At 42.4% G+C, this 69209-nt stretch overlaps 6 protein-coding genes across 15 annotated transcripts in view; 2 read left to right on the plus strand and 4 right to left on the minus strand.

Annotated features, from left to right (window-relative positions):
* Positions 1-7202, minus strand: part of kat7a (K(lysine) acetyltransferase 7a) — an 11333-nt gene extending 4131 nt beyond the window's left edge. Inside the window, exons 1-8 of one of the 3 annotated variants that reach the window (XM_031565107.2) lie at positions 6782-7202; positions 5490-5640; positions 4383-4592; positions 2590-2829; positions 2197-2279; positions 1649-1735; positions 1212-1310; positions 2-112 (exon numbers count right to left, since the gene is read on the minus strand). In XM_031565107.2, the coding sequence (XP_031420967.1) occupies positions 2-112; positions 1212-1310; positions 1649-1735; positions 2197-2279; positions 2590-2829; positions 4383-4592; positions 5490-5640; positions 6782-6796 (996 nt within the window). In that variant the 5' untranslated portion in view covers positions 6797-7202. The remainder of the gene's footprint in view (position 1; positions 113-1211; positions 1311-1648; positions 1736-2196; positions 2280-2589; positions 2830-4382; positions 4593-5489; positions 5641-6781) is intronic. The other 2 variants (XM_031565110.2, XM_012827139.3) reach the window with 2 other exon arrangements.
* Positions 7203-7860: 658 nt separating this feature from the next.
* g6pc1b (glucose-6-phosphatase catalytic subunit 1b) lies at positions 7861-11678 on the minus strand. Of its 2 annotated transcripts, none has more exons than XM_031565127.2 (5): positions 11249-11678; positions 10771-10880; positions 10310-10415; positions 9526-9641; positions 7861-8845 (listed from the first exon to the last, which is right to left on the minus strand). In XM_031565127.2, exons 1-5 carry the CDS (start codon positions 11386-11388, stop codon positions 8316-8318), a joined length of 1002 nt encoding a protein of 333 aa, XP_031420987.1. In that variant the 5' UTR covers positions 11389-11678; the 3' UTR covers positions 7861-8315. The 2 variants fall into 2 exon arrangements, with proteins under 2 accessions (XP_031420987.1, XP_012682544.1); XM_012827090.3 differs by having other exon boundaries at positions 11242-11674.
* A 10713-nt stretch (positions 11679-22391) lies between these two features.
* aoc2 (amine oxidase copper containing 2) lies at positions 22392-27157 on the minus strand. The gene is made up of 4 exons (XM_012827091.3): positions 25552-27157; positions 23627-23912; positions 23358-23490; positions 22392-23090 (listed from the first exon to the last, which is right to left on the minus strand). The coding sequence occupies exons 1-4, from the start codon at positions 27122-27124 to the stop codon at positions 22809-22811; spliced, it is 2274 nt and encodes a 757-aa protein (XP_012682545.2). The 5' UTR covers positions 27125-27157; the 3' UTR covers positions 22392-22808.
* A 9161-nt stretch (positions 27158-36318) lies between these two features.
* On the minus strand, positions 36319-41531 carry LOC105899973 (proteasome activator complex subunit 3-like). 2 transcript variants are annotated; one of them, XM_012827209.3, is made up of 11 exons: positions 41363-41531; positions 40645-40677; positions 40437-40499; positions 40237-40341; positions 39581-39632; positions 39198-39310; positions 39007-39075; positions 38653-38720; positions 38460-38514; positions 37636-37722; positions 36319-37303 (listed from the first exon to the last, which is right to left on the minus strand). In XM_012827209.3, the coding sequence occupies exons 1-11, from the start codon at positions 41402-41404 to the stop codon at positions 37223-37225; spliced, it is 768 nt and encodes a 255-aa protein (XP_012682663.2). In that variant the 5' UTR covers positions 41405-41531; the 3' UTR covers positions 36319-37222. The 2 variants fall into 2 exon arrangements, with proteins under 2 accessions (XP_012682663.2, XP_012682662.2); XM_012827208.3 differs by having other exon boundaries at positions 39581-39635; positions 41363-41528.
* Positions 41532-42238: 707 nt separating this feature from the next.
* On the plus strand, positions 42239-57585 carry nbr1b (NBR1 autophagy cargo receptor b). 3 transcript variants are annotated; one of them, XM_031565143.2, is made up of 21 exons: positions 42239-42518; positions 44011-44073; positions 44180-44198; positions 44332-44354; positions 44556-44816; positions 45158-45235; positions 45642-45838; positions 46599-46724; positions 48312-48515; positions 48876-49035; positions 49286-49555; positions 50026-50154; positions 50785-50860; positions 51027-51137; positions 51437-51721; positions 52049-52171; positions 52575-53055; positions 53433-53509; positions 53758-53833; positions 54304-54400; positions 54936-57585. In XM_031565143.2, exons 1-21 carry the CDS (start codon positions 42417-42419, stop codon positions 55107-55109), a joined length of 3132 nt encoding a protein of 1043 aa, XP_031421003.1. In that variant the 5' UTR covers positions 42239-42416; the 3' UTR covers positions 55110-57585. The 3 variants fall into 3 exon arrangements, with proteins under 3 accessions (XP_031421003.1, XP_031421008.1, XP_012682665.1); XM_031565148.2 differs by having other exon boundaries at positions 46653-46724; XM_012827211.3 differs by having other exon boundaries at positions 42241-42518; positions 51437-51598.
* A 2204-nt stretch (positions 57586-59789) lies between these two features.
* LOC105899871 (transmembrane protein 106B-like) lies at positions 59790-65063 on the plus strand. 4 transcript variants are annotated; one of them, XM_012827093.3, is made up of 9 exons: positions 59790-60004; positions 60833-60974; positions 61072-61135; positions 61335-61488; positions 61917-62057; positions 62856-62899; positions 63658-63708; positions 63966-64106; positions 64569-65063. In XM_012827093.3, the coding sequence occupies exons 2-8, from the start codon at positions 60839-60841 to the stop codon at positions 64081-64083; spliced, it is 708 nt and encodes a 235-aa protein (XP_012682547.1). In that variant the 5' UTR covers positions 59790-60004; positions 60833-60838; the 3' UTR covers positions 64084-64106; positions 64569-65063. The 4 variants fall into 4 exon arrangements, with proteins under 4 accessions (XP_012682547.1, XP_031421041.1, XP_031421034.1 ...); XM_031565181.2 differs by having other exon boundaries at positions 63966-64102; XM_031565174.2 differs by having other exon boundaries at positions 63966-65063.
* The last annotated feature ends 4146 nt before the right edge of the window (positions 65064-69209 follow it).

Below are 69209 nucleotides of genomic sequence, written 5' to 3' on the forward strand. Positions count from 1 at the left end.
CAAGATCATCCGAAGCACGTGCCTGGGCTTTTCGAAAGAGCTCCAGGTCATAATCACTAGTGATGTTCTCCAGTATAGGCTCACGACTGGCGCCATGGCTCTGCCGATGATCCTGAGAGAGAGAGAGAGAGAGAGAGAGAGAGATAGAGAGAGAGAGAAAGACAGAGAGAGAGGGGGTTACTTGTTGTACTTTGGCAATACTGTAATGTATTATGGTCATGCAAAGAAAGCGCATTTTTTATTTTAATTTGACAGAGAAAGAGGGAGAGAGAGAGGCAGAGTGGGAGAAAGAGAGGCAGAGGAAAAAAGAAAGATAGAGAAAAAGAGGGAGAAAGAGAAAGGGAGGGGTAAGAAATAGCTAGAGAAAAAACACACAGTAAGACATGGCAGACAAAGACATGGGGGGGGGGGGGATCTGTGAGGTTGACCCCTCACTGAGGCAAATACTGAGGCAACAACTGCTTTCATCGCAGAATCTCTACATTCACCATCACCACAGAAAGCCACATTCATACTCAAAATCTGCATCCAATTCCGAGGACAAATCCAGAACGGGGGTAAGGAAGATAGGAAGGTATGAAGGAAGGAATGTAAGATGCGGGTTTGAGATAGAAGAGGAGAAAGGGGCTTCAGGCTTGAGGTGAATCAAGGCAGCGTGACACAGACAAGAGAGAATGAGTGATTGGAAAGGTCATCATCAGATCCATTGTCCAGCAGCTGATCTTTGATTGCCATCAGCACGGAATGCCTTCTTTTGAAAGACATGCTGAAGCGGTTACATTATGCTGAAGCTGTTACACTCTGCCAACGTTCCTCCATTACGTACACACAGAAAACTCTAAATTACCCGGAAGCTAAATGGCTTGTTTTCCACGGTCACCTCAGGCCTGTTCAAGACATGCTCAGCTATCCAAACATGCCTACTAGTTTTGCTTTTCCTTCTCCTCCTTGTTATTTTCTCTAAGAGGATCTCAGCTGCCACCACTGAGTTGTGAGAATGAGGAGAGCACAGTTAAAGCTACCATCTAAAACCATCAAAGCCATCACTTCACAGAGGAAGTGATTGACTTGAGCCCAGGCACACCGTGTTCCACCACTGAGTGTGACACAGGAGTCAGAAGCCAGTTAGCACTTTTATCATAGAAACTACAGCCCCAGATGAAGTCCCATACTCCAGCCCGGCGGCTCCTGAGAGAGACTGCTGGGCTCACCATATGCTTCTCCTTCTGTTCCTTCAGCAGAACAGAGTTCCTCTTCTTCCTCATCTCCGTCACCTTCTCCTTGTACTGCATCTGTCGCTCCGTGGGAGTCTGATGAACATGAAGATTAAATCATAACACCTCCATCTCAACACTCCATACTTAAAAAATACCACCATCACCCTCAGGTGTTAAATACCACCATCACCCTCAGGTGTTAAAAAGAAGCCTTGCGAACACTCAATATAAGAGGTCTATTTTTCCATCTTACTGGAATACATACTCAAAATACTTATTTTATACTCATACATACATACTCAAAATACTTCTATCCAAGAACCACCAGAGAATGGTGGTATTAATGTTATACAAGATTGTGGAACCACCAAAAGACTTAAGAGGATCTAAGGGGGCCTAGAGTAGCAGCTCCAGAGGAGGTAGAACCGTACCTGATGGCGGGTGGAATGTCGGTTTTCGTCCTGACGGTGGGACAGAGTCCTCTCCTCCACCTGTTTGTCACGAGAGCTCGCTCTCACCTGCACAGATAGGAACACATGACTGAGGGAGCTCTGCTTCATTCATACAGATCAAGGATGGAGGGAGCAAACAATTCAAGAGGTTGAGTTTTACTGTTTCTGGGGAAAACGGATGGCACCAGTGGTAGACAATCATTCATTTGAAGGCGTAACAGTGCATGTGAAACAGTGTTGAAATGTTTTGCTCTGGCAATACAAAAGTTTAGTCATGCCAATAAATTAATTGAAATGGAAATAGAATAAAGCTAAGAGTTCCTTCTTCCCAGGTCCACTTTGTTTACTTTCACAAGTCCTTTCACAGGTGTTTCTCTCTTAAAACAGTCCTGCCAGCTGCACCTTTAACACGACAGCAGGTGCCAGACAGCTCCAGAATGCTTGTTAGAAATGCTTGAATATTAGTAGAAGTGAAAACCTGCGCTTAACAGCACTGACTGGTGTGTGGAGCTGAATAAGGGATTTACCTTGCACTCATCTGCAGACAAATTATGGTAGAGTGGGCATCCAGATATTGAGAAGTGCCTTTCATGTTTTCCAGTTAAATGACCTGGGAAAAGACAATTAAAAAACACCATAGGTGTTGATTTCAAATGTTCATCACAAGTGAGACAATAGAAATTGTTGCAATAGAAAAAGCAAATTATGCACAAGATAAATAGAAATTAGATACTAATAGTAGCTCCTCCGCAACTCTTAAAACGTGTGGGAACCAGTGCTTGATTTACTAAGTGCCAGGTACATTTGAAAAGTCATCTCCCCCTAATACAATGCTACATGTAACTTCACAGGAAAAAGACAATACCAGTTTCTCACTCTAATACAACGTTACCATGACTACACAGGAAAAAGGACAATACCAAGGGAATTGCAGCCAGGGGTGGGGCACTTCATGTTGAAGTTGTAGCTCTCGTGGAAACGGCGGCGTTTGGGTCGGTGCGACAGGTCACTGCCCGAGTCCTTGAGTGACAGCTGCTTGGCTAGGCTCTCATCGTGAGACACGTTGGGGCTGGAGATGTCGATGTCTGACTCCGAGGAAGGGGCGTTGCCTGTGGGTGTCCTGGGCGGAGTCTCGTCCTGATCAACCCCCTGCTTCAGTCCTGCATGAATGGTAACAAAGAGTATGCCAGATAGTGTCACTTCCTTCACATTTCAAGTGATACAAGTATTTAAAGTGATACTCTTTCCATAGATCCTGTCCGCTACACTTGGGGAAAGATGTGATGCTCGGTCTACGCTACCGTTCAAAAGTTTGGGGTCACTTACGAATGTCCTTGTTTTCTATGAAGACATGCATTAAATGAGTTTGAGTAGGAAATCTAGTCATTGACAAGGTTAGAAATAATTATTTGTAATTGAAATAATAATTGTATCCTTCAAATTTCAATCCTCCATTTGCTTTTCCTTCAAAAACAAGGAAATTTCCAAGTGACCCAAAACTTTTGAACTGTAGTGCAGATTAGGTACGTCTTTTGTACCAACCATGAAATGCATTAAGTCTCTATAGACTTTACATAACACATTCAGCTATCTATGAAGTTACTGTTCAGTATTTATCTAGTTTCGCACTCAGCGCCGCATGAAGCAGCATGCCTGAAAGGTGTATTCTTCTGGTAATGAACATTAGCATTTTGTACATTTTAATAAAGGAAATTAAATTGAAATCTTAGAAATCCAGAATTTTTCTGTTGAAACTCAACTTTCACTTTCTGAATCCCATTCATCAAAACTGGAAAAAAGTATTAAACAAGAATTGACACCAAATTAGGTTTTACAAAAAGCTTTTCACCTTGTTTCTGACGATGAAAATAGAGGACTACGGGACCATCAGTTTGGTGAACTTCCTAACCAGAGAGCTGTCTTCAATCATTTGTAAATGCACAGTTCTCATTCACAGTTGATTAATTGGTTTGTTTTCACAACCACAGATATGTTTGAGGAGGCAGCAGAATGTCCAGAGAGGTTTTAAGCGAAGACACAACAGACTGACAACTAAAATGTCTACATTTCTATACAAAGAATAGAATAAATCCAAGAATAGAGTGACCCTAGAAGTTTGGCTGGTTCAACCTAAATTACCAAAGTTAAACATTATTCAAACTTGCTTTTAATCAGAAACCATACCCGAAACAACAAGAAACATGACACGTTGTAACATGAAATATGTGTAAAAAAAAAAAAAAAAAGAAGGGGGATCTGGCACCTATGTCATGTACGAAGAGCAATCCAAAAAATTGCCAGAGAGACAACCTCAAAATGTACAAGTCTACCAACTGTCCGAAGTATTCATGTTCAATGAAGTCGGAGCCACTGGGCTGTTCAATGATCAAATATGACCTTAGATGGCAAATCAGATTCTTGTTTGAAAAGCATGATATTTGAAATTTCAGCATCCTTCATCACCTTCTTTGAAAAAACAACAACAAAAGGAACGTTTAAGGCAAAGAGTAAAGAGCTCCCTGTTCTATCTTTCAGTTAATTCATCTATTTATACTCCCTTTCTTACTGGTGGCTTGGCCTGGAAATGGAATGGACAAAAACTAGATGTTTTTTGGGGGGGGTGGGGGGGGGCAAGGCTGAGTGGTCATGCTGCTGCTTCCTCCTCCTCCTCCTCCTCCTCCTCCTCTTTCGGTCATGGCAAGCGGCTCCCTACCCCGCTCAGTGAGCTCCGCCGGCTGCTCAGAGTCTGAGCCGGATGAGCGGCTCCGGCGCAGGGGGTATGTCTTAGAGGCAGCCGGCACCTCCAGGTTCAGATTCTGGTTCAGGTTCAGGTTCTGACTGCGGGTTACCCTTCGGGGGATGAGGCTTGCCGGCGGCACCACCTCTGGGTCGCGGGTGGGAGTGCCCCCTGGCGGGCTGGGATCTGAAGAGAGAGCCTCAACACTTCACATATGCGTCTTCAGGTAAAGTAAAGAGCTCCGGAAAGAATGAAACTCCCATTTTGGGCCAGGGTCTCATTCCAAGAGTTAGCACACATCAGAAAGACATTAGTAGCACAGGGGCATGTGGGAAGGCTATATTTTAGCACTAAATATATAACTGACCAAATTCAGCCCTGCAAAACTTTTTTATTCAACCTTTGACACATGTTGCAGATATTTTGGGGGAGTCAATGAAATTCAATCAAACACGCTCCACGGTCACTTCAACAGGTATCAAAATTGGTCAACAGTCAGTGACTAAGAATTTGAAAACATAGCATCACATACCAAAATAGATCAATCTCAATGTTATTGTTTTTGTTTGTATGTTTATTAATCCCAGGTAGACTGCAAATTTGCAGAAATAAGCTTTCAACCGGATGTTGTTATCCAACTGTAATGTAATGGAAAGATTTTTTTTTTTTAAAGAGGCGGGGGAAATGCAAAGATTAACCCATGCAAAGCCCGTGATGAAGCTGCCACATGTACTTCTGTCACAAGGCATTCATGTTCAGTGACCTGTGATGCCCAATCACAAAAGCCATTGTTTAGACGGGATTTGCTCGATGCAGAGCTTGGTTAACACTACTGAAATCAACAGTAAATGCATAATTCACAACTAAAATAGTAATTTCGGTATTTCAACAATTCAACCAAACATCTCAGTCTAGGAAGCATCGTGACAAATAGCACCACATCAAACCACAGCAGGGATATAAGGCCTATAGCCTAATGAGGGAGGGAGGAGAGAGAGAGAACGAGAGAGAGACCGACCCTCATCCCAAAGGAAAACACATAGGCACCAGCACCTGTTTAATAAGGTTATTCGTGAATGCTACCTTGTGAACTTTGGCTGAGACGCACTGAGGCACGGGTCAGTCGAGTATTCCTGCGCGTGTTCGCGTCGCTCTCAGAACTGTCGGTGTGCTCGAGATCAGCGGAAAAGTCTGAATCCTCTGTGCCGTCAGAACTGCTTCCTGCGGCGTTCCTCTGGTAAAACGAGACAATACTCAAACGATGAAATCAGATACATTACGTTCATATCTAGGATACATGATGTTGCAAGTCGACATGTTTTGCTTATTACATTAACTGATTTCGTGAATGCAACAAGAACATATCGAAATAGCCTATCCCGTCGCATTCATGGCGTAATGCAGTCTGCACTCTGCAGGGTGCACTGGTCCCTCTTGAAACAACACACTGACCTAGTGCATACTGTTAAAAGGCCAATGAACAATGCAGCTCTATGAAAAAAACTGACCACGTAAGTGTTTGTACCTCTGTTGCTTTCTTAAAGGTCAAGTAATGAATGGAACAGGGCAAACATGCAAGGTTATTGCGACATTTAATATAATAAAAAAAGGTGTTACAACAACAAAGTCCGTCAATTACCCGTAAATGATGCACATAGAACCACCTACACCAGAATACAACAGCGGGACAAATGTCACTCGTGCAGGATGTTTTGCGGATTTTACATCATGAACAAAAATTTTATGAGGATTATGTGTTCGAGAATCTTCCTGTTGTGACACCAGAGTCCAATTGAAACGCTGAAACAAGACGAGCAGGCGGGATCAAGGAGAAGACACGAATGAGAGACCGCCTTCAAACTGATGAAACCAATAGTAGAACGATAACCAGTCTGTCAGGCCTTTGCAGCAGCTTTGCAGTTTGTTCCACTACACTCGGAGTTTTCCACTATGAAATAACATCACGTTATGTAATGTAATGCATCTTGCTTTGGTATGAGTTATTACAGAGCAGTCTAAAACCTGTAAAGAACTGGGCTACTGGACAAATCGGATAGATAACTGTGCCAACGCGACTGTGAATGTCATACTTTGAAGCATAGACCGCAACCTGTGCTGCCCATGTCATTGGTCAGTCTATTGAATGTTAGCTTCTTAGCGAAAAAGGCATAAACTCCCACAGAAGCTTTTTTTGTAGTGAGACAGTATGAAAACTATTTATCTTTCAAACACATTACATTTAAACATTCAGTACTTGCATGTCAATTTTAAAAACAGTACTGCCATCAGGTGTGCTCTCGAACTTCAGTTCAACTAGCTGGCGAGCTAAATAGAAATAGAGTGCAGTTGACATGCTAGCTCGCTAGCCCCCTTACCTTTCTCCGAGGCATATTTCTACGCAAAATAGCCTGGGCTGCTTAGAGGACCGTGTCAGTAAAGTCCGGTTGCTGATTCCTGCTGTCTCATTTAATCTGTCGGGACTGTTAAATTTTCATTCAGATTTATCAGCAGCAGTGACACTAACATAATCTTGCCATTCCCAATAACTGCCTCTGTTATTATGTTTTGTTTCCTTCCCCCTTCTCACTTCCGGGGAGGGGGCGCTATTGGCTAGGTGGGGGTATCAACATTAGTTTTGATTTGACCAATTTATTGAAGTTAGGAAAAAATGTAGTAGGCTAATATTTAGTGAAGTCGATTCGAATTGTATAGGTCTATCTATCGTCAATCCAGATAACTTTAAAGCCTTAAAGTTTGTTGCAGTCTGTTGTGTCAAATTTGCTGTTCCAAATAACAACTTAAATCAGTGCAAAATAATTAAGCACATTTAAGCTATTCGAAATGAGATAAATGTTAGGCATTCTCATCATTTTTGTGTGAATCGTTGTTAAAGGAGTAATTTGGCCAGCAGGTGGCATCCCATCGCCGCAAAGATACATGTCCTCATTTTATATCAAAGTGATGCACAAATGAGATTCCTTAGTAAATTAACTTGTCTTATATGCAGGTCATACCCCAAGGGCCACGTAACCCAGCACACTTCTGATTCTTAAAATAACAGTGTTTTCTTGACGTTAAAATTAGATGTGCATTTTGTATTTATTTATTTATATTCAGTCTGCCTCTGTGTAACCTGTGTTAGTATTTGAATTAATGTATTTTATTATAGTAGTTATTGATGTTTAGTGTGTTAATTACCGACAATGGCCGTGGTTGTGGTGGGTAGTAGCCCTACCCTGATCCTGCTGCAGTTTATGGGCCATGTTGGTGTTCGCTACCGTCCTGTGGAGCGGTGAGGCATCTGGCTCGCTTCATGCATGAATTGTGTTTATTTGATTTCTATCATATGTCAGAGCAACGAAAGCAGACAATACCCAGTCCGGTGGTGGTTTCACATCAGTTTTTATCATAGACACACAATACAACGCTGAGAGGGACTGAAGTAAGACTTATACAAGTGAATTATATTTATTTGCAAAATACAGTAACAAAGTAACATTTGTTGTAAAGCAAGCAATTGGAGTCTCTCTTCCACAATGAAAGTTGTATGCACATTACTTTTGTGGTGAATTTGTTGATTGTATGTATGTAAGTATTTTTGTGTGGAAAGCGCTGTTGTGCTTCTGTTTACATGTGTAGGTACTGCCTGACGGCTGTATTTCTGTTTGAAATGAGGTAGTTTTCAGAATGTATTGTCTACGAGGGTCATGGACTGTTCAAAATAAAGTGCACCCACTGACACCTTTTCAGTTTGGATCAACACCAAAACATTGTGCCCTGCCAGAATCATGAACTGGTCTTCAACCCTGATTCCCTGATGACCACACAGACCATTTCTGTTCCCATCTCTGCACTTACTTCTCCTGTTTGGTGGCCTCTGTCTATGGAGTAGTGCCACTCAATACAGACTCAGAGGCAGAACCCTCTCCAGGTTACAGCATTCGTTGCCCTGGCAACACAGTAGGGCACAATGCCAACAGTAGTCAAGGGCACTGTGGCACTCTTGCAGAAGGAGAGCAGGTAGAAGAGGGGATAGTTGTGAACTGGGGGCCCAAAAGTGTCCAGCACGTGCAAGAGCAATATGGCAGCGCTCGCACAGGCCAGCCTGAAGGGGGCGCCACTTTTCCCTCCACATCCAACTCTCTCCCTGACGGCCTTGTCCCACATGGGCAGGTGCAGGGCCGTGCCCAGCCCAAAGAGGACACCGGTGTTACGAAGGAGGCTAGCGAACGGTGTGGTCTCCAGGCGCACCCATGCCGCTTTGATGCACCACCGCTGGGCCTTGGCTAGACTCCAGAGCAGGTCAACAGCGACGGCGTTCAGCAGGACGTAGAGGCCCAGCGCAGAGGCCAGCAGGAAGAGAGTGAGGTGGGTGTAGCCTCTGAAGCTGACAAGATGGATCCAGGGGGCTCGGTTCAAACCCTCAGCCACAGCAACACCTGGGGGGGGGGGGGGTGAAGACCTGGGTCACTCTGGCTGTCTAAGCTGTTGAGATCATTTGTCCTCTGAGGGAATATAGGCTTTCAATTTGCTGCTAAAACATTTGGGCAGGAAAAGCAAATGTTATCCCTTGACAACGTGGAACCCTCATTAAACTAATGGACAATGAATAATAAAAAAAATCGTTTGGTTGAGAGTTATATTTCTGGTTTGCTAAGTATGTCTGGTTCTGTCAGATAGTATTAATATTAAAAAGAAAGTACACATGTGTTTCTTAACAATTTGACTGGTTTTTTTTTTTACAAAAATGATCCTTTTGCTTTTGGATTTCATCTGACTCTATTATGCTTTCTGCAAAAGGACTTAAAGGAGTTTGCTTTCTCCAGCCAATCTCTCTTTCTCTCTCTCTCCCATTCCTCCTATATCTTATATACACGCACATACAGTCACAGCTTCTATAGGCCCCCCCTACTCTGTTTTGGCCGTACTGCTGTGCTCTGCATTCTTTCCTTAGACACCTAGTTGACATCCATAACAAATGAGTAGCGTGTAATGCCTTTGACCCCTTATGCCCAAGCTATGATATTTTACACTAAACACAAATTGACCTGGGAGACCTCACTAAAAGCAGACAGTTTATAAACAGGGCTTTCACAGGGCGTAGAAGTTTATGTCTTACCAACAACAACTCCAACGATGACTTGATGGGGAAAGTGGGCGCCTATGAACACTCTGGAGAGGCATACACAGACCTGTATGACCCAGAAGACTGTCCACAAAAGTGTCTTTATGCACCTGACAGAGGTAAAGAACACATTTTAAACTTCACCTCACTTCATGTAATTTATGTATACATTCAATAAACACCTAAGATAAGATCCCATTCAACTGGAAACAAAAGAGATTCTAACAATATATGGCCTGCTGATACCATATGCACACACAATTTGTGCTCTTAATGATTAAGGCCGGGCTAACATGAGGTGGAGATGGAGAAGCACAGGAATTATCTCTGGGAATAATAAAAAGAAGAAGGTAGAGGAGGAGGCGAAGGAAGAGGAGGAAGAGGATCAGAAGAAGAATGAGGAGGAGAAGAAGAAGGAGGAGAAGAAGAAGAAAAAGAAGGAGGAGAAGAAGAAGAAAAAGGAGGAGGAGAAGGAGGAGAAGAAGAAGAAAAAGGAGGAGGAGGAGGAGAAGAAGAAGGAGGAGAAGAAGAAGAAAAAGGAGGAGGAGGAGGAGAAGAAGAAGGAGGAGGCGGATGAGGAGGTGGAGAAGGAGGAGGAGGAGGAGAAGAAGACGAAGAGGGAGGACGAGGACGAGAAGAAGACGAAGAAACAGGAGGAGGAGGAGAAGGAGGAGGAGAAGAAGACGAAGAGGGAGGAGGAGGAGGAGGAGAAGGAGGAGGAGGAGGAGAAGAAGGAGGAGGAGGAGGAGAAGAAGAAAGGTTCCAAATCAGCACTCACCACCTCTGTGCAGGACTCCCACAGTGCTGAAGGGAGGTGTTGAGGACAGATGTGATCAGTGCGTAGTAGACTCCTGCAGCCCCCATTGCATGACCGGAAGGACTACCTAACCGAGAGGACAGAGCAACTCAGTCAGGAAGACGTTACAGTGGTGGAGAGTTTCAAATAGATATGGATGAATTACACAAAAACACACATATTGTATACACACATACTGATGTACAGTACATGCACATAAAATAATTTCTATAAACGAAAACCGCAATGATGTCTATGAGGTTTGTTGCAACATATGGAAGTATATGTATGTTAAACAAAATGGCAATGCTTTTGACCTGCATCACACCATGAACTACATTTCTGAAACAAACATGGTGCATTGGTGATTTCCTTGTCCTTATATTGCAATATGACTGCTGTATTGCATCCATTCAACATGGTCGAGTAGCATGTTTACTCACCAGGGCTGGTTTCACAGGTCATGGGAAACTGTTTTATTTGTGGTATTGTGGAATTGCCATAAAAGGAGGTCTCCTGAACCCACCAGTATGGACGTTCTCCAAAGAGCATCCTGACAATAATAATAATAATAATAATAATATCAATAATGATAATAATGTGAAGACCACATACAATAATTATTTTTAGTTTATTGTTTACAAAATATATGCAAAATACAATACATTTTCAAGAATGTCCTCTTCACGTCTACATTCAGAGCAACGTGCCTTCATAACATCACCCTGTTAACACCCTATCTGACGTCTGCATATGTTCATCAGTAATTAGTGTGTGTGGTATGCTTGTTTTGTTTTGATGCCATCTTTGTAATGTTAAATAGTCTGGATCAATGTATCATTCATTTTTAATGTGTTTTGAAACACACAGGCACACTACGTATGAACAGAGACAGAGAGAGTTCCTCTACTCACCACTTACAAACTAGATTGATCCAGTCTCCTAACACAGCCACCCACACCAGTTTGACGCCCGTGGCTGGCTGAAAGTGGAACAAGAGGGGGAACAGGATCAGGAAGGTCGTGCGCAGGTCTGCAGCCGAGGACATGAAGAGGAACCATCCCTGCGTGTCAGAGTAATTCTCCTGCAGGTACTGCGTGCTTCTCACGCCGTAGAGGTGGACGGTGTCCATGTCCGCTTCAGTCAAAGTGTGCGTAGTGAGTAGGACTGTTCCTTAATGCTCAGTGTTAAAGGGGGATGCAGACGCAGTGGAGGTGGTCAGTAGGTCCCAGCAGCATCAGGCGGTCAGAGAGGAGACAGTGATACAGTGAGACAGAGAGACAGGGAGACAGGGAGACAGTGAGACAGTGCTTAGCTGTCCTATTCCTTGGCTAGGTATGCTGTCCTCTGTCCCTTTTATATAACCCCCCTCTGTTTACACCTGGTCGTACCATGGCACCCAGTCTGTGGACACATGGGTGGGTGGTGGGGTGGGGGGGGGGGCACAAGTGGAAAAGTGGTTGCACATTACTGTGACTGATTAATGGCAGGACACATCAGGAGTGGCTGTGTCATGCTTGTGTGTGTGGATGAAGGAGTGATAGTGGAGACTGTCCATTCCACCTCTCTCTTATCTTTCCCTCTGGACATGAACCCTATAAACAACTCCTGTCAGAATAACATGTAATAATAATAATAATAATTAATTTTATTTGTAATGCACTCTTCATTCAAAAGAATCTCAGAGTGCCAACATATTAGAAACTAACTATAATAATACAATAAAATAAAAAAGAATTAACATAAGCATAATAGAAAACTTTTTAACATTTTAACATACGATTTAACACAAGGCCAGAAATGCCTTCCTGAATAAAAATGTTTTTAGTCCAGCTTTAAAGGAGTCCAGTGTCTGCGTTGCCCTTAGGTGGTCAGGGAGGCTGTTCCATAAGCGTGGCGCTGCCGAGCAAAAGGCCCGGTCGCCCATGGTGCGGAGCTTGGTTTTGGGGACGCGGAGGAGCGAGCTGTTTGAAGACCTGAGGGTGCAGGTGGAGGTTTGGGGAGTAATTAATTCTTGCAGGTAGGGAGGTGCATGCCCATTTATGCATGTATGGGCGAGTATAAGGACTTTGTAGTCAATCCGGAAAGAGACAGGGAGCCAGTGTAGTGAGTGTAATATTGGTGTTATGTGCTCATATTTCCGGACCCTCATCAGGATCCTGGCAGCGCTGTTTTGGATGTATTGCAGCTTCTGGATGTTCTTGCCAGTGATCCCATAGAAAAGCAAATTACAATAGTCCAGTCTTGAGGAGATAAAGGCGTGGACAAGCTTCTCTGCATCTGATAGGGTTAAAGTGGGGCGGAGTTTGGAGATGTTTCTTAGATGATAAAAGGAGGTTTTGCACAGGTGTTTTATATGGTCATTAAAGGTCAGATGAGGGTCAAACCTAACTCCGAGATTAGTGACTGTGGAGGAGAGGGGGATGACCTGGCTGTCGAAGGTGAGATGAGTTAAGGAGGATGACTGAACCTGGTGTGGAGTGCCAACAAGAAGGGCTTCGGTTTTGCTACTGTTTAGCTGGAGAAAGTTGTTGCTCATCCATGCCTTTATCTCCCTAAGACAGGCGGTAAGACATGACATGGCTGCAGTGGGGCTTGGGGCAGTTTTGATATAAAGCTGTGTGTCGTCAGCATAACAGTGGAAAGACATCCCATGTCTGCTGATGACACAACCGAGGGGTGGCATGTAAATAATGAAGAGGATGGGGCCGACGACCGACCCTTGTGGAACACCACAGGAGACAGGGAGCTGTCTGGACTTGCATCTTCCCAGTGAGACATATTCAGTTCTGCCAGAAAGGTAGGACTGAAACCACTTGAGTGCAGAGTCTGATAGTCCAATGGTGGTGTGGAGGCGCTCTAGGAGGATAGTGTGGTCCACTGTGTCAAATGCAGCAGTCAGGTCCAGGAGGATGAGGAGTGAGGGTGATCCTGCATCGGCTGTCATCAGCAGGTGATTCGTCACCCTGAGCAAAGCTGTTTCAGTGCTGTGGGCTGAACGAAATCCTGATTGAAATTTTTCAAACAAGTTGTTGTGTTTGAGGTGGTCCTGAAGTTGAGAAGCAACTACCTTCTCTGACACCTTGGAGAGGAAGGCAAGGTTTGAGATAGGCCTGTAGTTGGCTAGAACCTCCGGGTCCAGGGTGGGCTTCTTGAGAAGGGGACGGATGACAGCAACCTTGAGAGCAGGTGGGACACAACCAGACTGAAGGGAAAGGTTAACAACTTTGGTGATGAAAGGACTGAGAGTGGGGATGTGTAACTTGAGCAGATCAGTGGGAATGGGGTCCAGGGTACAGGTACAGGATTTCATTTGTACAAATATAGGCATCCCATACGAAAATAAGACACTAAGATCACTTTTTACATGAGAAAATGTTGTGCTATCTGTAAAAGTATAATTGAATTAAATATAAATCACCTTATGGCGGTATATGTAGATGACTGGAAAGACCTGTGATGACTCTCTCTAAGTGGAAACCCTGACTTACACCCTTACAGGAGTTTTAATGTTTTAGAAGTATACTATCTCACACTCGCTCCGCGATACAGGACACATGTCTCATTAGATGTTTCCCATAGGCGTCTGGAAAATTTCACAGGCTGGAAAAACACAGCCAAGACAGATCTCACAAAGGGAACTGGCTGCTGCTCTCCGGGTGGGAGCAAGTAAACACAACCCGTACGGAGGGTGGCGTGCTGGGTGGTGCGTGGCCTTAGGAAAGGGGGCACGATGTGGAGCGCCTAGCAACTGTTTCCAGGGCAGCAGAGAAGGGGACCCATGGAGGAAACGTTCACTGTCCAAAGAGCCTGACCTGCTTTTTGTTTTTCGCTCATACCGTGTGCAGGGTCTAAAAATAGCTTCGGCACGCCACCACTTGTCAGTTTGCCTCTATGCCCCCAGCCGTGTCACGCACACCCCTTCCGACCACCACACAGGCAGTAGATCGGCACGCTGCACCAGTGGGGGATGGAGAGGAGAGGTAGGGCTAACCCATACTAAGTGTTTGGCTAAGGGCTAAGTGTTTGTTCCTTTTGGCAGGTGAGGGATCATTCACCGGAGACAAACGCAAACAAACATACAGACTTGAAATAGGCAGTCTGTGTGAACTTTCCCGTAAGGACAGATAAAAAAAAAGTCAAATTGGCAAGTTAGGACAATGATTCCCCTGTCATTGCCGTCCTGTGATTCAAATCACCATAAAATAATACTCCCACGAGATTTAGCAGGACAGAGAACACAAAGGATTCACTGTTGATCTTTACTTACAAAATAATCCTCTGAAAAGGCCAGAGAAAAGAAAAAAGTGGTTTTAACTATGTTATTAACTATGTCAGTTATAACTATGAATTAGCCACATTGCATGTATCAAGTAAACATTCTTATACATTCTTTGTATAAGTTCTTCCTGACAGGGCAGTCCCATGCTCTCTATCTGTGACCAATTGAAGAACATACAAATCAACCGGAAGAGTTTTCCCACAGCCTAACACACAGCACTTGTCCAAATATCAGATGTTTTGACACTGGCTCTTTTGAAGTATCTTGTGGAGTTAAATCTTGCTTAAGTTTTTTTTTATCTCATTTTTGTCTATCCTGAAGATTGTTCTGTTTGTGAATCTCATCATGAGCCGTGACTTGGGATGGAAAGCACAGATAGCCTTGTGTAATCCACATTTAGTTAGGATGTATGAATCTGATCAACATGAAAGGTTTTCTTTTGCCAAAACGTTTGATGTTCAGCTTGAGCTCAACCAACCATGATCAGATTTACTCAGACAGTTTCAAACTCAATTCCTTTGGTTTGGCATTGCCAGCTTAGTCAACAACTCATCAAGTAATCCATTAATAGGTTCAAACTATATTTAACAAAACTGTATGAAATGACAACTTCTCAGAAAACATCACTGAAATGTCCTCAGAACGATGGTCTTCCAGCACATGGTTCAGGACATTGTATCTGCCAGCATTTAATAATGGGTCTGCAACAGGTTGTTTAGAAATGATTCCCTCTTGAGACATTAAGCCACCAACCCTAATGAGGAATAATAATAATAATAATAAAACTTTATTTATATAGCACCTTTCATGCAAAAGAATGAAGCTCAAAGTGCTTGGAATGTGGAATGCATCCTGTAATGTTCCTGTTATTGCAAAGCTACACTGAAAATAGTGGTTGCGGAAGACAGATTACTTTTATTACAGAGCGCTCAGAAGTTTTATATAATACGCTTCTTAATGGAGGCCTGAGAAAATCAAGCGAAACATCACGCACACAGTTCATGCTTCGGTCACGGCTGGAATCTTGACTGCCTGCCAGGGAACAGGATTCCTTGGGAATTTCGAGGAAAACCGCCCTTGTAGAGAGCAAGACAGAGCACAACGTACTACAAAAGTGAAGAGGCTCTTACTCTTCTGGGACAAGTGCATCTGCAGAGCATGGAGATTGAAGATTAACGTGGAGAGGGTTGTGTAACATTGGATATTTTCCAGACTCACACTGCTATTCAAGTTATAAAGGACTGAGCTCCCAAGAAGGGTTGTATGTTTTCAATGCATTTGAAAACCTTTTCCATTCTGCTTTTAGCACAAAGTTCTAGCACACTGCAGTTTGATTAATAATCTATCAATCTGACAAGGAATAATGATCCACTTACTACTTTAACTGGAGTACTAATACTTTCGAGTTATTAATGTTGGTAACAAGTAAAAAATTATTGTATTTAAAAAAAAAAACATAGAAACAGCGATAAATGCAAGACTGCCTTTGTCACAAACAAGTGGCTCATTGTAAATGCATAACAGAACAAGGTGACAAGATTACAGTTACATAAACTGTTACGTAAACTTTATAAAAATGTGAATGGATGTGCCAAACATCATGTGTCACTATCGCTGAAAATGAACAAAAGATTTGCTTGAAAAAAACTCCTCATGAAAAGCTCTTAGCATATCCAAACAACAACAACACCAACAACAGCAGCAATACAGTGTGCTGGAACCACCTTTGCTATCTCCTATTCTGCCACACACTAGGGGGGTATTCCAAGTACGTGGTTTAGTAACAAACCTGGCCAAGTTTACTCAAAGTAAGTGGTAAACCTCCTAATAGAAGAGCCCAATTGGCTTCATTCTCTTAGCAAAAAAAAAGCCATAGGGCTCTTCGATTAGGAGGTTTACCACTTATCCTGAGTTAACCTGGCCAGGTTTGTCACTAAACCACGTGCTTGGAATACCCCAGAGGGCTCTGGTAGTGGTAGTGACAGCTCTCTCATCTCCATGACAACGGTCACTCTGGTGGAGCCTCATCTTCCCTCCAAGAGTACCATTACTTTGAAGGTTCTCCAACGACCTGACTCAGATTCTGACACCATACATAGGCATGAGTGCCGAACAAGAGGCTTACAATAGCAGGAATTTGTTTGTTCTGAGAGGCTCTGTCATGTCACAGGTTAAGTTATTGTTGTGTGTTACGTGTAAATCTCGAACGTGTTCTGGTGTATGTTTTTGCAAGCGTTCCGCTTTGAAGTAGCACAGTCTGACGGAGAATTTAATATGGATGGCGGGACCTGGTGTGTCTGTCAACTGTAAAATCTGTAGTGAATGATGTAAACACCACTATGGACTTAGCAGGAATAGTAGCATGTAGCATAGACGTGTTTATCCAGGCAACGGGGAGGTATTTTCTGGCATCTGGTCTGAGGATGCAGAGACCATTTGCAGATGGCTTCTTTGAAACTCACACAATTTCTTCCCGACTTATCAGGAGCCGTTACAGCACATTAAGCGCTAATTAGTTCTATTTGTGTTTCTGTTTTAATGCCATCGAAGGGTGGTGGAATAAAGTTCCAAATTATAATAAGTTAGCATTGAATTGCCAACAGATGAATTTAGTTTTTTGAAAGATACAGATTAGTAATTAGATTAAGTGCACACACAAACACACACACACACATTTTTATGTCAATTAATGATTCTTATCCGTCTGTTTGATCTTAGATTAACCAGAACAGTAATTGTGTCTGCATTCAGATATCAGATCTTACATGAGTTATTTTTCCTGACAATACTGTAGAGGACTGAACAGTTTAGAGTTTAGACCACTCTCTCTCTCCCTCTCTCTCTCTCTCTCTCTCTCTCTCTTTCTTTCCCTTTCTCTCTCATCCATTCACTGTACATTCATTGCATCCTTCATATTCATGCAATGCCTATGGGGTCCTATGCTCTAGTCTACCACATGGCCAACCGATATGCATTGCTCATCTTGTGCATCCCTTTCAATTTATCAGGCCCATGTCCCAGATCACAACAGGCCCAGATTATAAACATATTTTATTGAATTTTGAAAAACAGAAGCTGCCATAGCTGGTGATACCACAATGGATAAACATTAATTAACTTTATATTCATTTCAACTTTGAATTTGAATTAATTAGACCATCAAATGGCTACATTTATTCATGTAAAATCTTACCAAAGTCTCAAAAGTACTGTTTCCATTATAATATTAGGGGACCATGTAGATCACAGTTTGACATAATGTTGGCTTGCAAAAGTGTGCCGACCCTCACCATAGAGGACCAGGGGAGGAATTCAAGACTGCAGAGAACATTATGGGATGGTTTGCTGGGCCACGGTCAGATGAAATCCAGGACCAGTAAACCTACTAGATCAGTTAAGTTAAGAACACAAAACCATTGGAAAGACCAGCTAAAGTATAACCTCTGTAGCCTTTATATCACCGGCTGATGGGTTAATTGTGTTCCTGAAAGTGTGTCGTTACCATTGTTTATGACCTTGTATTCCATCACTTATGGGGACCGTGGTACAACTGCCTCACTCATGAAAAAGGAATATGACATCCTCCTGAAACATACTAGGTGGACGTTTCATGTGACCTTCACGGCCCACAGTTTGTATTACGTAGTTAGTTCACACAGTTAGTTCCACTTCCCTTGTGTCAGACAGCCATCACACAGACACACACACAACACACACACACACAAATACACTCAACACACCCAAACACTCACACACACACAACACACACACACACACACACACACACACAAAAACGAGTGGGGAAATGAAAGAGAGAAAAGAACAGGAGAAGAGAGAGAGTGTGTGGTGTGTATTGTGCTTTCTGTGTGTCAGCATCTTTTGTTTTACTTACTTATTATAGCGAATTCATAATGAGACTTGTATAGTACTGTGGTCACTGCTGAGTGATGTGGCGTGTGTTTGACAAATAAATATGGCTTTCCAAACATCTCTGATTTTTTCTGGGTTTGGTGCGGAGGGCCAATCTGGGACAGGGACACTGGGGACCTTGACAACAGGATGCTTTTATGATAGTAATGAAAAGTTGTTTTTCTGCTCAGTAGTCACTCAAGATATGTCCTCGAGCTTTGACATCAGAACAGTTAAACAGGATTTCCCTGTGATGGGACAGAGGACGCTAACCATCACCAACAGTTTTACTCTTTGAAGGGCCAGGAAATGATAACTAGCATTTTTGTGGTGCTGAAAAAATGTGTGTGTTTCCTGACAGAATATTTTACTGAGTAAAAGTGCTTGCGCTAGAATGCCCAGATTATGCTTACTGTAAAATACATGAAATTACTTTTTGTTCATAATTGGTTAATTATAATAACAATAATTACCACGGTAGCAATTACCCCTGAAGAACCAATAATAAACATGTGTAAAGTTGTCCTAATGTTTTTATCTTATGTGTCAGAGCGTTAACAGTAAACAGCAGAGCAGCGCCCTGTGAGATGTCCTTGCTTGTCTCACATCCTCTCTTTATGATAGCTGATACTAACCAGAGTCACAGGATATCTACTTAGATTACGGAGTTCATTATATGGTCACACGACAACACATTCTCAGAACTGAGGTTTTTAATTTACCGTTAAGCTTCAAGGAACTATACTCGTTACTTACTGTAAATCATATTTGTCTAAGACCTCCATAGGATCACTACAAAAGTCACTCTGACAATGTGTGTTTCTATACATCCGTGGAGCCAAAGCAAACAGGAAGTTTGACTTTCCCCTTATATGACATCAAGACCATGTGAATGTATGAGTGGGATGGAATGCAATGAGAGAGAATGTACAACGCCAACCAAAACATGTGTGTTTATGCTTGTTTTTGTGTGTGTGTGTGTGTGTGTGTGTGTGTGTGTGTGTGTGTGTGTGTGTGTGTGTGTGTGTGTGTGTGGTCGTGTGTGTGCGTGCAAGCATGTGAGTGTCTGTGTGTGTGGGGGGGGGGGTCTGTGTGTGTATGTGTGTGTGTGTGTGTGTGTGTGTGTTTATCTGTGAAGTACTAGATGTATGTGGACGTGCATACGTGACTATTCAGTAATACATCTGGTTTATTGGTTTACCTGTAAACCCTGCTGTTATGAAAGGATGTCATAGAAGACACCCATCTCTCCCTTCAGAATAAACCACATACTCATCAACCACATACTCATCAACCATGTACTCATCAACCATGTACTCATCACCCATGTACTCATCACCCATATACTCATCAACCATGTACTCATCACCCATATACTCATCAACCATGTACTCATCACCCATATACTCATCACCCATATACTCATCAACCATGTACTCATCACCCGTATACTCATCAACCATCTACCCATCGCCTTTTAATGAAATATTTGTCTTAAATGGTCAAGATTGAAGCCTAGGGATGGAAATGGGTGGAGTGTGCCTGACATGGAGGGCCATGGTACTCCTGACCTTAAACGCTCTGGAGTTGCCATTTGCATGATTCAACAAAACACTTGTTAAAGAAGGTGTTCACACAACAACCACTATAAAATACTCACGCTGACATGTTGTTGCTGTTTTGTAGACAAGCAAGCCATTTGGAACAGGGATTATCAAGATTCATGCCTGCACCACCTGACAACTTCTCCTCGGGCCTGAGGGCAAGTATGTGAAGTTGAGTGGGCAGGGCCTTTGTTTAATGCTATCCAGTTACCACAATGTCCTGTGCAATACTGAGTGGTGTCTGTGAATTAAGATAAAGTTAAGATAAAGAGACCCCGGAGCCTGAAGCTATCATGGACTGACCTCCTCAGAGGTAAATTATCTTCCCCTCTTGTGTGGGCGGCCATTACACTAAATGTTTACAGTGCCTTTCAACAGCAGTCCTACAGTATACATGTCTGGTCCATTCAGATGTTGCTTTAGAGGTGGTAGAAAAATACAGCAGGATCCATGCCAACTCCTTACTCCATACTGGTTCTCTCAAGCTTCCCCCCTTTGGCAGAAAGAATATGTTCCTTCACCTCCTTTGCATTGAGAAAAAATGAACACGTAGTGTCTGGATACATACATGGCCCAGCTGTGTGTGTGTGTGTGTGAGGTGGGATTCTAGCTTTCCCTACAAAACCCCCTCCCTAAACACTACTGCCTCCCCCAAGTCCCCCTGTCTGCCCTATGGGGTGGGGGGACGTTGATGAAGGTACTGGCTCTTCTCAACTCAGCCTTGGGGGGGGGAAAGAACTTAACAAAGAATTAATCGGACAGGCACAAACAACACACATTTTACAACATTTGTCTTTCTTTCCCAAGTGGTGAGAGGAATTCCAGAGGGGGTCGCATAGCCGGCTGGAGGGGTTAAGGAAAGGAGAGAGTGAGAACCATGGGGGAGATGAAAGGAACAGGAGGGGGACTGAGGGGGAGAGGGGCTGGGTCATTTGGTTACACGATTCGGTTCTTATTTAGTGCTTCCTGTCACCCCTTCAGGAAAAGAGAAGGGAGGGGAGGGAGAGGGAGAGGGAGAGGGAGAGGGAGAGGGAGAGGGAGAGAGAGAGAGAGAGAGGGAGAGGGAGAGAGAGAGAGAGAGAGAGAGAGAGAGAGAGGGAGAGGGAGAGAGGAGAGGGAGAGAGAGAGAGAGAGAGAGAGAGAGAGAGAGGGAGAGGGAGAGAGGGAGAGGGAGAGGGAGAGGGAGAGGGAGAGAGAGAGGGAGAGAGAGAGAGGGAGAGGGAGAGAGAGAGAGAGAGAGAGAGAGAGGGAGAGAGAGAGGGAGAGGGAGAGGGAGAGAGAGAGAGAGAGAGAGAGAGGGAGAGGGAGAGAGAGAGAGGAGAGGAGAGAGAGAGAAGCCTTCCCATGACCTACAGATGAGAAAATCAAGAGCAGCTGCGTTATGCTCTACCTCAAAAACAAGCCAGCTTTCTGAGAAAAGCAGAAAGTGGAGCAGAGTGATAGATAGAGAGAGAGAGCAAGTGAGGGAGAGAGAGAGAGAGAGAGAGAGAGCAAGTGAGGGAGAGATAGAGATCGGGTATTGACGGTGTATTAGAGATGAAAGTTTTACAACATTCTTGTAAAAAGTTTATCCACTGTCCACCATGATTCTCATAAACATCAAACCATCATCATGTTGTTCTGGTATCTCTGCGCCAAATGGTGCACTGTTTGCAAATTTTTAATAAATGGTTCTTCATTGCGCATTTTTCTTTTTTGTTTTCAAAAGTCAATCACATACTTTCAACCCAATTGATCTTACAGAAAGTTTGGTGAACCCCTCACCTACAGCACAGTGGGGAAAAAACTGTCAGTATCTCTGGGGAAATGGGAAAAATCTGTCAATATTTCTGGGAAAATGGGTTTCCTGGGAATTTTGTTGTGGGAGCAGCTGTGGAATTTGCATATTTTGACAGAATGTGTACGTTTTTGCATTGAATGACCTTTGAATGTGAAATAAGGATTGAATCTGCACCTTTATCAAATGTACACAAACATACGACTGTGATTTCCCTCCAAAATGTCAGATCTCTTTCTAGTTCCATCTCCAGAGTACAAATGTTTGAAACTGAAACACTGGGCTTCATTAACAGTCAAGAGGAGTTCCTAGGAACTCGAGTTCCCTTGAGAGGGTTTCTGGGTGTCAAGGAGTAGCACAATAAAGCTCTCAGGAAAAAAGCATTCACTGTTCAGCATCAGTTGATGAAACTCACATGTTGGCAACAGAGGTGGGTAGCTGTCTGATAGAGTTTTGTTTCGTCTTTGTTTAATGAAGTCATTCCAGCAATCATTTCACAAATGTCTGTGCTTTATTTAAAACCATATCAAAACCATTCAACAGGAATACTATATCCATTAACATCAGTAGGTGTTATCAATTGTGTAAGACGGTACAAATTAACAAAAAAGAGAACCTTCTATGGTCCTAATGCTCTCATATCTTTACATAAACTACATAAAGGCAGTTTTGTTATTCTTTAAAATAAGTATCAGACTAAAACAATACCAAATGCATACAAACTTCACATAATCACTCAGAGCATTGCTGCTCGGGCACATGTTAATTATTGAGTTAGGTCCTTCAAAATGAAATCTCATACAGTACAGAGCATTTCAGATGCACATTTGACTCATGTTTCTGATTTGGTTAGTCCAGATTTTATATCCTGAGCTTTTTTTAAACAAATAAACAAACACTCATTCAACTTTACTCAAATTTCATCACACCCTCAAACCCATGGTATGTGAATGGATCCAGCGTGGGTGTGCACATGTCATCTTTCAGGCAGGCCATCTTGTTGTACTCACAGCTGTTCTCGGACCCTGGCTCGAAGTACACCCCGTCGGGTGAGTGGATGGACGGGTCCTCGTCAAAATAGTTGTGTGGTCTCAAAATCACGCCGCCACCGTTGCCAACGCTCACTGTGTTGGGAATGTCCTCTGCGTGTGGAATGTGCAGGAAGCCTGCAGTTACCCAGGCAACGAGATCCTGAGAGACAAATGGAGAGCCAATGAGCGACATTAAAGTCGAGACACACTGCCTAAATCCCCAAACGTATTCAGCTGTAGTCACTAAAAGACAAGATGTTACATGGAATATCTTACGGTACATTTCTGTGTTATGAAGTTACGAAAGGTAGAAAGAGACACTACTATCTGTACATTTCCACATGAGAAATAAACAGCTGACGTCCTGAAACATGAACATATTCTGAGCATAACTGAAGATAGAAAGTTGTATGATTTTACCACTCACCTCATTTACGATTGACTCATTATCAGCGATGAATTTGCTAAAGTCTACCGCAGGCGACCATATGTCATTCTGGCTATAGAGGCTGCTACTGGTCTGCTCCTCATCTTTATGCTTGGTGATGGCCACCTTGTATCTGAGAGAGAGAGAGAGAGAGAGAGAGAGAGAGAGATTTTTTACTACCGGAGGGTGGGGTTAGCCAGGGTTAGGTTTTGGACAAGCACCAAGGTGTGTGAAGAAAATAAAAATGGGAGTGAGAGGAAGGAATTCACCTTGCCCAGGACATGGACCTCTCTTCAGGCTCGCTCTCGGGAAGGTGTTCTCCGGCAAAACTGACCACCTGGATCCTATAGGAGCGCTGGTGACCCCAGCGGTTAGTGCGGTCGCTGGCCACGTGTAGATAGCGAGGCATAGGCTGGCCGTAGCGCAGAGCGGCCTCCTGTTCGGTGCTGAGCTGGTTCTCCACCAGCCGAGGGACCTTGGCCTTCCTCTCTGGCTTCCATGGCAGCTCCACCTCTTCATAAGTCATGTCTTTAGTCTGGAAGACATTCTTCACACCTTTGGAGGATTGGATGTAAAGTTTCGGAAATAAGGTGGTGTTGCAGTTCTGATGAATGATTTGAATGATTAAGACGTAAGGGCAATGGCTCTTGTTTCACCACTTGCCACTTTTGGATAAATATGATTCATGAATCAGAGCACAACTATGACAACGATAGTGGTCATGACTAAATTTGTGTCTGTGAAACATTGAATGGAATTGAAAACTAAATTGAAACTGAATTGAATTGAATTGTATTGAATTTAATTGAAAGTCTCTTGAATTGAATTGAACGCCTTTTCTAAACATATTTAGACCCTTCAGATACAGACGAACGAGAATATGCCACTCTGAGACTCCAAATATGAGCATATTCATGGGCATTTGCATGACTTCTTTCACTACTTGATGTCAATTTTTACTGTTGCTTATAGTCAATACAATTGTTGTGCTATAATTATGTTAGTCTGTTTATAGATTAGATGCATTAACATTTGACCACATTTGCTTCAGCTGGGCTTAAAGTGAACCCTTCACAGATTCTACTCAACATTCAGCCAAACTAAACAGCCACAGTTCAGAGACATCCAAGATATGCAAGAGGAGAGAGGCAGGTGTTTTTCATGAATCCATAACAAATTGAGACATACCACTTCTATTACACAAGAGAAATGTAGTAGAACACATTGGAAACCACAATAAAAACGCAATTATCCATGTATGTATCCAAACATATGTAATGTAATTTCACTTTCAGAACAATGAGTAAAAAATGTTCCCCATGCGTTTATTCTATTGGTATTCTGTATGGATTGTGTGTACTAGCAAAAACTGGTAACACAATTTGAGAGGGGGCCACAACACTTAAACATATTTTATGGAATGCTAGATTACCTCATCCTCTCCACAACACCCACAACCCTTATTGGTTATAATACTGTCTGCCAGAAACCATATGAAGAAATGCCTTAGGGACACCATCTGGTCAAAGCAAAACCTCAATAACACAGCTGTTCTTTGCGCTGTAGCATATACATCTATAAGACTGTAAGTCCAAGGTCATATGCAGGGTTTTTTAAATACCGAGGTCAAAAGTGTCTGCGTGCGACCTCCTAATCTTTCCAAAAGTTAGTTTAGTTTGTTCGAGTCTGTCACTCATTTTCTCTATGTGAATTAAGACACCAATAAGTTACCAATCAGGCAGAAAGTAAGATGGGGGTGCGTTCGTAAATTAGTTTGGTCGTTCGGTTATTCGTTGATAAATAAAACACTCAGTAAATTAGAACTTTTATGCTCTCGTTTTGAGGCAGCGCGTCAGACTGTCTAGGTCCATATCTTAGGTTGCGTTAAAATCCACCTTATATAACGCTACCTTCGGCCCACGAAGGTTCGTGAATATCGGGCCGGTAGTTTTTTTTCTGCTGACAAACAGCCTAACAAACATACAAACCGCACGGAAAACAAGCTTTACAAGATTTAACAAGCAATTAACAACGCCTCTGGGCATGGCTATGGATACACAGAGTATAGCATTGCGCACGTTAGTGATGATATGATATTACTAGTGAGCAAGACATTTCCACATGTTACAGGCGTACATGTCAAACGCTGATATTATGTGATCTCACAATCCTACCCAAAAATAGCAATACTCACCCAGGATATCTAGGTCCACTTTGAAGTTAATGAAGTGAGTGTGGATATTCCCCAGAGTGTTTTCTGCAACCTGGTGGCCGAATCGCAAACTCCCATCAATTTTGTAAGATGATGATATGTAACCTGTGGCATGCACCCTGGCCTCAACTGATCCGCTCTGGTAAAATATGAAGTCCCACATATAGTCGTAATTCCCAATGGCAGTGATGGTTCTGATCACTAAAGCACTGTTTGCCAGACCTCCGTATTTGTTATGAAAAAAGTCAGAGAAGTGTCTGCGCAATGGCCTGCCAATGTCATGCTCAAAAACACAGATTGAATTTCTGAACCGCTGTGTGTGATTCGTGTCGATGTAACGGTACGTGTCTACGTAGGTAGCTCCATACGGGCAATCGACTCCACGCACCAACTCATGCGCAAACCGGCCAATACCAATACTGGAGTCGAGGAACTTGGTGAGCATCATGCCAGGTGTTACTGACCCATAGACAGACATTGCCTCCTGAACACTGAGTTCATATGCAATTCTCTCTCCTCTAAACTTTATATCAAATACTCGCATGCCGGTGAGAGAGCTCAGTCCAAACGCAAAAGCCCAATCCATGTACATAACCTGGTTATCCTTAACACTAAAGCGTTTACCTTGAGGGTAATACTGCTGGGGGCCAATACCTATCGGTTTACTGCGAGGTTTTAAGGAGGCGTAGTTAGGAATTTTCTTGTAAACTATTTTAGTTACATTGTCATTCTTATATGAGTTTTTCAATTCCTCAATGGTATCAAAGTATTGACCATTGTAAAGCAATTTCTGTAGAGACCACTGGGATGAGTTGACGCTTTGGTGGTTTATCAACACTTCGAAACCAACTGGATGGATATACATCCCGCTCATGTCCCGAAAAAATGACATCCACGTCTCTCTGTCCCCCGAGTTCACCCCACGGGGCATTCCCTCAAACAAACTCAGTGCCTTCTCAGCGCTGTAGTCGAAACTTTCCTTCAGTATCCCCTCCAATGGCGCAAACACCTGACGATAAATGAATTCAAAAAGTTGCATATATTCGCCAATGGTGACGGGGCGAGCGGTTATTTTAAACTCGGCCAGATTGTATTTCTCCTTCGTTACATCTCGATGGGTGAGCACACCTCCAAGAGGGCCCACCACATATTCCTTAAGGTACCCATTGGAGCCGTAGAAAACCACCACTGATGCTTCCCTCGCTGGCTTAGAGACATTTTCATCCAAATAACGGAGCGCATCAGCTTTCTTCGGGAGCACTAAATCGATAAGAAAAATAAAGTTCTCCGTGGGTTTGGCTGTGGCAGAGCGTGATATTCCCAAACTCTTCTGTGCCCACATATAGTCCCGGACTTTTTGGTATTCATCCTCGGACAGGTCTGCAAATATCGAACCGTGGTCATTGTGTTGGTATTTCCAGATTTGCTGGGAAGTCTGGCATTTAGGGACCCTACTAGAGTTCAGGCATATTAACACAATGTTGGTAATAACCGAAACAAGAGCGAACAGTACCAAGATGCATTTGACCAACGAATTTGTAACTTGGGCGACCATCCTTCACAAGTAGTTCTTAGAAAGTGAGGGCTGAGGAAAACATGTGGGAGTTTGGTTTCGCGCAAAAGGCAGTGGATTGAAGTGGTTATGCAGAAACCACACCCCATTCTCTCCGTCTCTAGTCAAGCCTTTAATGCATCTCCCGGAGCTCTTGAAAACATAAACCAGCACACACGCACTTAATTTCTTCCATGAATGAACTAGCAGTTATTCATTTGAGTTCTCCGTCTGTTCTAAACAGAAATGCAAATCGTTTTGAATAAAACCCCATATACAGAATATGTTTCTTTGAAACTGAATGATGATGACAGACGCTATAGGAAAAATTGTTTCAATATACAAAACAAATAAGCACACTAAAGGCCTAGAATGAAATGTTCAGCATGGAAATGATGACTACAGGGACACCATACAGGAGCTGCAACGCGGGGACAGTTGTAACTTGCTTAATTTCTCAGTTTGTGTCTAACATAATCTGATTAAACTCACAGTAGTCGTTTTGTGGGGCGAATTTGTAACGTATTTTTACGTAGGCCTACAATTCATCCATTTTGACAGGAGCACAAGTAACAGGTGGTTGTGACCAGTGAATTCCGATCTAGATGCTAGCATCATCATTAGCTGCATACAATGTGTTATATTATTGTGTCAAATAGGCTATTAGGATAGGTCGGCTGGGGGCAATTGCAACACACTTGATAGGCTTTAATCGGTTGCAACCAGCGTAGATAGCAAGTTAAATAAGTAGCCACAAGCGCTTGAATGATTGAAGTACATTTAGAGAAGAAATATGTATGTTGCATAAGTAAAACTGAAAGGTTTCACTATGCTGATTTCTGTACACAAAGTAGAAAAAAAGCAAAACGTAGTACAATTGTACCTGGTCTCCTATCATTTTTTTACTGCAGTGTGCTTGTGGTCTGACACAGGTGATAACCCATGGAGTTTACCCACACTGATAAAGTAAGAGTATTTGGCTTATATTTTAAGTCAAGTCAAGTCACATTTATTTACAATAAGCCTATAGCACAAAACTAGAAAGAAAAAAAACGATAGACAAGCTAAAACTAACAGTGTTATAAGTAAAGTGAAAAACATTTGAAAGGCAAGACTAAAAGAAAAACACTTAAGACGATGTTGGAAAGGATGCTGTGCCAAAATGTGCGTTTTTATCAGGCTTTATCCAAACGTGACTTCCGTATCCACCAGATGGTATTATCATGTCAAAATTAAAGGTCCGCCTGTCCTTGGCGTGTCACCTGGAGGATGCAAACCGGTGTGTGAGCGACAGCGAAGAACAGTAGGATGGGGACGAGGTAGGCCAATGAAAATTATCAGACAAGAGTTCATACAGTGCAACAAAACGTTTCCAGAGCTTAATTATCATATCAACGAGAACCTGAACCACTGTTTATTACCGTCACACGCTTAGTTCATTTATAGTAAGGACCTTGGTAGCAGCATAAACATTTGTTGTAGGCTTTGGGACTAGGAATAAAGACTGATTCTTGTACCAACCACGTTATTTTTTCTTACATGTGCATATATCTTTTGGAATCTTTTCCATGAGTGAAAACGTTAAAAAGATTACCACATCCAGATGCCTGTTATCAGGCTGTCCTACTTTGTCCTCAGATACCTCCAACTAGAAAAAAGGGCAATGTAAGGCCACGCTTGTAAACAACAATACTACTACTAATAATAATTATTATTTGGGCCACTTTTACTTAGTTAATTCCTCTGGTACCAAACTGAGTGCTTCAAACATTTTACTGAACATCCAGCCAAATAAAACAGCAATGACAACTTCAAAGGGTTATTTCCGGGGGGAAAACCCTTTAGGACTTTACAGATAAGGGGAATTAAAGAGTTGCGGATACCGCAGTTACCTGAAACATCCTTTTTCTTACACCAGAAATAGAAAATGGTAAAAGATCTAACATCAGTAAATGACGTGATTGAAGACTGACCTGCAGACGTGCCAAATCCACACACCCTGCTCGCAAACATATAGCCTGGTTCACAGTCCTAGACCTCACCAGCGCTATTTTCTATTCCACTCACTGAGCAAACAAAACAAATGTTCTCATTCCAGTTCTCGCATGCCTCAAGGTTTAAAACACAGCCCTCACATTTTAACAAGATTTTGAAACAAGACAAAGATGAGATTATACGCGACAGCACAGTACTCTAGTGTGTGGATGACATTCTAATGCTGAGAAAAGCCACAAGGTATCTCTGAAAAAGTTACAGGAAGGACAGCGAATGGTCAAGGAAAGGCCATTTCACCAGTACACAATGAAGCAATTACAAAAGTGCCATAGCCAAGGTTGTTAATTTGGCTGATAGAGTTTAGTGCAGAATGGATCGAGCACCGTGAACTAAAAATAGCACAGTTTTAAGCCTGATTCAGGAAACTGATAAACGACCAAGAACACTGACACAGAGCGAACATTTACTCAGAGATTGTGGGGAGGAATTCGGCTCCTTTCAAAGAGACTGATCAGCAATTCCTACTTGGAGATCATCCATGAACCATCTTCTATTGTGGCTTAGTGACTACAATAAACTTCAGATCTGCACATTCAGCCTTTTGACTCTTCTTGTGGAATTGCAAGATAGTGGCTGGTTTTCGCTGTGACACTGCTGTATACTGGGTGTAACCGGTGTAACTTCTGCGTTGTGTTTTTAATATTTGTGACTCGTGGACAGTTGCTGAGATGTATCTTTATTTCGTATCACTCCTGTGAAGTCACACCAACAGACACACAGTTTGGTGAGCTACCGTATCTTAGCTTCACTCTCAATCAGTGTGTTTACATGATGGTATAATTCAAATCTTTGCTTAGTCGGACTATGCTATCTTTTGGGGCAAGTGCTATTATCCCAATATACATGGCAGTGAATAAATCGAATCATTGGCCGAAAGCATGCATTAAAATATTGTGACACTAACACTAACACTAACGACATAACACTGTATCATGACAGTGTGGATGATTTGAAGTGGTCATTTATTATCACACTAGCATTCAATTATCACGGCAAACTATTACGCTGAACCCTAAGTAAAGTACAAAAAAGTTAAAATAACGAAACCTGTAATTATTACTTGTGAAGGAATATTATTCACGTCTTACTAAACCTAGCCACGCGAAAGTGAACGAGGTAAACAAATCCTTTCTGTTTCCTCTTCTGAGCCTATGCAGGTCACGTGCAAAATTATCCTAAGACCCGTATCCGAAGACCCAGTCAAAATGAACGAATCATTTCTGTTTTCTCTAGCTACCAGTGCTGAGCCTATGTAGGTCACGTGGAAAATGAACGATGAACGAGATCTGATCTGTATCCGGCAGATGAACGAGTCGAGTCGTTCACCTCCCGACCGTGTCTTCGGGTCAATAAACGATCCGGCAGATGAACGAGTCGTTCACCTCCCGACCGTGTCTTCGGGTAAATGAACGATCGGGAGGTGAACGATTCGTTCATCTGCCGGATACAGATCTTCGGGTCAATGTTTCGTTCTTCTGCCAACCGAGTCTTCGGATCAATGATTCGTTCATCTGCCGGATACGGATCTTTGGATCATTTTTCACGTGACCTGCATAGGCTCAGTACTGGTAGCTAGAGGAAACAGAAATGATTCATTTTTCGACTCGGTCTTCGGATACGGATCTTTGGATCATTTCCCACGTGACCTGCATTCAACGAATCATTTCTGTTTCCTTGGCTGAGCTTATGCAAGTCCCGATGCGTGGCCACGAGAAAATGAACAAATCTTTTTTTGAGAGGACTCGTTACTCTCGAGTCCTTGTAAGGATTCGTTCAAAATGAACGAATCGTTCACGAACGACACATCACTATTGAGCATGAATCGCGTCTGTTCCTCGGTCCAGAAATGTCTGTTGCCTCTTGGGTTGTTTGTTTGTTTGTTTCTGCTGGGCCGATGTGTTTATAAGTTACATTATTCAAAGGTGAAAGATAAAAGGCGAGAGAAACGCACGCACATTCACACACGCGCGCAAATAATGGGTTACAGCCTAAACGCATTGCCCTTCTGTCAGTTGCATCAAATTGTTTTAGTACTTCTTCGCTGTCGATTTCCAAATCTGTGTGAATATTCATGAGAGCAAGTCCAGTCAGTCTTTTCGTAGATATGTCTTAAGACGCCTCATTGTACTGAATGACCGCTCAGCAAACGCTGTGGAAACGGGCATTGTCAACAAGACCTTCAGGACGCAATGAATGTTTGGGTAGAAATTTGCCGAACTTTCCAGGGCTTGATAAAGTTCACTGCGTTTTGGCTGTAACTCATTTAGCTGTTTCCAGCTCTGTATCTGCATCGTCAACGCTGGGCATTAGTTGTCTGTACTCCGATTTTATAGTTTCCCCATTGTAATAAATATGCGTTCATGATATTTTTTTTTTCTTCTCGCGTAGCAGAAGGTACGCACAGTGCGTGCGGCTGCATGCGCCACTGGAACTCTGTGCAATCAATACAATACATAATAGGCTAATTGATACAATATCTCCTCGTTTGAGTGTGGTTGTTTGAGTGCAATGGGAGTGTATGATCGATGTTGTCTATAAAGGTATTTAGGTAAAGGTATTTACGGGAAAATATCTCGATCCACCTGTCACGTCTGTCTTTAGAGGGCAGCGCCAAATAACCGAACAAAACTCAACTCACGTATCCCTCACGGGTGCAATACCAAATTTCATCATATTTGATAGAATGAAGGACAAATTAGTTGTGAATAGTATCACCGAGTTTGACAGGTATTGGTCAGGTAATAGCCGAGTGACAGCTGATTTGCTTTCTGATTTGACAGTACTTATTCGTGTTTTTTTTTCAGCGCCAGATAACCGAACAAAACTCAACTCACGCTTGCCTCACGGGCACAATACCAAATTTCATCATATTTGATAAAATGATGGACAAATTAGTTGTGAATAGTATCACCGAGTTTGACAGGTATTGGTCAAGGGAGACGGCCCAGTGTTCCTAAAGCCCGATATTCCGAAATCTCAATATTCCGAAAAATAGTCCCCCTGGCAAAATTTAGAAATATTTTAAGTGGCACAAAACACACACAGCATTTCGTTTGCACAGCAGAGCGGAGACGCTCACCGGGCTATCACGCATATAACTTTTCCTAGGCAATATTTGTTAACTTAGCCTACTCTGGTTTTGAATATGGGGTAGGCTACCACTCATGCGAAGGAAATCACCGGCAGATTGTCGCAGGACATTACGCAGATCTTGTCAAGCACTGACAAAGCATGCATGCGTTGGCAATCATACAAATATTTTTGTATCATCGCGATGCAAATGCATGTGTGTATAATAATATTCTGAATTCAAGTTAATGCTTGTGAAATAAAGGCATTTATATGTTTATGATTGTGTGATTCATTGGGATGTGCATGTGGGCTATAGTGGTTCACGTTGCTGTACTCACAATTTCGGAACAGCGGGCTGTCGGAAAAATGGGCTTTCGGAACATTGCCATGGAACCTTGGTCAGGTAATAGCCGAGTGACAGCTGATTTGACAGTACTGCTGTGTGTTTTAAGCAAATAAAATGTGGAACGTCCTTATACGTGTTTAAGGAGGGGTTGTAAAGGTGCTCATATCTTCGGACCTCTTCTGTTATGTTTGTTCATAATCAACAAGAATAATCTTGTGAGACAGTCTGCAGGATATTCATAAAAAAAACGTATGTCATTAGTATGAACAGTTGAGACAACTTATCCCTCTTTCGTCTTCCGGGTCACGACCTGGCAGGGAGAGAGGGAGCATGCGCAAAGACGCAAAGTCCAGTTCCTTATCCAATTCACTGTTACATGACGCAATAGTCGAACTATCAACTGGATCGGATCGAGTTATCCAGGGGTGTTAGTCGGATCGTAGTCGGACCGCACATAGTCGGACAAAGGTGTTTACATGAAACGGATAATTCGATTTCAGTCCGACTAAGCCAGTTATTCGAATCCATGTAACCACGGTCAGTGCTCATTCCCAGCATATGTCAAACAGGCAAAAAATAAGAACAGACATATAATACAGTATATACATTAAGAAAAATAAGTAAAAACTTTATCACACCTGTGAAGTCACACCAACAGAAACACAGTTTGGTGAGCTACCGTATCTTAGCTTCACTCTCAATGCTAGCCCCCACATGTAACAAAAGGGAAAAACATATAAACAATATGTCAGAGGGATATATCATATAAATAGTTCAGATATATAATACATATAATAATAATAAGTTATAAGAAGATATATAAGAACCTAGATGCCTATTTTTAAAGGCAATATTTATTAGATTCTTTATCCCCATGAAACTCAACCACCTACCTCATTCCCAGCATATGTCAAACAGGAAAGAGGAAGGGGGGAGAGAGGAACAAAACAGGGGGAGACAGGGGGGGCTACCAGAGACCCCCAATACCAGTGTGCTTGTGATATCAAAATAAAAGATTAAAAAGAAACTGAAATACAGGTAACAGATTATCTTGTGCAATTATTTAAACCTGCTTTTCTAACCTGTTACATGGGCATATGAAAAAGCCTCTGCCATATGGGCTAGCTGGTTACAATACACACCAAGCCTGCGAGAGCAGGGCAGTTTTGCCATGACACCACAAAGGCAACTCAGATATCTGGATTTGCTCCAGTATCCTGATGTCACTATAGCAGCTCACTACAGAACAAAGCACATTGGATAGGATCCAATTGATGGAGAAGGCACACCACACAAATGTGCAGCCAAATCCATCGCATTTGCAAAGTTAAGGCCAGATCTGGCCAGTGAACCCCTGGCTTACCCAGATCTCACTCTCTTTGTGGATGGGTCAAGTGAGTCGCATGCATAATAAGCAGGTGTGTGCAGGGTACAGTGTTATCCAACCAACAGAGAACAGGTTAAGAACCCTTGCAGAGGGGCCTTCAGCTTAACTAGCAGAACTCAAAGCCCTTGCAGATGCCTGTGCCCTGGGGGAAGGCAGACATGATGTTACAATACACACTGACTCCGCTTATGCCTACAACGTTTGTCATTTCAATGGTGCACAGTTGAAACAAAGAGGCTTTACTAAAACTGATGGCACTACGATTCCTCATCTTGATCAGATTAAATTGTCATTAACAGCCCGTTTGAAACTGTTAAAGAAAGTATTAGTATATTTTATCATGAATGTCTTTTTGTTTTAAGGTTTCTTCCAAAATGCTGTGTGCCCTGCTTCTCCATGTAGATTGGACTTTGGAAGACAATTAGCAGAGTCAAGAATGTTAACCCAGAAACCTCACGTATATGTTTACATAAGATAAGGAATTGGGGGGTTGTGGAATGTCTTGTTACTGGGCAGAAGTAGAATTCAACTGAGCTGAAGGTATCCAAAGTGCATCCCAGCGTCTTGACTGTCATACTGTGTAAACATTGGTTAATAAAAGGACTTGTTTTCAGCACGGCACGTCAGACAGACTTAAGGTGTCTGTCTCCGTCAGGTCCTGTTCGAAAACCGTCCAGTTCACTTATATGCTTGGTAGTGTTTTTAATCTGCTAACTAACTGTTGAGGGTCTTATCCCTGACAGAAACCAAAAGAAAACTGCAATTTGCATGTGTAAAGCTCGTAAGAAGGGACAGGATGACATCATAAAGGGAAGTACGGTAGCAGATTGGGTGGATGCTTTGCCTACTGCACTAATGCACATGTAGATAGATAGATACACTTTTATGAATCCCCTTAGGGAAATCCAGGCGTAATAGCATAAAATATATAAATAAAAATAGTCCAGCTTCCCCCTCATTCTCTCCTCCGCAACCGCCTCCAGATTATCCAGTTAGTAGTTGGGGGCCTCTTCTTGCTCCGCCGGTAGTCCACCACCAGCTCCTTGGTCTTTCCGATGTTGAGCTGGAGGTGATTTTGCGATTATGTGACCACAAATGAAGAAGAGAGAGGAGACTCGGAAACGGACCAAAGCCCAAGACGAGCAAATAGTCATTTCCTGCTGAGAATCACAAGACTCAAGGGACCAGGGACACTAGCGTGCCTCCTACCCCTGTGCAGCTGCCTGCTGAGGATGAGATGACAAGTTCACAACCATCGACCTTGGTATCCCCAGAGAGAGACACGGAAACAGAACAACACTGATATATCCTTTTTGAAAAATCACAACCAGACTGGTGAACCAGATAATGAATTTTAAAAGTGAACTGAAGAAATCAACTCCAGAATGGGACAGACAAAGAACTGAATGCTTGATGTCGGTCCTGATGACCGTTTCAGAAACTGCTGATATAAATTGTGAAAATTGTAGGACTAGTGGATAAAGAATTAAAACAGTTGATAATGTGTTTTTGAGAGCTCGTTGCAGGAAAAATGTACAAACCAGATGAAAGGGTAAGAAGGTTATATAATTACGTATTTAAGAACGGTGTCTCAACATAAAATGGAGATAATGCCTGGGGCTAGGGGAGTTTGCTTTGCTTAAGGGATAAAGGCGAGCGCTAGTAACTTCTTCAAAAGAAGTCCAAAAGGAATGAAAAGGATGCATTGGCATGCTTAGCAGCAGGGAAACGTAGTATTTTAGGGATTCGCCCCACATGCAGAAGAAAAGACCACCATGTTGTAACAAATTAATGTTCACGTGGAAGCAGTAACACCGAAACAGATGAGCTTTCCAACAAAAAGTATGTATTAATCAATTGGTAGCAAGACAACACTGGAAGTATAACTGTATGATTAAGCGGTCTATACTTTTCCTTCTGAGGCTCAGTCAATACGAGTTAACAGACAGGAACATAGTACAAGGGTGAGATTAAAAAGGGAGTCCCTCTTTAAGATATGAAAAGGGAAAGAAATTAAATAAAATTATAAAATAAAAAGGGATAATGCTCATGGGAATATTTTAAATGTTTTCGAACAGGTGTCTCAGAAATCTGCCGGTGAGGCTCTGAAAGCCAGAAGGTTTTTTTTCTCCTTACTACCCTTATAGCTTCTTCTAGCTTATAGTATTATCACTAGTATATAGTTATTAAGGGGGAATGGCTCTGCCGCCATCATCATAGACAGTACACCAGAATTGGAAGGGTTAACCAGTCATTCAGGGATTCAACATAATAGTGGCCCAAGTCAAAAGGTACGGTCTCTCATCGATCTTTCGCTTCACAAACACTATGGGAAACTTCCTCATAAAATAATTTTATTATGTAAAATAAGTCTTAAATCTTAAAACAAGACCAAACAGATCCCTCTAAATGGGATGACTGAATAACATTCATTTTTTCCTCATAGAGTGAAAATGACATTGGGCCTGTTCAGAGAAACATACATAACGGGGTTTTTTTTCTGTTTGTTTGTTGTCATTACTGATTTGAGACATCACCACTGCACGTGCAGCATCCTACCCACAGTTCATCAATTAGCAGTATTCTACAACCTTTTTTTTTTACAAGATGAGTGGACCAAAAATACAAGTACATGGTCAATTTCTCACACACATGCAAAAAACAAAAACATACACCAAAAGACACACACATACCGGCACTCAAACTGTACTATTACGTACTACATGAGCACAGACATACAAATAAAAAGAAAACAATAAAAATAAAAAGTAATGAAACCTTAAATAAAACTTGGCCAGGTTCACTTAAGTAATGACACAGAGCATACATGATCAAATTTTCATTGAAGAAAATAAATCATTTGTATGCATCCTCTTGTACAAGAGGGGGTGCAACTTAAAGTCCAGTTCAAGCCAGCTTGATCCAAGAGATCCAGCAGTTAAAGGTTGACCTTCCATTCAGTTCATGAGTTACATCTATATATAATGAGGAAACGGGGTAAGAGAGAGAGAGAGTGTGTGTGCGTGTGAGTGCGTGTGAGTGTGTGTGAGTGTGTGTGAGTGTGTGTGAGTGTGTGTGAGTGTTCCAAGGTTTGGTTTTCAAGCAGCCATGGAGCCATAATGGTATCTGGCTCTAGGTTTGCATCGCAGGTCCACAGAATGTTCTGTGATCATCCACAGAACCGAGACCCCCGAAGATGAATCTCCCCACTGACTAGGACTGCTGTGACAAAGGTCAAAGGTCAGTAGAGGGCCTCATTGTTGCTGCTTCTCGGCCTCTTGATCTTCTCGATGTTCTTCAGGATCATGTCATGCAGAGTCACCTGTAATAGGGGGAAACAGTCAATGCTATGATTCTAATTGGAATGTGCCGTTTAAGATTAACTAAATGCAAGGCACCTGCAATACTGTGGTGGAGACAAACATGACAACTAAAATGTGTGCCATCCCTGCTACACAACTTTCCCCTTAAAATAATATGGTGGTCACATTTGGGAGAAGGATTTCTGCAAACATAGCAACATGTATGATGGAAGACCGTGCAAACAAGGCAGTATACTCCTGGAGTCAAGCAGACCAGCAGACTTGGACATCTGGACATCAAATTACATTCACAGCTGTCTGATATCTGTGCCGAAGGATGGGGGCTACTCACATATTGATTTCGTAGTTCGGACACAATTATCTTGAGACTGATATACTCCTTCTCATCAATTTCAGACACGGTGCGGCGATAGTCCTCCTATAGGCAAAGAGAGGTTTGAAAATCAGGAAGGAAACTTTAGCAGCTGCTATCAAGTAAAGAATGGGAGGTCATCAAGAAACACCAAAACTTAATGTCACCAATGGGAAGGGTCACCAAAACCTAACTTCACTATACTTAACAAACTTAACGATAAATCTGACCGTTGCTAATTTACACTAAGCGTAGCTCATTTACAATACGAGCAGCTAATCTTAATTGGTATACACTGTGTTGTTCAATGTTCAGTCTGACAGAACTAAATCCAGAGTTTGTATGCTTCGATACGTCGTCTTTCCTAAGACGTTGCACATCTGATTACACTGCATCATATTCTGTGAAGTATACTGCCAACAGCTGTAAAAGCTCAGACAGGTTTTTAGCCAATCATGTAGTTAATAATGTCAGCTGGTAAGATCTGATAAAGAGCAGTGATTTTGTAGTATTATTATGCGAGAGCAACTATAAGAGATAGGATAATTCTGTTACGCAAACACATTTGTAATTCACTCAAAACTTTAGAGTATCCTCTCAATCTCTCCATCATTAAGGACCCTCAACGTCTAAAGCAGCTCTGCTCAATACCTGTAAGCAGGGGTCATCATGCTAAAAAATAAACTATTCAGCAACAGTCCTCTCCTATCAGATTATGCATGGTAAATGAGAGGAATGTATTGGATTGTACAGATACATCTGACAGGGGTGAAAGTGTAGGTGTTTACAGACTGCACACTTACCACATGTGGGTATTTGGCAATTTTGGAGACCAGTTTTGCTCTGGTTATGTAGTATCTGTCAATAACAAAACAAGAAAAATATATATGATAATATAGTAATATATGTTGGTACATGTTGCTTTGGGTTTTCAGGTTTTATCAGATCAACTCAAAAGTGAGCAATATAACTACTTTAAAAGCATTGCTGCTGTACCTGGAAATCTGATCCAGATAAGATGCAGCTTCTCCCTCTACGGTCCTCAATTCAGCCACGGTCTCCTCCTGCAACACAGAGATGTGTACATGGCACATTACCACTTTATATTTATTTTGAATGTCAACCAAAACAATTCAATACTATAATTGTTTTCATTGGTCACTACTGTGAGGCTACATCCATGAATAGTTACAGGACTGTCGTGGTCAGTATGGTACCACAATGCCCTCTAGTGGTCATATATTAAAATACGTGAAGTCGGCAGCATTTACAGCATACCCTTTCTCTAATTAATGATGGTTACACTATTTCAGTGTTGACACTGTCCATACATGACATTAACAATATTACCTGAATAGACACACCAAAGTTGTTGCCATCTTCTATTCTGGGGATAAGCAACTGAACCCACATTTTGACCTGAGGAAAGAAAGCGAGACAACGCACCAAACAAATGAACTCCCAGGAACTGGAAAAAGTTGCAAAGTGTGTGGGAATGTAATGTAAATGTAAAAACAGCTTGTATAAATGTAGACACATACAGTGTTGCACTTCTCAATGAGGGTGCGAATCTCTGGCTTCACGCGCTCTATCAGGTCGACCAACTGGCCATTACACTTCAGCATGCCGCCTGGCATCGCCAGGGCTTTGGATCCTGCCAAAGCAAAGAGCAAATCAAGATATGATCCTCCATATCTGCAGGGTCAACAGACTGCACATACCATCAGAATGCACTCCACACTTTAAATCATGACCACTGCATTAATAGTACTCTCAGATTTCTGTGAGGTACACAAAAGAATAAATCATGGCTTAAAAGAACTTGAACTTGCAGGTATGTGGAGCTTTCTGAAGATGGCATCCATAGCGCCTTAGATTGTGTGCACATGTATTTAAGCATTTGGCATTTCATATTCAGTTTTACCTTGAATATTGTCATCTCCAATTCCATCCTCGTGTTTTCTCTTTTTGGCATTCTGCTGAAGGGGGAGAAAGAAAGAAAAAATCATTCTTTCAGTTCTTCAGGTGTGCACAATTTTGAAATATTGCAAAACACAAGCAGACATGCAATTATTCTGTCCTACTGAAAAATGTTGGTTGCTTTCAACACATTTCAGGCAAGACTAGTTAGACTCTATCAACAAACAAAACATGTGCGATACATATCCAAATCATATGAGCAGAAAAGTTAGCTCATTAAATGTAAAGCTCGTTTAAATGCATTCTGCTAAAGAAATGCTTCAGCTCTGCTTTCTATAGAGAACATCCAGAGTAGAACGGTGGAAAGTTAGGGTAGCTTACACGCACAATTTGATGGCATAGCTACACAAATCAGGCTGAACCATTTTTATGTAATATTTTACACCCATTTCAATTCTTACGTCAAATAAGCTTATTAACTGGAATGGTGTAGCCAAGACACAGTGTGTTTTTGTGCCGTTTCTAAAGTCTATGGGCTGCAGGCCCTGAACATTTTTCAGTCAAGTGCAGGGGTGGAGACTATCAATAGCAAGAAAGGTTTTCTATTGACAGTCAAAGAGTAGCCCTGTGTGTGGGGACTGTAAAAGACTCAGTACTCACCACCTCCATACCATCATGACTGTTGGTGAAAGTAACGGGGTCAGGCACAATCAAGGTGATCTCAGACTGAATCTCCTTCAGGTCCTGGACATTTAATATAGGTTCCTGCAAAAAAAAAAAAGCATTCAAGTTCACACAAACAGGTAGTACACAAAACCAGAACAATGCGTTTCCCCTGCACATAATAGGATTCACTATACCTTCAAGAAGCTGTCAAGTTCCAGCAGCTTCTTGGGGAAAAAGCTTGCGACCAGATTTTCAGCCTAACAAATAGAACCAAACAAATTCTATAATGATGTTTCGGGTATTATTTCCTTTAACATACAATAACAAAAATACTGAGAGCCTCAATAGGGAACCAAGCGATGTCAAAAACATTGCACTGATAGTCAACATGATGACACTCACCTCTGCTGTTATCTGCTCTCTGAACGAATCCACCTGTGAATGGCACAAGAGCAGTCTTAGGACAACCAATTTCCATTACACCATCCATTAACTATTTACATACAAATGAAAGCAAGCGAAACACTCCAAACCGCCAGTAAGTTCTTTAGCTAGCTACTAACTCAGCGCAAGTTCAAGTGCAATCTGTAGCATTGATCACCATAACAAGATAGGCCACAACCCCCCCCCCATGGCACCAAATTATGTGACAATATGCGGTCAGTGTAGGATTTACACCACTTTAGAGCACAGGTCTTGAAAAGTTTCACTCATGGCATGACTACGAATAACTTAGTCAACTAGCAAGCTGTTTAGATTTGTATTAGATATATAGCTAACGTTAGCTAGCTAAGTTTCAGAACGCCTGTTCAAGGGTGAGATAGGATCAGTAATTCAACCGTCCATTGGACACTATTAGTCACCTCGATGTGTATAAAGTAATTTCCTATAGTCATAGTATAGATATGCATATTTAACACATGATGTTAGTATCAAAGGTGATTCAATATCAGAAGCCATCTCGACAGCATGGTATATTCATGCTAGCTTGCTAGCGAGCTATGCCTAATTAGCAACCTCGTACTGTCTTAAGAGTGATAATGTAATAGCTAGCTAACGGTACATTAAGATGAAGTCTGTGTTTTCAAGACTTAAACTATTAAAAACTAAAAAGACCTACCTTGACTTTGAGTTCATTGTCTACTTTGAGAAGTGAATTCATTATTTGAACGTGAAAGGGACAGGCAGATCACTTCAACCTCTCAACAGTAGGGTGAATGCGTGGTTTTCTTTGCTGATCCAAAAGACCCACTTGGCAAAGAGATGACGTCGATAATCTGCGACGTATGTAGCACGTGGATCAACACATCAGATCACATCTGATTGATCTAGCGTTCATTTAGATGTAATTTATAGTCACTGTATAAACTATAAATATATAGTTGGTCTAGGAATAGCCTACAAGTCCTCATAATGTCTCAGTTTTAAACCCAGTGTTTCGCATGTTTTTGTTATTTTGTCCGATTTTCGCTGAATTCGTATATTGTGTTTTTGTGTAGCCTAATGGTTTCTAATGTTTTGTACGGCGCGTTGGACAAAAGCGTCTGCTAAAAAACACAACTTTAACCATAATTATTTTATTTATTTGACGTAGCATGTAGCATGAAATATTAATACATTTACATACAGCTACATTTTTATAAAAACTACCATGACAGCCCATGCGACCCATTAAAACAAAACACAAGACGAATGCCTGAATGTAACTCGTCACTGGATCATTCGATATGGCTGTCACGGGCAAATCGAGTTGAAACATTGCAAGTTGGTTCCAGTATTAATGTTAAAAAGAGGAGCAGTGCGCACAATACATCTAGCTTTCTAAAGACAGATTGAGGGATTTTCTGCTTTGTGTCTTGTTTTGTGCTCTTTCAAGAAATCAATTTATGTCTCTACGATATAGTCATCCTAACGTAAGTACATGCTATTTACTGCCAGCTGTTGCGAGTTCTGACTGTGGCACATACATTGTGGTTAAATCGCACAGTGTATTACGTCAGTCTATGTTCCGGTCACATGACGTTATGGGTGTGTTTATACAGTCGATGTAAACACAGAAGGCGATCTGTGTAATCTGTCTGAAGGACCAAAACGACACCATATTCTAAAATAACGTATTAGCGACACCATTTTAATTATCCATGCTATGCTGTGACATCTAGTAACCCGAAGCCATGGACTTCTACATCAACTTGAAGGTGAATTTCAGAGGAAATGCGAAGAATTTCCTTCTGTCCGGCTCGGAAACGAAGAGCTGGGAGTCAATGGAGGCCATGGTAAGCCGAAATACATGGTGGTGGTTACAAACCTTCACCTTGGCATTCACGCGGCCTATATGTAAAATAATCCAAGGACATGCCTATGGATATTTTTTGTCTAATATGAAAGAGTATCTTATAGGAACTGTTGTTCCGTTTTAAAACAGACTGTTTCATAATCTCACAACGCCAACGTCTGTTTGTTTTGTGACATCCATTTTACATACACTCAGTCGACAGAGAATCGCACCTGCAACATCATCAGGTTTTCCATGTCACCTCTCCGTTTCTACTGAGATGTAATGATTCGGTGAAATTAATGCTTGTAACACTCTTGATCGCGAAATACAGGCCACGGATCATTTGCTACGAATATTTTAATCCTGTTGTCTCGCGTGTTCTGATGTTCTCGATGTTCTCGCTCCGTGTAGTCTATGCTATCTGTAAAAATGACTTCAGATGAACAGACCCCAGGTTGGTCTCTGTCAGCCCAATGTAGATTCTAGTGTGGAAGACCTGGCATGCTACCATCCAATATTCTTTGCGCCCATGGCATCCATCCCATCCACTTGAACAGTTACATCCAACAGACGTAGAATACTTTTGTGTGGATGGCTCATAGCTTGGGTAGCACTATGCATTTCCATTCAGTCAACCAGCTCATGGTATTTCGTATCTACAGATAGTAGTCCAGTGAAGTATACATGTTACCAGCACCCATGCTTCATGATAGTGTCATGAAAATTACACAACAGGTGCATCACACTACAGAGGTGTATCCCTCTCCCTCTTCATGACGCTGTACAAATATGTGTATGGTCTACCAGTTGCTCATAAGAAATGTAAGTAGACCTATACTTTATCAACAGATCATCGCCAACATTTAATTGGGACTCAATCAACTCAATTTTACCCAAAGGGAAATTGTGCCAGTGATGAAGTCAGTGTTAATACTCTGCATCATCTTACGCTTCCTAATTCCCTGGCAGGTTCAGACACTGCGTCAGTCTCTGAGTCACTGAGTTCATTCTGATTGAGGCCACATCCATTGATTTACTGTCTCTTTGCTACAGAAATGGCTGCTCACTTTCAGCCAAGTGCTGATTGTACTTTGCATGGAGGTTATTAAACACCAAATTAAAATAGAAAATTAACAAGAACGAGCGCAGCAATATAAAACACCCAGGATTTCAGTTTTTGTGGATATTTCACATCTAAAGATTAATTTACTGTTAAAAGATAGAAAAATATACAATGTTTTTTAAATGTAAAACAGGTTTCAAGGTTTGCTGTATGTACTGGGAATGGTGAATGGCACCAAATCTGGGCTATATAATTGTGTATAGTTATTCAGTAAACATTCATCAAAACATAAAAACACTGAAGGAAAACCAGTCAGTGCTTCAAAATTAGCTTCAAAATCTGAGATTGGATTAGATCAGAGCAGATATTTTTTAGCTTTCTTCGATGTGATCATGCAGATTAATAATGCAGTTTTTCTGGCGAACAGGTGAAAAGGTCCTTTGGCTTGTGCAATCTGCAGGTGACGTACTACGACGACGAAAACGAAGAGGTGAGATTTGCATTTAAAGTCTTTACTACTGTCCGTGCTATTACTACTGTCCATTAGTTGTAAGCGTTTTTATACAATACAAACTAATCCTCTGTTTGTTTCCCAGGTCTCCATAAACAGTCAATGTGAGTGTTCTTGCAATTTATATGCAAAATCAGACTTCATAAGCTTACAATATTAATGAAATTAAGTATTTTATATGTAGTAAATAACTTATAATTCATTAATACATCTTTTCACTTTATTGTCTGTTTTCAGTGGAGTATGAGGAAGCTCTAAAGGTGACTGACTGCATTTCATTTTTTAGTGCTCACTATTTTATTTAACTACATGTATTACATGTACGTTACGTGTATTAAAGGTGACTCACTTACATATTTCATTTCCATGTCGAAGTAACGACGTGTCAGAACTGTAGCCCAGGTAACAACCCTCCCAGTAAATTACACCTAATCTCTTTCGTCAACATTTCCTTTCTGCAGAGTGCAGCTCGGCAGGGTAACCGACTGCAGATGAACGTGTATGAGACCAGGGGCCCGGCTGCCAGGGGCCCAGCGCTCGGCTCCTCCAAGCCCAGCAGCACCACGGAACCGAAGAAGGGCTTCCGCCCTCCCCAGCACTGCCCAGCTCTGGCCCAGTCTACCCTGCACTGCCCAGCTCTGGCCCAGTCTACCCAGCACTGCCCAGTATTGGCTCAGGTGGTCAGCCGCAAAGTCCAAGCTGCCATACCTGAGCAAAGCATGGTAAGACTCAGATCATGCTTTTTTTCTGTCATCTAATGCTCTTCTTGGGATACTGAAACTTTAAATGTTGCAATGACTGGTCATAAAGGAAATAATGGTGGTAGTATAAATGCATTAGTGACATACATTTTATTGTTTTAGCGCTATATAAATACATTTGAATTGAATTGAATCAACATTGTCAAAATTAAGTTTGCTAGAGTGTCTCAAGTTGTCATGTAATTTACGAATGTACAGTAAAACATGATCAGTGAATGAATGCAATTGATGCATTATTGTAATGGATCAGTGGAGCTGGCCGATGTTTTGTTTGTTATAGTTCACTGTTTGATGTTTCATAGGTGATCATGAAGGAGCTAAAGGGGACCAAAGAGGAAGATAAGACTCCGCCGGCGTGGTTTACGTCTTACATGGAGAAGGTGAGAAATCCTAGAGAGATGATCAGAACTACAAAATGTCAGAGGCAGAATTTGCCCCATGCATTTTTTTTGTCCTGGCGTTTTAACTCATGATAACCTCAGGCAAACCATCAGGCAAACTGTTCAATTTTGCATTTTCCATACCCAAAAAATTCAACCCCGGAGGTTTCTCATACCAGTGTGAGAATAAGAGAGAGTGTGCAGCTGATTTTAGCTTGGCGTGTTAATGGCTGCCTTGTTTGTATGTAACAGTGGATATATTATCCTTAGATCATTGGCAATGTTGTAACTTCGTCGTGATGTGCATTTCGAAAATAAGGTGGATCAGCATGAACACAGTCAATATATTGATAGTCAAAGAACATATTCCATCACCAATTCACCCGTCCCTTCGCCTCTCTCCCAGTTCAAGGACCAGGTGGTGAGGGAGGCGGTGGAGAAGATCTGCCGCGAGTTCTCTGGCCAGTGCTGCATCCACAAGCCGGTGGGCGCAGAGGCCCAGGTCCCGGAGGTCACGTCCTCCACCCTGCCTGGGGCGCCCAGCTCAGCCCCTGCCTGCAGCAGCTGCCGTGGGCAGACCCCTGGGGGGGGATACCAGTGCAGGTGAGAGCAGACTGGGGATAGACCGCCATAAAATGTGGTCAAGGTTGTGTGCTTGATAGGTTTTATCCATTCATTTTGTACTAAACATATACGTCAAAGTATTGCAAAGTTAGAGTTGTTCAAATATTGACCCTGTTGTAAAACCAATTATTTGCATTGCTCTGTATTGAAATTTAATAATCCACAGCTGGTTAAATCACAGAGAATACTTATATGTGTAAAGGTCTCTGTAAAAAGAATGCTACACTAAAATACTGTTTATAATTCCCCTTGCATTGAAATGAGCTTTGAATAAAGCTTTGAAAAGAGCTTTGTGAAATCTGAACACAGTGGCCGTGGTAATTATAAGGACCATTGCAAAGAATAAATGGGGACCTTATTTTTGAGGATGACAGGAAGTCATTAAACTAAGTGATTCAAAAGCAAAATGGAAGCAGAGAAAATAGATGGCGTGTGGTGTGACACATGACGCTTTTGAAAGCATATCTATTGGCATTTTTAACAGAGATGCCATTTAAGCAAAAACTGGACTACTTTATTTTGCCATATTAATGTTGCCTTTCATATTATCTGCCTGGTTAATTGTTGCTTAACACTGAACACTGAAAGTAATATCTTTTTTGTCAAGAAAAAGAAACTCCCACACTTCTTCAGAAATTGCTAACTCTCATTTGATCAGAAAGGGCGTCTTGTTTTTGTTTTGTTTATGGAGTTTGTGTCTGACAGACACTGGGAAGCTGTGCTGTCTCTCTGTCCCTAGTGTGTGTACCTCCTGTACCCTGTGTGAGCCATGCAGTTTCTCTCACGACCCCAGCCACAGCCTCGTCAGGGCCAGAACCCCCCTCTCCATCCCAGAACACGGATCCCCTGCCCCGGACCACAGCAGGTACTGACCAGCTTCTGGTTCTTCAAAAAATCTTCATATATATATATATATATATATAGTGTAAATATACATACAGTATGTGGACATAAATTCTAGATAGGTTAAATAGCATCAGACTAAAGAAGGAGTGTTTTCCAGATCAGGGTCCAGTTTGTTTCAGTTGGGCTGGTTGTCTAGGAGGTGGCTGCTGTAAGAAAGAGATTATTTAGAATGTGAAATAGAGAAATTGTGTACCATTGTACACCACTACACAGTGCCTAGGTGATGGGATCCATGCCAATGGATGGTGAAATTTTAGTATGCTACATATAGTATGCTTTTAGTGTGCTATTAGTGTGCTACTAGTGTGCTACTTGTATACTACTAGTTTGCCATTTGTCTTTACTCCAATTTCATTGGTATTCATTTGGTTGTTACTCCTTTGGTTAGTACTAGTATCTGTTTTCATCTGATGGTCTTCTGATGGTCATCTGATGGTGTGGGAGTTTTTCCCAGGAAGTACCCTTCCCAGCGCACTACAGTCAGAGAGGCCACTCCGACAAGGTTAATTGACCCACGCAGTGACATATCACTGACATGATGTGCTAATGAGCGTAGAAAAACCAATCGCGCAAATGTCACCAATCCAAATGTTTTGTGTGTAGCCGGCCTGTGCCGCCCCCTGGCAAGATGCCACCCTGGGCAGCTGCCCACGTCCCCCAAACCTAGATCCGCCACTGGCACAGTAGGCAAACAGGACGTGAATCCTCTTAGATACTCACTGTCATAAACAAGAGATGCTGCATCAGGATTACAGATCATACTGGCCTCTTTAATGCTGTACCACCTTGTCCTCTGTCATTCGGCTGATAAGATTTTTCTTCTTAGACACATTAACTAGTCGCGGAGGATTGCAATTTCGTATTTTTAAAAAGGGCAACAATGAGAGTGACGTTGAGCTGGTGATCTTCTATGTACAGTATGTCCTGTATATTATGTATACCTTCTATGGTGTAGATGTGTCTCAGCTGTAGGAGCACATGCACTTGATTCAGAAGGTGTAAAATACTAAAATACAGCTGGTAAAAATCCACTGGGTTGTTTACCCTGTGAACTCCAAGGCACTTCTCTTGGGCACTAGTGCTGTGCTTCTACAGTCTAGATCAATCAGAATGTGAGAACATTAGTGCTTATCTGGAGTTTGAGTTCATACCACCAACTTTCTGAGAGAAAAAAAGAAAAACCACTAGTTCCAGCCTCAACATACCTCTGGACTGAATTACTCGTCAAAGCTTACAGAAATGATTGCGATGCCTGCCCTAAACAATGTAACGAAAAGTGTATCTCTGTACTCAATACTTCTGCACATCTGGGGAATATAACAGTTTGGATGAGATGTTGGATGTTGGCTCAAACTATCTACAAAATGTAGCAGCCCTTGACTGTTGAAAGTATCAACCTGCTTCTGTTTCATATATATTATATTATGTTTCATATATATTATATTATATTATATTATATTATATACATATATATATGTTCCAAGCCGTGTGCAACACCCCAAACCTTCCTCACACACACCACCATGTCACTCTGTGCTCTGTGTAGGTTCTACCGCCGGGGGGACCGGAGTTTCCGCAAGGCGGAGAAGCAGCGCCTGAAGGCGGAGAAGCGGCAGCTGAAGGCAGAGGTGAAGGAGATCAGGAAGCAGCTGAGGATGGAGAGGCGGGGCATCCAATGGAGCGCAGCGGGCGACGGAAGCTCCTCCCCCGTCCTGCTTCAGCCCAGGGCCACCCAAGTCAACAGCCCCGAGTGAGACGTTACACTGTGTTCAATTAGCATTTCATGTACCGTATCTATCATTGAATTGAGCGGTGCCGTTGTAGTCAATATATGCACAACATGCACCTTTTTACAGTATATGGCAAGTATAAATAATGCATCTTTGAGTGAAAATAATCAATTGCACTGAATTAGAATATTTACAGTTCCATTCTAAATTGGTAATCCATTTGTATGGAGGGCATATAGCCTATAGCCTGTACTCTTCACCGTCAGTATAAAACACTGCTTTTATGATATTTATTATTTTAATCATGATTTTAAGGAGACACGAGGGGTGATTACTGCCGTTCTGTTAAAGCCCTTTCCTGTGTTCTTCTGGGGATACAGGCGGCCGAAGCGGCCATGTCCTCTGGCCGTACCCGCCATGACGGCTTTGTTTCTGGATGAGAACTTGCCAGACGGAACGCGTTTACGCCCGGGCACCAAATTCATCAAGTACTGGAAGATGAAGAACACTGGGAGGGTGTGCTGGAACTCTGATACCAAGGTAACGAGAACACACACATGCACACACACGAGAACACACACATGCACACACACACACACACACACATGCACACACACACACACACACACACACACACATGCACACACACACGAGAACACACACATGCACACACACGAGAACACACACATGCACACACACACACACACACACACGCACACAAACATACACACATAAACTCTCAATCTTTTTTCTCTCTCTCTCTCTCTCTCTCTTCCTCTCTCTCCCCCAGTTGAAGTTCATGTGGGGGAACCTGGCGGTGGGTTCGGGGGACCGCTGGCGTGAGGTGCCTGTTCCGGCGCTGCACCCGGGTCAGGTGGGCGTGGTGAGCGTGGCGCTGTGCGCTCCTGCGCTGGAGGGCTCCTACACGTCTCACTGGCGCCTGGCGCACGCCAGCGAGCAGTTCGGCCCCCGCGTGTGGTGCAGCATCGTGGTGGACCCCCTCGCCCCCACCGCCGTGTCCGTGGACGGCCTGCTCGTGTCCCCCTGCGTCACCCCACTGGTGAGTGGAACACCAAAACCTTCATTCCACAGCAACCAGGGATCATTTTGGACTCAGGGATGTAAGGCCTGTTCATCACAGGTATTTTACTTTGCTCCAGTAGTGGTAGGGGATGGAGTTGCCATACAAGATAGTTGGGGCTGTAAATGTTGTATGAAATGTTATGAGGCATGAAATGTGATATCGATCCAATATTTGGAGGGATGGGATCTGTGGTGTCTCTCACTTAATTGTGTGTGTGTGGATTTAGCATAGCATGCCTGAAGTCAAAGCTTCTGACAGACCATTCAAATCCATTCCTGGGGATGAATGTTAGTTTGGCCCATTAGTTTGCAGTGTGGTGTAGTAATGTTTAAAAACATGTCGAAGGTGGTCCCCTCGGCTTCCTAATGTAATTATACTCACATTGTTTAAAAACGTAGATTATGTTCCATTGTTAAATTGCATGCTTTGTGCTCTGTCCCCTACAGCAGGATAAAGCGGCCCGCTCTCCAGACAAGGGAGGCAAAGGCTGCTCTGGCCCCAGGGTGCTCATGTCTGTGGAGCAGGACTCAGACCGGGAGTTCTACATCCCCTCCGTGGACCTGCTCACAGCTCAGGTAGAGTCCCCCCCCCCACAGGGTCCTGACCTTGCCTGTGCTCAGGTAGAGTCCCCCCCCACAGGGTCCTGACCTTGCCTGTGCTCAGGTAGAGTCCCCCCCCACAGGGTCCTGACCTTGCCTGTGCTCAGGTAGAGTCCCCCCCACAGGGTCCTGACCTTGCCTGTGCTCAGCTAGAGCCCCCCCCACAGGGTCCTGACCTTGTCTGTGCTCAGGTAGAGTCCCCCCCCCACAGGGTCCTGACCTTGCCTGTGCTCAGGTAGAGTCCCCCCCCACAGGGTCCTGACCTTGCCTGTGCTCAGCTAGAGTCCCCCCCCACAGGGTCCTGACCTTGCCTGTGCTCAGGTAGAGTCCCCCCCCACAGGGTCCTGACCTTGCCTGTGCTCAGCTAGAGCCCCCCCCCTCAACACACAGGGTCTTGCCCTGGCCTGTGCTCTGCCGAGGTAATTTGTGTAATGTCAGACTGCATGCAGGTGCATTAAGTATTGCAGTTGTTTGTCACACATTGTCATATTATATGATCTGTGGTTTTGTTACCACTTATTAATCGATATGCATATTTATCAATAACATAGATACTATATTGATATGCTTGTTCACTTGTTTTTCAATTCTCTGTTTTTCATCTAGGACCTACTGTCTTTCGAACTTCTGGATATAAACATAGTCCAGGAACTGGAGAGTGTGCCAAACAACACTCCAGCAGGTACTGCTGACAAACATCTCAAGCTTGTCAGGTCCCACAGCTTATCTATGATTTTTTTTTTTATAATGGCCCCCTATACACATTCATCACCGTTTACCTGATATATGACGGCAAACTCACTACAACTCATCTTTCTTAATGTACTCAATATATATCTCCTGTGCAGATATGACCCCCTGTATGTCACCCCTGCCCCATGAGGGCCCCCTACAAGAGAAACCCTCCCTGGCACTCATCCAGGAAGAGGCAGAGGCCCAAGGAGTGAAAAGCATTCTGGGTAAAGGCATTAAAACAGCAAAGGATGCCAAGTGGCGAGGTGCTGATGAACTCGTACAGTTTGTCTGGGGCACCACAGCACTGATTATGGAATTAGTTTGGATTATGGAATTCTTATAAATGTAATGATCGCATTTGCATTGTAGTAGAATCATTTCATGTGTGGAAGAATTTGATTCTGAACTTCGACCAGTAACACTCAAATATGCCCGAGTTCTTCATGGTGAAATGCATAAAGTACTGTGGAGACGCAGACGCAGACGCAGCTCAGTAACCCGCCGCATTTCTCTCCGTCCCCAGACGTGGCCCAGGCACCGGAGCTGAACCTCGTCCCTGCTCAGGAGGAGGGCGAGGAGGAGGACATCAGCGGGCCGCAGTTTGTCTGTGAGACGGTCATCCGCTCTCTCACTCTGGAGGAGGCCCCGGACCGCAGCCGCCTCTGCTCCAGCGTCCCCAGCAAACGTATGCACACCACAGGGGACCTGTCAACCCCTCTCTGTTTGCTAGTTACCGACGGTCGTGGAGATCTGGAGCACTGCTTTCCCCACGTGCCTCATAGTAGTGTTACCTGGAAGATACTCCCTGGTAGCCATTCTCAACTACATAATCATTAATACCTTCAAAATAACTTGTATATCAACTATATATGACTATTGCTATCATGAAGAAATGTGAAGGAAGCTAAAGAGACACCCTTTTTAGTGCAGAAGAGTAGGTAAAGAGCAGTTTTGTGTCTTAATTGGGAAGGATGTTTATCGTGAGACTTATGTCTATAGGCTCTGATGTCCTGGGTGCATTGTACTGGCACAACAGATTATTTCCTCTCTTTGGATCACTGTGGGATGGCATTTGAAATGCTTGAACTGTTCTCACGCTTACCTGGTTTTCTTCGTTCTCTGTGGCTCCTTCTAGTAGTCCGTCCGGCAGTGCAGGGATCGGCCTCCCTTGGTGAGAGGAGAGTGCAGAAAGTTCCAGCAGCTGTGGTGATCGTGACTCCCGCTCCTTCCCCATTGCAAACAGAGCAGCCCAAAGCAGGTGAAAAACCAACACACACACACACACACACACACACACACACACACACACACACACACACACCCACACACCACATGCCCCTACCTTAAATGCTATAACAACCTAAAACAGTCCATTGCACTAGCGACTATTTAAAGCAATTCATGCCTCCTGCTCTGCTTTATAAATAACCTTTTTAATTATAATTTCATCAGGAGGCGGTTGGCTGTGAGATGACACAGACTAATAGCTCTATTGCTTTAGTATTTACAATATGCATGTGTCGGTCAATCCAATTACATGTTGTTTTTTGTTACGTACTGCTTCACAGTGAATTGCCACCGACCGATCAAGGCTATTCAGATTTGCATTTGGTCTGTGGTTTGATTGATGAGTTTTACTCCTACTGTTTGCTCACAATCAGCTAACGATCAGGAGTCAGACATCGAGAGCATCTCAGTCGACCCTGGCCATGAGGAACAGAGGGAGGAGAGGGAGGATGACAAAAAGAAGAGTAAAGAAGAGGAAGAAATAGAAGGAGGCAAGGAGCTCAGGGACACAGAAGAGGACAAGGAGTCACGATCCCGGACGTCTTCAGCGTCGTCAGAGGACTACATCATCATCCTGCCTGACTGCTTTGACACCAGCCGGCCACTAGGGGAGTCCATGTACAGCTCGGCGTTATCCCAGCCCGGAGATAGCCTTGAGAGCCAGGGGGACGCCGGCCGAGTCACTCCGGAAGGGGAGCACAGCGGGGCGGAAGAGGCCGCAGCATGCCTTGGGATTAGCCTCAGCGCTAATGTCGGCGCCAATGCTAACGATATGCTGTGCACCTCTCAGACTCTGGATGCGGTTCCACTCACCCCAGTAGTGGTGACGGCCCCTCAGCCCTGCGCCTCTGCCAGGTAAGAGCTGAGCACAGCCCACAGTCCCATACAACTTACACAGTCAGTTATATTATTTTTATATGACATTTTCTAGCAATTATACAACATATTTTGTTCAATTGGCTGCCATGCCGTTGACATTTTTACTAAAACATTACAGACCTTTTCTCAACATGGATGTTTTTCCTGTAACCTGAGTCTAGTCAGAGAAAGAGAGTGAGGAGATGGATAGAGAAAGGAACAGGGGGAAATGTATACATTTGAATGTGTGCATTCGTGTTTGTTTCACATTTTCACAACTGAATTGATATCCTGTACCATATTTTAGGGATTGAAGTTGATTTTCTGTAATAATAATGATGATGAAGTTGTGTGGTGTGCACTTATGTATGTAGCTCAGAGAATCAGGACCAGCGTGAGACGCAGGGTCTGGATGTGAATGAACTCCACCAGTCAGAAGACCAAGAAACCCGTAAGAGTAGATCCCTAGAAACACAACCACATACACGTCCACACACTGCTCTCTCTTGCTTCCTCTGAGTCAGGAACAAAACACACACACACACAGACACACTTGCTTCCTCTCAGTCAGGAACAAAACACACATGCACACACACGCACACACACGCACACACACACACACACAGACACACTTGCTTTCTCTCAGTCACGAACAAAAAACGACATTACTGCTTGCTTCTCTGTTGTTCTGTGTTGTAGTTTCTGATGTGGTCCAAACTCAGCCAGGCAGCCCTTCCACCCCCAAGACCAGAGACTCAGAGACACAGGACCTCAGGTAGAACATGTACACCTCTTGAATGCAGTTCACCTGAAGAGCTGGAAAAGAGATTTTCAGCCTTTCATTACAGTGTTATGTCTCCAAAACGATCAGTCTTTCTGTAACTCCTTCAGTTCAAAGTTCAGCTGAGATATCCACCTCGTCTCCTCAATGCCTTGTTGTCACTCCATTTCTCTCTCTCTCTTGTCACTCTCATTTCTCTCTCTCTCTCTCTCTCTCTCTCTCTCTCTCTCTCTCTCTCTCTTGTCACTCTCTCATTTCTCTCTCTCTCTCTCTCTCTCTCTCTTGTCCATTTTTCTCTCTCTCTCTCTCTCTCTCTCTCTCTCTCTTGTCACTCTCATTTCTCTCTCTCTCTCTCTCTCTCTTGTCACTCCATTTCTCTCTCTCTCTCTTGTCACTCTCTCATTTCTCTCTCTCTCTCTCTCTCGTCAATCTCTCATTTATCTCTGTTTCTCCTTCTCTCACAGTTCCCAGGGCATTACAGGAGGGCTGGTGAAGGGCGCCCTCTCGGTGGCAGCGTCTGCCTATAAGGCTCTCTTCACTGGGCAGCATGGCCAAGACCCGGTCAGTACCCCCCTACCCCACCCCTCCACCCACCCTCCATCCTCCACTTTCCACAGAAGGAACCAAGAACCAGAGAGATTGCTTTAAGTACAGTCCTGTGAAATGAGAACCCCTCTCTTATAAAGAGTTACCAGAAAAACCTGTTCTTTAAGGGTTCCAAGAAACGTAATGCTTGTGCACGTAGAGCGTGGGTAGTGTAATTGGTGTGAGGTTGGATACTACAATTATATTTACAGCAGGAGGATGTTATTTATGTAATGTGTGGAAAGTTGGGACTCAGCAGTTCAACACATTGAGAGCAGAATGTCAGGAAAGAGGATACACCATTCATGATAGAGCAGAGTGCCTGGACGAAGGGGTTTGTTCTACTGAGATTTGAGAGTTGTCCTAGCATAAGTTTATTTTGAATACAAATATTAAGAAATGTTTCGGTTATTACTGCTTCACCTCAATAAGCGAAGATATGTCATGCTGCTTCTGCAGACCCCTTCTCATCAGCATTCACCAACGCATATTTTTTTTCCACTTCCTTTAGCCTCCAGAGGACACGGCGACGCAGGATGCCATGATGGCCGTGCTGGTGGAGATGGGCTTCGGGGACCGGCCGCTGAACCAGCGGCTGCTGCAGAAACATAACGGCAATCTGTTGGACGTCGTCAACGAGCTGGTGCAGATGACCGACAACGACTGGTTCTCCGCCAGATACTGAGGCGAACGGATCTCTCAGTCTCTCGATCTTTCTCTGTCATTCCACCACTTCAAAATTCTCCCTCTTTATCTTCTGATTTCTCTCACACAAACACTTTTGATCTCCTTGTCTCAGTGCTACAGGTAATGCTCTGACTGTGAATTAATGAGACATTCCAATATGAGGACACAAAATGACTTTGAGCCTGTTGAGAATACAGGCAGTCTTGTCTAGAAGTTCGGTTTGAAAAGGCTCTTTTTTTTTTGACAGGCAGCCATATCCAAAGTAGATAGTAAGTATTTATAATCCCATCATAGGCAAGTAAATTGGTTTTCTAAAAGTGGGTAGCAAATCATATTAGAAATAATACAGCGCTCTTGGCAGGCAGTACTTTTTGATTGATAGTAGCATTACAGTAGGAATATGAGATATAAGTGTCTATGAAACCATGTCCATTCTTCCCTGTAAAACGATGGGCAGGCAGTTTGAGAGCAGGTATGTCTAGTAGGTCCTCACCTTGTAGCCATAATGAAAGCAGCTTTTTTCCTGTCGGACAGTGGTATTCCAAAATGTCCTCTACCACATTTTTAAGTTATGTCCACTGGGTAAAAGAAATTCTGGACCTGCACTTGAAAGACAAACAGGAGTCTTTCAAGGAGATCGTGACAGGGTGTGAAAATCATTTTTTATCAAATGCGTGCATGATCATCGGTATAGGTATAATATGCTGCAGTTTTTGATTTGTCTATTAGATATAAAGGTTATGTAGACAAGACATATGGTGTCCTAATGTCTGGATATATCATGTTTATCAATAACATAGTAACTTCATGCCATGACACAGTAGCCTGCATTTCCTCATAAAAATGTTCACACTCATATCACCGTGGAAACGGTCATTGCCTACTAACGGTGTGGGTGTCCCCTTCTAACTGAGATTGTACTGAAAGAGTATGTTTGTAGAATCACCCTGAAAGAGGTAATTTGCACCCCTGTAATGTAAGATAATCAGTAACTTGTATGTGAATTGAGGGACCCATGGTTACAGGGCAAAAAGTCTTGAAAAGAAGGTTTGCACAGTGATATGTTGGGAAAGTTGAAGGGAATGGGAACAGAGGATATATTTCTATTTAGATATCCCAAATCAACTGCTATTGTTTGCTTTTACCTGAACCAAATTTAAGTATCATTCCAAATCTTAAATGGATTGTGCATATTTGAATATTAAATTATTGTTTTTCCTATGTTATGCAAAAGATACTTTTGGAAAGGAATCTTGAGGGGGAACACTGAGTTTTAAATGTGTTTCAGCAATTGCTGAAAATAACATGTAACTGAAATTATGACTTTATTTAAGAGCATCCATTGTATGAATACATTTGCACTATGCATAGGAAGATGTTAGAAGACTGGTGATGGAAAATATGAATTGGTTGAAGAGCATACGCTCTCAGTCACTAGCTGGAATGGGTAGCAGTCACCTAGCTCTAGTTAGGTCAGGTGAAAAAAAAAAATACAATTCCAGCTGAAATGTAAATGGTTATTGGTACTTATTGAAAATGTATATGTTGGAATGGATTATCTATTTTATGGTTTCTTTCTTTTTTGTCTCCTTTTGCTGTAATAGTATAACATTAAGCTATAGGTCAGTAAGATTGGTATTTTGATTGCTATCAAATGAAGCACTTAATTAGTAGTAAAGTCCAGCGTGGCTCTTAGCTGAATTGCACCAGTCACACACACTATCAGTCTGTGCAAAACCGCCATTCCCAATCAGAGTGTGCTGAAAGAGACTACATCATATTATACTAACAATCTTCTTGTAGGGCCAGTTGCTAGAAATAACTGGACCTTATGGATAGACTGGACCTTAATGAATGTAGTGGATAAGCTAATCGCAACCTCCTCTGCTTAGGCAGCTTATTCAGTGAACAGATCTCTGGCTTCATGGGCCGTGTTTTAAAGGCCGTAAAGCAGCATTCATGTGCCGTGTCAATATGTGTACCCAAACAGGCCTGTTCCTTAAGCTAGAGTCAGTTAGAGTTGAATGCCCCTCTTAAGATAAAATATGTTACATTTAGTCTGTCTCAGCAGATACCATTACAGCTACCTTGTTTAGCTACTTACAGATGGTGAAATGGGTGGTTGTGTGTTGTTTTTTTGTTTTTTTTGTCCATCATCCCCAGATTGACGACTCATGGTCAGACCTCTGCCAGAGTTGGCCACTGGCCACTATCTGGGTCAAAGGTTATGAGACCATTGCCTCTGCAGTGGTGTGTGTGTGTGTGTGTGTGTGTGTGTGTGAGAGAGAGAGAGAGAGTGTGAAAGAGAGCACGTGCTGAACATGTGTGATTGTGAAGAGTGTGCGGAATCTGTGTGTGTGTGTGTGTGTGTGTGTGTGTGTAAGCTCTAACTGTGTAATAGTCCATAAAACACTCATATGTTATACAGATGTGATGTGCAAACCTATCACTAATAAACATCACAATAATATTCACATGTTGTTCTGCTTGTTTTGATATGTGTGTGTGTGTGTCCATTGAAAGTTGTTAATGTGAATAATTATTCTGATGTACCTTATATTTATGTGTTTCTTATCATTAGAAAAGTCTCTGGTCAGTGTCCTTTTTATATAGAACTCTGAACTGTTCTAGTAGTGGAATGTATTTTTTTCTAGACTGTCAGGCACCTGCAAGGCCAGCGTGAGACTTATTCTCTAACCAGACATCTTTTCCAACTAATCAAGACAACATTGATTAGCATGGCAGGTTCCCACTTCGCTCTCTGAGTGGCCACATTTCCCATCTACACCTAATCAAAAGTTGGGACCATTGATTAACACCCTCAAGCAACCCGCTGCTCTTGCCCTATCAAAATTGAAGGCAACGTATTTAGATCAGCGCCACTTTCAAGCAAAGAATTTGTATAGCCTGTACTGAGATCATGGGTAAAAACGGAATGCGGTGTTGCGCCTTTGGCTGTAAAAAGCAGAAGAAATGCGAAACTGGAGCAAGAAACGGGAAGAATTGACAGTGAAGGCAGTGAAGATGAACCATCACAAATAATAGGAAAGCTTCCCCGTTCTTTTCACTCGTAAGTACACTACTTATGTCTTTATGCCAAGGCCTATAGGCCAACCAAAAGGGCATAACTGCAAGCTTCATGAAAGCCACATTGATTTTTACAGCTTAATAAACTTGTTTACACTTAATACTCGCAGTCATACTCTGTGGTCTGTGTGCAGCTGGGTTATCAAGGCAGTGGGTTTTTGAATGCTCATCCCTAGCTATTAGCTTTTTTTATCTATCGTATTGAATAGAACTAATTTATCCATTTTAGAAGAGATTATTCAATTTTGTGGCAATCAATGGATGTGGTCAAATTTCGCCAGGGTTAGACACTCTCTCCTCTCTCTGTTGTCCTTCCTCTGGCTCTGGCTCTTCCTCTCTGTACTCTGCATCTTGGACCAGGACCTGCACCCACTCATCTCTCTGTTTCTCTTCCTCTGGATTCTCTAACTCTTGTACCACTAGGACCTGCACTCTCTTCTCCTCCTCCTCCTCCTCTTTTTCTCACTGTCGCTCTTCCTCTAGCTTGTCCTCTCCACACTCTGCCTCTCCGCACCTGACCAACCCTCACCGGCTTCACTTGACTCCGGTGAGGGCACTTCATAACTGAGATCTGCATCGGACTGCAACAAGGAAGAACAGTTGGCTACCACTCTGAGATAGATGTGAAATAATTTATATGTTATCTGTAATTGAGCAATATGTTATCGGGCCTGGAAAGAAGTAACTCCAACTCCAGTGTGTATTTTTGGAGCAGTGGGCTTTTGTTTTCGGGTTAACAGGCTTGGCTTTGGCCACGTACATAGCCTGACATGCATCCAGCCAACACTGACAGTATAACAAATCCATATGAGCTGGTTTATAATTTGCAACAATAGAAACATTGCGAACCTTCACATTATCTGATCTATTTACTGCGTAGGACTCATCATGGTTTGCTATTGTCAAAATTAAACATTAAGCTTGTCTTGCGCTCGTTCGTGTAAGTTCAGTGTTCTCAACCTGGCAACCCAGCTTTGAGTCTGAGGGGGAGACAACACTCTAATATTTGGAATTTGGACTGCAAACGCTTGGTGTCAGTGCCACATATTGCTACTTTAATCTGATTTTATTCAATTGAATCTTAAATCTGATTTAATAATATTATTTGACCCATATTTTGGGCAATCAATGACAGCACAAGCAAGCTATGATGTAATTGATAATTCTGTCGTGTTGGCTTACAATCAGTCACATGAAACCATTTTAAAACGTCTTACATAGCTCTCTATGCAAATATGTCATTTGAAATTATTATAATCTATGTTACAAACAGTTGTTGTGTAGCTTGAGACACCACACAAGGCTCAACATGTTCAGTACAAAACGGACATGATATTCTGCCTTGTCCAACAGGGGGTAGTAGTGTCAAACCATTCTTGCGTAGGTTGCAGCATCCCCGTAGCTTGCATTGAGTGAAAATCACGGTCCCCTCTGGCGAAAGTGCATCTCTTGTTAATTTCATCATGTTCACTTCTCCCGTTAGTCGAGTCAGCTGCAAACTACAAAGAGAAAGACACATTTTCCGGCTTGACTGCCGTCTCTTTCAACTCCTCCCCGACTGAGCCGGCTGTTCACGTTGGCCACTAAAAGTGCTGTGTCAGTCGAAGTCCGCCGAAGACGAAAGCAAATGTAACTGATGTCTTGCAAAGTCACGTCAACCAGGAAACGCAGTCGAAATTAGCCAGAGGATACAGTACTTTGTATCTTGCATCGCATGTGACTGCCTTCCGCCCCACAGTGTTTGTGATTGCGTGCTTTCTTCAGTATGAGATAGTAATAGTTTGCAATATTAATATAGTCCACTGGGTGAGTAAACAAGTAATTGTTGTTGGCCTAGCCTATCTTTATTGGCACCTCGAAATGCATTGCTTAAGAGTCATTGCTTGAGAGTAAAGAAGAAAATGGACACAAAACCAAATTACTTTAATGCTAACCGATTCATATGCAAGTAGGCCTTACAGTTGATATGGACATGACGCAGTTGTTTGTTTACCTACAAGTGCAACAGGACTTTAACCGAAATGGTTCCTAACACACTCTCGGTAGAATAATAAGCGCGTATTTGATAACAGAACCCACCGGAACGTTTTGGTAGAGGAAGGTTTACAGAACAGTTAGAGTTTGCCACACCTTGGTGAAAATAAAATCCTGTCTATTTTTTACAAATTGACCTGAAGCGTAACAGGTATATGTCCGCTTTTCTGTATGGCATGTTTAAATTAATCTTCCGAGATCACCTGAGCTGACTAGTTATGTACTTTGAACCTTGGAGTAGAAACCCATAAAACACATATAAAGGCAGTGCAACTTACACTGCAGCATAAATCATGGATTTACAGGTAGAATGTTCTTAAGAAATGAATAGTCTAATTTGTGTAGTGTTCTCGTCTGCGACTGCATAATTCGCGGGCGAGGAAACTGACACAGTCTAGTGAGCATTCAGGCTTTGAATGTCAGCTTTGGTGTTAAAATAAACATTATTTTAGCCCTAGGGATTTCTTAGAAGGCACGGTCTTCTTCTTCTGCATCTTTTGGGGGTTAGAACAGACCCTTACATTGCTTTGTGTAGCTTAGTCAGAAGGTACCCTTATTAGTGATTTAGGACTCAGGGCTAATATCTTATTTTCCCTCCAGCCTGGAATGGGGGCGTTCCCTAGTAACGAGGAGGCTCAGGCCATCTTACCACAGACGGACAAACAGAGGCCAGAAGGACGATCAACCTCAGGAGATACAGTGAACTGCCCCACCTGCCAGGGGACAGGCCGTATCCCAAGAGGTGGGTGTGTGTGTGTGTGGGGGGGGGGGAAAGAAAGATAGAAACTGATTTCTTCTTCAACAGTGACTTGACCTATTGATGCTTATTGTATGTTTAGGACAAGAGAACAAATTAGTAGCAGTGATATCGTGCACAGACCAGAGACTCAAGCCAAGACGCACGTGAGTGAATATCAATCTGTGTGTCTGTGTGTGTGTTTGCGTGTCAGAGACAGAGGTAATGTAAGAAAACAAGATGATCAGTACTGGGTGATCAGTTTCTTTATAATTTCATAACAGTGTAAGAGCAGAAAACATAACTCTATAATATTGTACAGACCGTATTCTTACATGTTTTCATGTCTGTTTTTGAAACCCACAGGAAGCTGTATGTGTGTGTGTCAGTAGGCCTGTGCCTGCTCTTCAGTGGACTCTTCCTCTTCTTCCTGTTCCCTCGCAGTGTGGCTCTCTCAGAGTTAGGATTGCAGTCTGCCTATGTGTTCTTCACACCAACGGCAGTTAACGCCACCATCCTCGTGCGTAATCATACAACTGTGTAAATCAAGCTCAGTGAGACTCTGGAATTTACTATTTAAGTTTTTTTGCACCACAGTCAAATTGACAGCATTTTGTCAGACCAGTACAATCAAGTGAGATTTCATAGAAGGAACATTCAAAGGATCCTGAACCTCCCATAAACCACAAGATTATTTTCCAGAACTTTCCAGTATACTATAAAGTGTTAGGTTTTGGTGTCCCATGGGTAATTGAAAAGTCTATAATTTAATGATAATATTGATAAATGTGACACACAAATATTCTGTGTTTTTTTTTTTATTATGACTGAATTGCGTGAGCATTATTTTTTACATGATCTGATTGCAATTGTAGTTGAACAAGTATTGTCACTCATCACATAGTCATGACTGGTCCTGAGATGATGTTCCCCTGCATTATGTTGTAGCACTCCTTGGAGATCAGGAATGATAACTTTGCAACGGTGGAGGCCTCAGACCTGACAGTGCAGGTGTTCTATGTGGACACAGTTGTTGGCGCAGCTCGTGCTACCAATGTGACTACCATCCCACCACGATCTAAGAAAAAAGTAAGTATAAGGTGTGTGTATGGGTTAGAAGAGAGAGAGAGAGAGAGAGAGAGAGAGAGAGAGAGTGAGAGTGTGACTGAAACATCTATGTCTATCCCTTATGCTTAATAACATATAGAAATACATCAGAAACCCTGTGTAGATACTGAACTGTATTTCCCCAACTATTAACCAAGCAAAAATACTACACCTACACCCCCTCCCCGCACACACACACACACACACACACACACACACCCTGCATGCATGCACACACACACAAACACACACAAATACCTCATTCCCATTCACAGTGACAACCATTTATTGAGCATTTATTTATTGTTATAGTGTGGTGTGGGAATGGACGCTAAACCTTTCAGTCTAATTGTTAATTGATCACCTGGCATGAGACCTCACACAGACCTCTTGTGGAGGTTCACGCTCCATAGCATCCATAACATCCTGAATGTGACTGAGTGTGAATGAAGATGTGCCATCCAATGTTGTTGGAGAGAGAGAGAGAGAGACCCATTCAGGCTTTATCTGGCAGAGCTTCTGTACGCATTACTTACTAACCGCATGGCTGCAAAAATTTTGGCAAAATCAATTTGTAAACCGCGGTTAATAGTCGGGATATTACGGTATACATAGTCATGCATTGTTAAAATGTTTTTTTTTTTTAACCACAAAAGCTTTTTACCACAGCCAACATTTTTTTTATCCTTTTAGTCCGTATGATCTTTTCATTAAAGATGAAAGGCATCCCACAGAATGTGCTGACTCGCTACAACTCACTCGCTCTCTGCTTTCCCACAGCACTCCTTTGAGATTCGTGTCAGTCTGACTGACCCAGGGCTGAAGTAAGTTGTAAAAATGAATACATGGATAAGTCAAGATATAATGGGTCTTACCTCTGCTCCGATCTCTGTCTACACTGATTATACTGTTTTTCAGACAGATCAATTAAATAAAATAGCATTTTTATGCTGCACCAGAGGTTCATTGTAGTGATCTTAATTGCTTTTCAACTGTGTAGCTCCAAGAGATGTTCGCCAAAACAGTGTGTTACCACTATGAGAAACAGTATCCAAAATCCTTCATTAAATTTTAATACATACATCAAAATACTGTAATTGTATTGTGATATATAACTTATACAAGATGTATGTAAATCTTCGCAATGTTTTGTTTTGGTGGTACGGGGAGCAAGATGTTAGTTGAAAAACAGCAAGCCACAGTGCATTCCTTTTATCTAGTCATTCAAGCACTTCCATTGTTGAAATGCTGTCTGTTAAAACTCAAAAGAATACACAGTATCCACCTGACCAAAAGTCTTATGCTAAACATTTAACTTGATGCTTTTAAAGTTGAAGTTTAAAGTTGTGCAGTTTTTTTCGTGGGATAATGTAGAACTTAAGGGATTCACTTTTAAGTTATGGTAGAATGTGCAGACATCCCCTTTGTAAGGCTTTAATTGGTCACTGCATGGCCAATAGTAAGAGCCTGTGATCTCCCACTTCCCACCAAAAAATCAGTGTTTGTGTTCTTTACATGAAAGTGAGATTAACTCTGAAATCCTTCAGACTCTTAACTCATTGCGTGTATCTTGTTTTCACAGTAAATACTGCAAGACAGCGTTCACTGTTCATGTCCTATTTCTGAAATTACAGTAAGTGACATGTTTAATGTGGGTCTGTGTCTAATGTCCTAATGTCTCTACATTCTTCAAAAATCATATATGGATGTGCATGCATGTGATTGAATGTTGTATCGTATGATGCAGCCCACAAAAAATGTTTTGCTATTATAAACGTAAAAGTGTTATAGTTTAGGTAAGTTGTCCATTAACTATTACGGCATTGTCGCTCAGGCTAATTTTGTTCCATGAAAACTGTACTAAACTTGTTTATCTGTATTCATTTCCAGGGTGTCCATGACTGTGTACTATTTAGCCCACTATGAGCAGCTGTCCTTGGAGACATTTCAGTATTTAGACTGTGGGGCTAACCGCACCACAGCCCATGTGTTTAACGGCAGCCAGTGAGACGCCAGACGCTAATACTGCAAGTACATTTTTTCTTTGAGCTGTTATACAGTTTTTGTATTCCAGACAGTTTTTGATTGTTGGATCCTGACTGACTGAAGTGTTGCTGTGGTAAAAGCAGACCTCATATTCCGAACTAGAGGTGCCTGTCATTTCTTCCACACATCTCTTTGTCGGAGCTTTTCGTGAAAAGTCAAATCATGATATTCACAACGACGACGAAGGCCATTCGCCCCCTGAGCCTTCTTTTTCATGTTTCTAATTTTATATCAATACCATGGATGGCTAGAGTCGCCCATTTTAGTCATACACAGGAAAAGATGTTAAATTCCTTATGCTATTGGTTGGGGACTTCCCACAGCAGCCTCTCAAACAGTCACATGCAGGTACTCAGACTGAAAGTGTCAAAGTATGTCATCTTGCAACAACAGGCTTCACGTTATACAGGCTGCTTCATGTTATACAGGCTTCTCCACGTTATACAGGTTAATTCACGTGTCCCCACGTAATCTGTGAGTGCCTCCGCCATAACCACTGGCTATTCCAGCAGCAGCAGCTTTTCAGCAGCCTTCAGACAACTCCTTCAAAGCTCCTTTGAATGACCATCCTTGAAAACCGAAGTCCAACAGAAGTGATGGTGTTGATATATCTACAAAGGCCTCTAGCTCCTTTATCCACATGCTTTGGCTTCCTCAATCACATCTTCAGAGGGAGTCATTAACTCAATGACGTAAGCAATGCGCTCACACTCAAATTCTACACAATGTCTGGTCTCATAGCACTTACGTTACTTTACATGCACTACAAATGAAGGGCCAGGAGCTCTCACAGCTTTACTGTGTACTGTTTAAGTACATGCCATATGCTTACCCTCTCATATTAGAGAGTGCCGCAATGAATGAAGTATTGTGCTCTTTATAGCAAACCAAGTTTTCAATGTTTGTTTGTTTCCCGTGTCAATAAGAAATAAAAAGATATTTTTTTGGTGTTGTGTAACTGGATTGGGGACTGTCAATTAAGTTCACTCTATACAGAGATGTTGTTCTTCATTCAGTTGTAGTGTAAGTTCACCCCCACCTAACTCCACCCATTGCATAATCTCGATAAAATGCTAAAAAAAAATGGGTAGGTGGGGTGACAGGGACGGGCTGATTAGAGGGCGTTAACATTTTTTTTTTTTTTAAATAAATCTTACACTCTAAAACTCATATTAAAACTTCAATACTTCGTATACAAAATAACCACGGATGGGTCGCTATTTGCTTTAGCCACGATGGCCAGAGAAGCTCTTTAGTAGGGTCAGAAACCTCAGTTCCGTGACCATCCTCTGGCTAAGATGTTTTGACGACTGATTTGACTTCTATAAACCTTTTATAAAAAAATTAGCCCCCATGTCCCTCGCAAAAATGTCGGCATTTTTTGCTAGAGGGCCGAATCAAAAATGGCAGCAGGGCCTATCTTGTAAAAGTAACTTTTTTACCAGAGCACCTAAAATAATGTATGAATACACTTTTTTTTGGTAAATTGACCATAAGGATTGTGATTCTGACATCATTTTGACATTAAGACATCATCTTGACCCCAAAATCCAAGATGGCCACCATCTGTTAGACCGAAAACGTAATTTTTGATACACAAATTAACTTTTTAGCCTGAGCACCTAGAATAATGTATGAAGACACTTTTTGTGGTAAATTGACCATAAGGATTGTGATTCTGACATTTTTACATTTAGACATCATCTTGACCCCGAAATCCAAGATGGCCGCCATCTGGTAGAGCGAAAACATGGGCTGTGATCGAAAAACTGTAGCCGCCTTAATAGCTGTCTTAATCCTTGATCTCTCATTAAGACAGGTGTCTGACTCGAGATATCTTACGTGTGAAGGTATCTTTAAAAAAAAGTTTTTTAACAGCCTTTTTAAGATAGCGTGTACAATAACGTGTGATATTGGTAAGCTTTTTTAAGCTTTTTGTCCATGACTAATGCACTCATGCAGAATGTGCATGCAGTCCATATCTGCAACTAGGATGAGTATGTCAGCTCTCTGCGTGCCATGCTACCATGGATGGTAGCGTATGACAACAATAGGTATGGGAGGTGGTTGCCCAACTTCTGGGCGATGCTGACAGCTCTCCCTGACGATCAGGTCGCCTTCCTTCGTACTGACTTCACTCAGTCTATCACAGCCGACCCTTACTCCAACATAGCCTGGGACATGTGGATTGAGTGTACCATGAACAACAGAAGACCGACAGAAGCCAGAGAGCACACCATACACATGGTCAGACTATGTGCACAAGCTAATATCTATCATCCTTGCCCGCCATGGTCGTGCTGATCATATCATGTGTCAATGACCCATACGATGCAGCAAACTCCACTAAAGATGATGAGAGAGACCTGCGGGCACAGGGTAAGGCACATATCCCCAACACCTACATGAAATTGGATGATCCATTTCCATCTGCCAGAACATTTACCACGTTGCTTTGTAGTGTTTGTAACAAGAGGCGTCTACAAAAATTGATATGCAGCTACCTGAACGACATTGCAGAGATTGTTTACTCTGTTGGCTCCCACTGTACTAACTTGTCAACCCAGCAACCGATGCAGAACTACTGCTTTTACCAGTCTGAGGCAGACACTATCCTCTTCTCCACTTACGCAGTGCTGCGAGAGTCAGGCTATAGTGGACCAGTTGTCATTGATTCTGCTGATACTGATGCCTATGTCGCAGCAGCGTTTATCTCAAAGCAACTGTCTGGTATGCTCTACATCAAGAGAAAGCAGGAGACGGTAGTCTGCAGTGATCTGGTAACTGACGAGATGGCAGACTGCATTGTGCAGCTGCACTGTATGACAGGATGTGATGCTAACTTTGGATTTTATGGCAAGGGTAAGAAGTCAGTGTATGACCAGGTGGCGAAGAGCACAGTGGCACGACAACAGCTACACACAACCTGCTCTTCCAACTCATCTACCTGCATCAAGGCCAGTTGAAGACAGCGAAGATAATGAGAGCGAGTATGATTGTGATGAAAAGAAAAATTATGATGTGCAGAGTAGGCGATGGGATACATCGGATAGTAGTGATTTAGAATCTAGTGAGGCAGAATGCTCTGATTTGGACTAATCTTATATATCAATGTCCTTATTATTCAGCAGTTACATTGTTAAAAGAATGTGTAGCATATCACAACATGAAAGCATCCTGTAATTAACAATGTTATGTCTTTTTTAATGACCAAAAGGTAAAATTATTGGGGTACAATGATTTCTTATTGGCATGTTTCAAGTGTTTTTCGTTCCTTTCTTAAGTTACAGTTATTGAATAAGACGTATTTCTGATATTCTTATTTTTTTTGTCCTTCCATAATAAGTAATGTATAAATGCCATACATCACCCATCTCCTGGAGACCCGGGGGCTGATTTGTGTATAAAACTTTACATTTTTGGTCTCCTGGATGGTGGCCATCTTGGATTTTGGGGTCAACATGATGTCTTAATGTCAAAATGATGTCAGAATCACAATCTTTATGGTCAATTTACCACAAAAAGTGTCTTTATACATTATTCTAGGTACTCAGGTTAAAAAGTTTATTTGTGTATCAAAAAATAAGTTTTCGCTCTAACAGATGGTGGCCATCTTGGATTTCGGGGGCAAGATGATGTCTTAATGTCAAAATGATGTCAATCACAATCCTTATGGTCAATTTCACCACAAAAAGTGTATTCATACATTATTTTAGGTGCTCTGGTAAAAAAGTTACTTTTACAAGATAGGCCCTGCTGCCATTTTTGATTCGGCCCTCTAGCAAAAAATGCCGACATTTTTGCGAGGGACATGGGGACTAATTTTTTTATAAAAGGTTTATAGAAGTCAAATCAGTCGTCAAAACATCTTAGCCAGAGGATGGTCACGGAACTGAGGTTTCTGACCCTACTACTTGTACCACATGAGAATTTCATGTCCATATTTGGGCATCTCAGTGATTGATTTGGACCATCGACTGAATATAGAGATTCAACTCTTTATACAGTCAGTTTGGACTAACATGACACTGAAAATAGACACCCAGCATTGATGTGTTTCATCACAGCTCAAATAATTTAGTTTACTGCTCAAAAGACACATTTCAGTGTGCACTACCTCTTTCAGTCCGACTGCTCAGAGGTGCCTCAAACACGGACTGCTGCGAGGTTTAGCACCTCTGATTGACTTATGAATGACAAGGTTAAAGATATTAATAGATATAATTTGATATTAACAGTGCCTTGATCAAGAAAAAAACAGCTCTTAGCTGCAGGAACTCTGATCTTCTCCCCATAGCATTGTGTGTATGTGGTGCTCAGTCAGTAATAAGCCATTGCTTTAAATACAATGTCCAGTCACTTAGCTGTACCAGGGCTTGCTTTTCTGTCTTTCACTTAAGGCAGCCAATGTTATTTTTAGAATCAGGCAAGGTTTCTCTTTCTTCCTTGTGTTCCTCCAGCCTCTTCATGTTCGAACAGACTCAACAGCGGTCTCTCTGAGATCCACTTAGTTACACTCAGCTCGCTGTGCCAAGATGAAGTGGTTCAGCCACGGCCTATAACCATGTGAGTCATCACATTACACAAAACAAAAGACTGTTGTTTGTTTCATAGGGTCCTGAGAAGTCGGGTGATTCTGTTTTGCCTACCTTGATGACAACAAAAGGGTAAATATGACAAATCCAAATAAAAACGACATGAGAATGAACAGGCTGTGAAGAGACATTGGTGGAATGAGCTGCCTAGCACTACCAGAGCAAAGGGTGTCCCTCTCTACCTTGAAGAAGCTCTTGAAGACCCAACTCTTCAGAGAGCACCTCCCTTCCTAACTTGCACTTCTACTAGTACTTTATTGTTACACAAGGTCTCTTTGGCTCGTAGCTGGATTGTTCTCTCCCTTTTACGTCGCTTTGGATAAAAGCGTCTGCTAAAAGACTAAATGTAAAATATAAATGTAACATCCACTGACGTCCACTCACGTGTATAATATATAATCACATTATATACTGCTGCTGTGCTGGACTGCATGACTGATGAAACTAATGAGGATGTAATCTGTGACCGCGAGAGCCAGTGCATATAATATGC

Source organism: Clupea harengus, chromosome 1 (genome assembly GCF_900700415.2).
Source record: "Clupea harengus chromosome 1, Ch_v2.0.2, whole genome shotgun sequence".
Classification (NCBI taxonomy): Eukaryota; Metazoa; Chordata; class Actinopteri; order Clupeiformes; family Clupeidae; genus Clupea; species Clupea harengus.

What these genes read in the sequence shown, in the direction of transcription:
- g6pc1b (XM_012827090.3), bottom strand. Translation starts at nt 11,459, where the DNA reads ATGGACACCGTCCACCTCTACGGCGTGAGAAGCACGCAGTACCTGCAG. An exon ending in ATCAATCTAGTTTGTAAGTG is followed by an intron (nt 10,881 to 11,241) that starts GTGAGTAGAGGA and finishes TATTATTGTCAG; the next exon opens with GATGCTCTTTGGAGAACGTC. An exon ending in GGGAGTCCTGCACAGAGGTG is followed by an intron (nt 9,642 to 10,309) that starts GTGAGTGCTGAT and finishes TACCTCTGTCAG; the next exon opens with GTGCATAAAGACACTTTTGT.
- aoc2 (XM_012827091.3), bottom strand. Translation starts at nt 27,124, where the DNA reads ATGGTCGCCCAAGTTACAAATTCGTTGGTCAAATGCATCTTGGTACTG. An exon ending in AGTGGACCTAGATATCCTGG is followed by an intron (nt 23,913 to 25,551) that starts GTGAGTATTGCT and finishes AATCCTCCAAAG; the next exon opens with GTGTGAAGAATGTCTTCCAG. An exon ending in AGGTCCATGTCCTGGGCAAG is followed by an intron (nt 23,491 to 23,626) that starts GTGAATTCCTTC and finishes TCTCTCTCTCAG; the next exon opens with ATACAAGGTGGCCATCACCA.
- LOC105899973 (XM_012827208.3), bottom strand. Translation starts at nt 41,404, where the DNA reads ATGAATTCACTTCTCAAAGTAGACAATGAACTCAAAGTCAAG. An exon ending in GAGAGCAGATAACAGCAGAG is followed by an intron (nt 40,500 to 40,644) that starts GTGAGTGTCATC and finishes TCTATTTGTTAG; the next exon opens with GCTGAAAATCTGGTCGCAAG. An exon ending in TCATTGAGAAGTGCAACACT is followed by an intron (nt 39,076 to 39,197) that starts GTATGTGTCTAC and finishes TTCTTTCCTCAG; the next exon opens with GTCAAAATGTGGGTTCAGTT.
- nbr1b (XM_031565143.2), top strand. Translation starts at nt 42,417, where the DNA reads ATGGACTTCTACATCAACTTGAAGGTGAATTTCAGAGGAAATGCGAAG. An exon ending in TTACGTCTTACATGGAGAAG is followed by an intron (nt 45,236 to 45,641) that starts GTGAGAAATCCT and finishes CCTCTCTCCCAG; the next exon opens with TTCAAGGACCAGGTGGTGAG. An exon ending in ACCCAAGTCAACAGCCCCGA is followed by an intron (nt 48,516 to 48,875) that starts GTGAGACGTTAC and finishes CTGGGGATACAG; the next exon opens with GCGGCCGAAGCGGCCATGTC.
- LOC105899871 (XM_031565174.2), top strand. Translation starts at nt 60,839, where the DNA reads ATGGGGGCGTTCCCTAGTAACGAGGAGGCTCAGGCCATCTTACCACAG. An exon ending in AGACTCAAGCCAAGACGCAC is followed by an intron (nt 61,136 to 61,334) that starts GTGAGTGAATAT and finishes TGAAACCCACAG; the next exon opens with GAAGCTGTATGTGTGTGTGT. An exon ending in CAGTTAACGCCACCATCCTC is followed by an intron (nt 61,489 to 61,916) that starts GTGCGTAATCAT and finishes ATTATGTTGTAG; the next exon opens with CACTCCTTGGAGATCAGGAA.